At 33.0% G+C, this 60948-nt stretch overlaps 4 protein-coding genes and 1 pseudogene across 4 annotated transcripts; 3 read left to right on the forward strand and 2 right to left on the reverse strand.

Moving 5' to 3' along the window:
* Positions 1 to 2008: 2008 nt before the first annotated feature.
* On the forward strand, positions 2009 to 2728 carry LOC140178664 (uncharacterized). Its single transcript, XM_072215878.1, has one exon. It carries the CDS (start codon positions 2009 to 2011, stop codon positions 2726 to 2728), a length of 720 nt encoding a protein of 239 aa, XP_072071979.1.
* A 21769-nt stretch (positions 2729 to 24497) lies between these two features.
* On the forward strand, positions 24498 to 28015 carry LOC112743681 (pyruvate decarboxylase 2). The gene is made up of 6 exons (XM_025792980.3): positions 24498 to 25419; positions 26152 to 26315; positions 26421 to 27071; positions 27151 to 27268; positions 27365 to 27553; positions 27659 to 28015. Exons 1-6 carry the CDS (start codon positions 24907 to 24909, stop codon positions 27827 to 27829), a joined length of 1806 nt encoding a protein of 601 aa, XP_025648765.1. The 5' UTR covers positions 24498 to 24906; the 3' UTR covers positions 27830 to 28015.
* A 3218-nt stretch (positions 28016 to 31233) lies between these two features.
* On the forward strand, positions 31234 to 34172 carry LOC112742908 (receptor-like protein 39). Its single transcript, XM_025792151.2, has one exon. The coding sequence runs from the start codon at positions 31424 to 31426 to the stop codon at positions 33773 to 33775; it is 2352 nt and encodes a 783-aa protein (XP_025647936.1). The 5' UTR covers positions 31234 to 31423; the 3' UTR covers positions 33776 to 34172.
* Positions 34173 to 41012: 6840 nt separating this feature from the next.
* On the reverse strand, positions 41013 to 44723 carry LOC112743682 (receptor-like protein 54; annotated as a pseudogene).
* A 9184-nt stretch (positions 44724 to 53907) lies between these two features.
* On the reverse strand, positions 53908 to 60534 carry LOC112743683 (ammonium transporter 2). The gene is made up of 5 exons (XM_025792981.3): positions 60016 to 60534; positions 58698 to 59095; positions 57457 to 57742; positions 56447 to 56550; positions 53908 to 54898 (listed from the first exon to the last, which is right to left on the reverse strand). Exons 1-5 carry the CDS (start codon positions 60251 to 60253, stop codon positions 54467 to 54469), a joined length of 1458 nt encoding a protein of 485 aa, XP_025648766.1. The 5' UTR covers positions 60254 to 60534; the 3' UTR covers positions 53908 to 54466.
* Positions 60535 to 60948: the final 414 nt, after the last annotated feature.

Below are 60948 nucleotides of genomic sequence, written 5' to 3' on the forward strand. Positions count from 1 at the left end.
TATATATATATATATATACTAAATAAAGAAAATTATTAACTAAACAATTGATATATACGTATAAATAATATAGAAATTAGTATGATTTATGAATATTATTATGCGTACGATGGTATTAATAGAATAACAAAATCATTGAATGAATGTAGGCTAAAAAAATATTTTTAATCAAAAAATTAAAAATAATTAACATATGTGACTAAATATACATGTATAGTTAAATAAGAAAAAATTTAAAATGATTTAAACAAAATAAATAAATATATCCTACGAATAAAAAAAAATTAATGACTAAACGATCAATATAACTGGTAGTATAAATTAAAAAATCATTAATTAAAAAAAGAAATAATATGTTTTTAATTTTGAAAATAAAACGTAAATAATTATAATATAATAATTTGTTTAATTATTAATATTTATAATTGTTATTTTAATCATAAATTTAGAAAAAAAAGTAGATTAACAAAAACGATTGATAACTGTATTAAGGTTGATACACTTAACACTAGATTAAGAAAAATGAATGCATAACATGTTACTTTTTTATTAATCAAATTATTACAATTCAAATTAATTTCAATAAAATAATTTAAAATTATAATTTCAACCTTATCGCGTGCATAATACAAATTATTGAACAATTTATTATCATGTACATGTGATAAACCCTAATTTTGTGGTTCATCTTGTGTAGAATTTGGGGGGTTTTATCAATATTTTTCGCACTTATTCACATGAATTGCATGGTTTTGTGTTTTCTTCCTAATTTTGCTTCATGGTTGAAAACATGCTTCTTTTACCTTAAAAATGCTATATTTTAATCATCTTCTATTACCATTCGATACCGTGATGTGTTTGTTGAGTGAATTCAGGATTTATATGACAGAAATGGTCTAGAAGATGGAAAGGGAGTATGCACAAGTGGGAGGAATATGGAAAATGGAGCTTTGGAAGAATCAGCTGTGACGTGCACGCGTGGCCGACGCGCACGCGTGGGTGCAAGAAGCTAGGAATGGCGCACGAAAATTGACGCGTTCTCGTGGATTGGCGAAATTTCCAGCGACGCGTACGCGTGAATGCCGCGTACGTGTGGATCGTAAAACTCAGACGACGCGCACACGTGACGCTCATCACGTGACCTCATTAATGAAATCGTGGCAGGCGATTTCTGAGGGGCTCCAGGCCCAAATCCAAAGGGAATATGCATGGAAAAGACTCAATAACACTAGGAAAAAAGAGGGGGATCAATCATTGTAGACTTTACACACATTTTGGCTAGACCTCAAAGAAAAGGACGGGTGAATCTCCGTTAATTCTGAGATCAAATAGATTATTCCAACAATTTCTGGTAGATGCCTACACAATGGTGGAATCAGAGAGGTTAAATTTTTTAGGTGTAAATAACCACAATTGAGAGTTGATAAATATAAATGTTTGCATGAAAGTCTTATAAACGGGGATGTAGATGCTGCAAGGCTTGGCAAAAGAATCATTCTTCCCAGTACTTTTACCGGTGGACCTAGGTATATGATGAATAATTGTAAAGATGTATTTGTAATTTGTAGATACGCAGGATATCCTAACTATTTTATCACCATACCTGTAACCCTGAATGGGATGAGATAAAAAGAGAAGTGACTCCCATTGGATTGAAGGCAGAAGACCGTCCTGATATATTGTGTCGAGTTTTCAAGATCAAGCTTGATGGTTTGATTGATGACCTAAAAGAGGAAAAAATCTTTGGCAAAATTTTGGGATGTAAGTCTGTGTTTATGCAACGCTTTATTAAAATCTTATGTTGTAATGCTTTGCTCATTTGTCTTTTTCAATTTTCAGACGTTTGCACTGTAGAGTTTTAAAAGAGAGGGCTTCCGCATGCACATATCCTTTTATTCATGAGTAACGAGTTCAAGCCACAAACACCAGATGACATAGACAAACATATAACAGCTGAGATTCCTGATGAAAATGAAAGGCCAAATTTATATGGAGCTGTTCAAATTATATGGTACATGGTCCATGTGGTCCGTACAAGAAGAATTCACCTTGCATGAAGAATGGATCCTATTCAAAGTTCTATCCTAAAGAGTTTAGACAACGAACACTTATTGACAAGGCCGGATTTTCCAAATATAGGCGTACTGATAACGGTCAAACAGTGAAGAAAAGAGAATGTATACTAGATAATAAGTTCATTGTTCCGTATAATCCAGAATTGTTGCTCAAGTTTGGGTGCCACATAAATGTGGAATACACATGCCAAACAAGTTCTATTAAGTATCTGTTTAAGTATGTACACAAGGGTAATGACCGCGTAACAGCTACTCTATACAATGCGGGTGATCTGTTAGAAGCCACACAAGTTGTTGACGAAATTAGGAATTACTACGATTGTAGGTACATTTTGGTATGTGAGGCAGTCTGGCGCCTATTTGGATACGAAATCCAAGAGAAAGGACCATTTGTGATTAGACTTCCATTCCATTTGGAGGATGAGCAACCTGTGGTTTATGGTGAAACTTCTAATGTGAATGATATCGTCGAAAGAGCAATATCTCATAAGTCCATATTTTTGGGATGGATGGCAGTGAACATGTCATATCCCTATGCTCGAAGTATGACTTATGCTGAGTTTCCAACCAAGTTTGTTTGGAAGGACGATTCTTCAAAGTGGTTTTCTCGAAAAAAAGGCTTCGCGAAGGTTGACTCATGTACCTGCAGGTAATGACGAGTTTATATTCAATTTTGATCTTACTTATTTAATGATTTAAATTTAAAATCTTAACAGCCTGTACCCTACATCTATTTTATTCGATTTATCTACACTAGAAAATAAATGTTCAAATAACTTTCAACAGTTATAATCTGTAGATTATACAATTTTTTATTTTTCTATATTTTTTAGGAAAATTATTCTTATGCGGATGTGTAGCTACATAATAATTAAAATAGCGTAGCTTAATCCATTTAACAACTTAAAAGTCGGATTTTAACCAAGTTTTTTGCAGCAAATACCGAAGAATATTACCAACGAATTCTCTTGAATACTCAAAGAGAATGTATGAGTTTTCGAGATATAAGAACAGTAGGAGGAACAATTTATGCTATGTATAGAGATGCATGCTTCGCCCTTGGACTCTTGCAAGATGACAAAGAATTCATTGATGCAATTAAGGAAGCAAGCTCATAGGCCCCAGAATCATATGTTAGGAGGTTATTTGTCATTCTATTAACATCCAACAATATCTCAAGATCAGAACATGTCTAGGATAGATGTTGGCATGAACTCTCAGATGATATGTTGTATCGATAGAGAGCCGTGATGAACATGAGGGGTGAGTTTTTATTAATTACAATGATAAAAGTTCTTCCTTATTGATCATTTTTAGTTTGATTGAATTTTTACAGTATCGTATAATATGCAGAGTTAACAATGTCAGATGATGAGATTAAGCAGTTGTGCTTAATGGATATAGACAAGATCTTACATTCCTATAGTAAAACCTTGAAAGACTATCCTCCTATGCCTTTAGCAACTGAAGTTGATAGTTCTTTGTTAACTAAAAGGGTTATTAGGGAAGAGCTAAACTTTAACAGGGATGATTTAAAGAAAAATGCCTCAGACATGTTAGCCATCGTAACACCTGAGCAGAGATATGCATTCGATAAAATTGTTACAGCTGTGTATTGTGATGAAGGGGGTTTTTTCTTTGTGTATGGTCATGGGGGTACTGGAAAAACATTTCTCTAGAACCTTATATCTGCTGAGATTCGCTCAAGAGGTGATATAGTGTTAAATGTTGCTTCAAGTGGTATTGCATCTTTACTTCTTCCCAATGGAAGAACGGCACACTCAAGGTTCAAAATACCGCTGAATATAACTGAGGATTCTGTATGTAACATCAAACCTGGTTCCCCTCAAGCAATGTTGCTGTTGAAAGCCAAACTTATAATTTGGGATGAGGCTCCAATGGTTAGTAGGTACTGCTATGAAGCGCTTGATAAATGCTTGGGTGATATCATGAGGTGTTCTCCAATATATAAAAAAGATTTTTCCTTTGGAGGAAAAATGGTTGTACAAGGTGAAGACTTTAAACAAATTCTTCCTGTCATTCCACGAGGATCGAGACAAGATATCGTTCATTCAACCGTGAATTCGTCTTACCTTTGAAAGTTTTGTCAGGTGCTCAAACTAACAAAAAACATGAGACTCTCTGTAGGGACGACTACTTCAGATCAAGATGAGACAGAGCAATTTGGTGAGTGGTTATTGAAAGTTGGTGATGGTCTAATAGGTGACAATATGGATGGTGAATCTGAGATATGTCTTCCAGGAGATATTGTTATTCCTTCTTCGGACCAGGCATTTGATGAGTTGGTTCATTTTTTTATCCAAATATTTTGGAAAATATGTCCTCAAAGGATTTTTTCAAAGCAAGAACTATATTGGCTCCCACACTAGACATCATTGAAGAGGTCAACAACCATCTGATGGCTATCATTCCTGAAGGGAAAAAATTATATCTTAGTTTGGATTCCATTTGTATAGATGAAGGGAATATGGAGAGTCAACTAGATCTCTATGGTCCTGAATTACTGAATAGCATAAATTGTTCCGGTTTGCCTCCATATAAATTAATACTCAAGGTTGGTGTTCCGGTGATGTTACTGAGAAATATTGACCAATCCAGTGGTCTTTGTAATGGTACAAGGCTATAAGTTAGGAAGCTTGGAAATCATGTCATAGAATGTGAAGTCTTAACGGGTAACAATGTTGGTCATATTGCTTTGATTCCAAGAATGAATATGGTACCAAAAAATGAAACCGTCCCAGTTAGATTCAAACGAAGACAGTTTTCCATAATAGTATCGTTTGCCATGACAATTAATAAGTCTCTGGGACAAACTTTATCTCATATTGGATTGTACTTGCCCAAACCAATTTTTACACATGGCCAACTATATGTGGCACTTTCAAGAGTTAAGAATAAGAGAGGTTTAAAAGTTTTATTTATGAATCATGTAGGAATGTCTGTAAATTCAACCATCAATATTGTTTATAGAAAAGTTTTTGAAAAAATAGTATTCTAATGTAAATATTTTAATTTTATTTTAAATTCTGTATCAATGTATAAATATTTTACTTTAAAAAATATAAAATAATTATTACTCACTTTTTTTAAATTAAACTTTGATTTTGATAATAATTTTATAAATTTCTTAAAATAATAATTATTTTATATTTTTATTTTAAATATCGAAGTATATAATTTTTTTTTACTTTTATAAATTTTTTTATGCTGAGCACGAGTTCATACACTAGTTGTTTCAAAAACTTATTAGTAAAATGTCACATTTTTTAAATAATTTATTTGAGTGCTATCGTTTTATCACAATGATGAGTTAAACCCTAAAATGATCCATGAGATTCACAAAATGCACCGATTTAGTCCTTGACTTTCCAATTGCACTAATTAAGTCCTCCAGATTGAAAAAAATGCATCAACGTGGTCCCCCTCATATTTTCCGGTCATGTTTGTTGCCGGTGGGAGTGACGTGGCGAATGAGTGCCACGCTGGAGGAGTGTAAAACGTCGTCGTGTTGGGTTTTTGCGCTAAACCCACTAATAGACGATACCGTTTCAAGTAAGCATGTACAAAACATTCAAACCCCCTCCCCCAATATTCAAAGATCACTTCGTCTTCTTCATCTTCCCTTGAACTGAAAGCACCAAACCCTGGCATTGGAGAACCCTGGTGTGGATTTTTGGAGTGAAACAATTTGGAATTCAAAGGAACCTGGTCAATATTGGCTGAAGATCGGTGAAGGAAGGAGCAAAGATTCTGTGTGAAATCCCTTGTGACAGAGGTAGGCATGCAGTATATTAGATAGTCTTGTTTTGTTTTACATAGTGGTAAAGTATTCATCGTTATGGATTTTACTTGGGAAATTGGTGTAGATTGATGGGAAACCATGGATACTATGTTAGTAGCTAGGGTTTTTGCATTGGGTGGTGCGGGTAGGGGTTATCGGAATGCTCTGTTTTCAAACCAAAAATATGGGCATTTCTATAATGGCATAGTGACTGAAGTAGTTGTTAGTTAGGGTTTTTTGGAATATGATCTATTGTTGTTTGCTGATGCGATATGTTAGTAAAAACCGTAGATAGGGCTATGGTCACGGTTTTAGGTGGGGTGACCATAGAGTCTATGGCCACGGTGAAAAACGTGACCATAGATAGGGCTATGGTCACGGTTTTAAGGAAGGGTGACCATAGAGACTATGGCCACGGTGAAAACCGTGACCATAGCCTTATCTATGGTCACGGTTTTAAGGAGGAGTGACCATAGAGGCTATGGTCACGGTGAAAACCGTGACCATAGATAAGGCTATGGTCACGGTTTTTTACCGTGACCATAGATTAACCTATGGTCACGGTAAAAAAACGTGGCCTAAAGTGTCAGATTTTGAAAATTGAAATCGTGACCATAAAAACCGTGACCATAGCTCAAAAAACTGTGACCATAGACCTATAGCCACGAGAGAATAGACCACAGTAAAAAATCGTGACCATAGGTCCAAAACCGTGACCATAGATCTATAGTCACTCTTTTTACTAGCTATGGTCACGGTTTTTTACCGTGGCCATAGGCCTTTTTTTTTGTACAACGTTGTATATTTTTTTTTTTCATTGCAGATGGAAAAGTTGCTGGATATAATGTTCCATCATGGTGGAACATTTAAGAAGAATGGTGATGGAAAGTTGGTTTACTCACCTGACAATAGAGCTTGCTTAGGAGATTTAGATGAGGATACACTTGACGTCTTCTTCATCAGGAACTATTTTAAGGAGTTGGGATATGACAAGGTAGTTGAGTGCTGGTGGTTAGTTCCGGAGAGGAGCTTGGAGGTTGGATTGAGAGCTCTGACCACTGATGATGAATTAAGGGAGATGTGCTTCCATGACCAGGAAAGAAGAAGAAGAAGAAGATGATGATGAAGAAGAAGGTAGCTGACGAAGAACTGCTGCGCTACTTGTGAGTTAGGGTTTAAAAAGGGGTCAGGGACTAAATTGGGTCATAAAAACTTTCATTTGCCACATCAGCCAGCACTCATTTGCCATGTCACTCCCGCCGGCAACGAATATGACCGAAAAATATGAGGGGGACTACGTTGATGTATTTTTTTTAATCTGGTGGACTTAATTAGTGTAATTAAAAAGTCAGGGACTAAATCGATGCATTTTGTGGATCTCATAGACTACTTTGGAGTTTAACTCTCACAATGATACTTCATCCTGGGAGGCGCCTAACTGCCTAGCGCCTTACACGTGAAAAACACCATTGCAGACGTGTCTTCAGAAGAAAAAAAATGTCTACGCATATATCCCTCTATTCCCTTCTTCCCTAATGCTTTCAAGTAGAAAAAACGCCAAACAAGAAAGCATCTCTCCCTCCACGTACCAACATGGAATCAAATTGTTCCCCTGACTTAATAAACCGAACACGCTCATTTACTAGAATCAGTTGCTCTCATGGCTTATTATGAACAATCCATAGAGCAACTATTTTTCTTTTTCATATTATGCACAATCTATTTATTTTCTCCCTTTCATGTTTTTTTTGTAGCTTATGCACATTTCATTTTTTTTTCCTTAGAGCACCTGGTTTTTTGTACTCTATTAATAATCACTAACAACAACATCCAACAATAATAACAACGAGAGTTAACCAAGATAATTAATAATAAAGATAAGTATTTTGTTGATTTTTAACAAATTGATAGTGGTTCGATTCTAATGGTCTGGGAGTGAAACCTACTTCTCTTTTACGGGTATTAGTTTTATTTGTATTAAAATCTATACCTTTGACAATGACGAAAAAAAAAAGAACCAAAAGCTTTGCAGAAATTCGAAATGAATAATAAAACTTAAATGACTTGAATAAAAGAGAAATTAAATTACAGAAAGAAAGTGTTTGGAAAAATAAATGGCAAATTAAAAGGTAAAGAATGGAAAGGATAAAAGTTGCTGAATTTTAAAGGAAAGAAAAACACATTACAAGGAAGATGAATTGCATGAAAAAAAAGTTATAGAAAATTTAAATGAAAAGTAAAGACATGGAAGAAATCCTTCAAAAACAAAGACTCTTAACTGATTCAGAAAGTCGCTGGGAATGTAAGTGAGTGTGATTGTTTTCTCTGAAAAGATTCCAACTTTTATTCCCAATTTGTTTCTAATATTTATAGTCTACTCATTGTAACCGATTATTAATCACACGATGTTGTCTTGAATGCGCACTACTTGGTAACCGTTCCCCCTCCTTTGCTAATGAAATGTTATCCATCAATTCCTCACGTGGTGAAAACCTCTAACTTCTCCACTCACGTAACTACTTGATCTGCTATTCGAACCACTATTCGATTTCTTCCTTTGAATACTTACTTCGATTGGATCCGTTCGATTTAGTAAAGTGTTGAAAATCGAATCCGTGTCAAGTGCCTTCAACCAACTCCTGTACGTACACTTCTTCGACAACAGCTGACACCCCGATTGACTTTCTCACTATCTCGAACTAATTTACCTTAATCGAAAATATTTTTCGATCAACAGTAAGATTGGAAGATCATTGCTATTCTGCCTTTTAGTTTGGAAGAAATAATAAGAAAAATAACGATTCGACTAAAAAAAGTTATATATGGTTTTTTATGGAAAAAATGAATTGTGAATATAATATGCTAATTGAAGAACAACCATATTAAGAGTCCGTTTCGAAAGTTTGAAAAGTAATTTTTTTAGTTTTTGACTTATGAAAAGTAGTAATATTAATGTCTGGTGCAATTTTCAAAACCAAATTGCAGGTCTTTAAGAAATTATTAGGAGCTTATGGAGAAGTTAAAAAAAATGACTTCTCTCATAATACTACTACTTTTTATCACATTTCTATAAAATAAGCACTTTTAGAACTAAAATCCAAACACAAAATAACTTATTTATAAGTTACTTTTAATATAGTCATTTATTGTTGAAGTTATTTTTTTAAAAAGAAGTTAATTAAGCTGTTTACCCAAACTGGACCTAAATATATTCTAAAATCAACTTAATTACTAATATACAATATATATGCAATATATAATACATATTAAAAATAAAGTTAAGTACTAATTTGATATCTGAAAAATTCAATTGCCGACGAAATTTTTTTTTAAAAGATATTATCGACAAAACAACATCTAAATGCTTTTTGAAAATGCGACAGAAATAATTAATAAATATTAAATTTTTATAAGTGACAAAAATCTTTCATATTTAGCAAATAACCTATTCATTAAATTCAAATTTTTGTGATAATATTTGAATGTGCTAAAAAAAATTTAGAATAAAATTTAATCTCTAGATTTTTTTATTTTAAAAAAAATTGGTCATTCATAATAAAAAGAAATTAAAAACAAGTCATTTGACATAAAATTACAAATTTTGAGGATAAAAAGATTTTATTTTTTTAATAATACTTACAAGAAATTGCATCAAAATATGATCTTTAAAATCTTTTTTTAGAATATATATTTAATATTTAGTTTTTTTTGTCATATTTTTTAATTTTTAAAAATTTATTTATTGTTAACATCTTTTATAGTTATTTTTGTCAGTAATATAAACTTTTAGATACTATTTTAATAATTTACTCTTAAAAACAAATTAAATTATACATATATTTATATAAATATATATATTAGTGACTTATGTTTGACGTACACTTAATATTGAAGAAACCATACTAATAAAAGAACCAATCATGTAGATAAACCATAAGAGCAATTTGATTCCAACAAAAGAGTGAAATCCGATTAAGGTTGGTGGAATGAGAAGCATTTTCTCTTTCGATATTTTCTTACCTAAAAGCATCTTCATGTTTCAAGCTTTTAATATGAAAAGTGTTACACGTATAAATGTTTTTTCTAACATTTTTAGGAGGAAGACACCAGCATACGGAAAAAAAAAAAAATCTTTTTATTTAGTTTGAAAAGTCATTTTGCAAATTATATTCAGGGTTAAATACGATTTTGATCCTTAAAATAGGGGCTAAAAATTTTTGTCGTTTCCAATTTTTTTTTCTTACAAAACCGTTCATAAGGTTTAACTTAATTTTAAAATCGTTCTTTTTACTAAATTTTTAATTTTTATTCTAAAAATATCCTTAATTAAAAAAGAAAGAAAGAAAATGAGTTAAATGGGAGAAGGGATTACGAGGGGGAAGGAGGGGAGCCACCGTCATACTGGGTTCGTTGCCATCGTTGAGCCGCGTCGTCGTACTGGACTCGTCGCCATCGTCGTTGACCGCGAAGAGAGAGAGAGAGAGATGCGCGAGCTGAAGGGAAGATAGAGAAGGATGCGCGAGCTGAAGGGATTTGCATCCTCCATTGCCGCTACTGCCGCTATTGTCGCCGGTCCTCGCCCCTCACCGTTCGCTGTTGTTCCTCTCTATTTGCCGCTCGTTGCTGCTTCTCGTGTCCTCGCCACTACTCCACGACCCTCACCGCCCGCCGCTATTCCGCTTGTCCTCCCCTCTCGCCGTGCTGAATTGTGGCTTGTTCTATAGTTTCTGTTGACGTTGCTTGTAGCTACTGTGATTGAACTAGTAAACCCTCTTCTTCTGTGTGAACTAGATTTTTTGTTTGTCTTACATAATCTAAATTTGTTGTGGAATTTGTTCTGGAATATCTGAATTTTTCGCTTAGTGATTCTGAATTTGTTGTGGAATATCTGAATTTGTTGTGGAATTTGTTCTGAATTTCTTGTGGAATTTGTTGTGGAATATTTGAACGTCATGCTCTGTTGATTGGGTGAATCTCTACTTCTGATTTGGCTTGAACCTAGAATATTGATGCTACTGAATTTGTTGATTATTGTTCAAGGTTGCACAAATTTTGGTGCAAGTTGCTTGAATTTCTTTAAGTATTTTGGTCTGTTTTTTATAATCTGAATTCAAGTTTTGTAAACGAGTTTAAATTTGATCCCAACTCGAATTCGAGGAATTACCATGGAAAAAAATTTATGGAAATCACTGAGTAGGGATAAAGAAGATGAAGAAGTAGAGCAAAAGAGGAAATGACGAAATTGTGATACGGGTAAGGGTATAATTGTTCGAAGGACGATTTTAAAATCAAGTGAACCTTAGGGACGATTTTGTATGCAAAAAAAGGTTGGGGACGAAAAAAATTTTCAGCCCCTACTTTAGGGACCAAAATCGTACTTAACCCTTATATTTAATATTTTAAACTATGGCTACAGTACCAAAACTGACCATTAAAGATTATGATGCTGACAATTTTGACCACAGAAGAATTAATAAAACTAACTTGTGACTATGAAAAATAAATTCGGATAGACAAATTATTCAAAGCCTAAAAATTTATCAAAAATTTTCAATCTGTCCTTCTAAACTAACTTAATCACTCCCAATTCCTTTTCTGAATTCTCTCTTCCCTCATCCACTCCACTATGGTTATGCTATTTTTCTTTTCACTGTCACTTATTACTTCTCAAACACGAATTAAGCTCGATTCTCCACTATCTAATTTCTCAATTTCCAATTTCAATAGCCTCCTTCAAACCCTTTAATTTTCCAAAATCCAACCCTAGTTCCGCCATGAACACCATCACCACCACCAATGCATGACGCCAATAATTTCAGCATCACCAATTCTCGTAACTCATCGCCGCACTCTTAGAAAGCTGATAACAATGACAACAACAACAATGATAATTTCTTCATCAATAAACTTGTTTTGTTCTCCTTTGCTACTGTAGCCACCACATTCAAGCTAAAATTTTTGTGTAGACCGCCGTGTCAAATTCTATGTCCCACTTCTAAGTTCTACCCCATCTCTAACGCTAATGTCTGCTCAAGGACCATTGCTTGTGCTACTCTTCACTTAGACCCATATACTTCAGGCTCGTCTTGTTTCCTCTCCCAACACCACTACCACCAATGCACCTCTTCTCCCCATCCTTCAATTATAACCAAATTTAGTTCCAGTGTTTCGCTCTCAACTTTGCTCGAATTTTAGAATCTTTTTTTTCTCGTGTCCTATGCAAATGGCTCATCTATCTTTTGCAACATTAAATTTGTAAGTTTACTCTACATTTTTGTTTTTTTGGTGGTGATTACAGCAGTGACCATGACTGAGAGTGGAAGAACCGAGTTTCACCGATTCTTATGTCAGTGAAATATATTATAGCGCGCTGAGATTTATGACGCTGAACTTGCTAAAAATTGTGTGCGGTAAGGGAGAAAATGAAAGGAGAGGAGAGGATTTGGGATATTGGAGGGGGCTTGGGAGTCTAGATGAGTAATTTAGAAATTTTTTTTATAATTTTTTAAAAATTAGATAATTTTGTCTACTAAATTACATCTTTTATAATTACATCTTGATTTTAATTATTTCATAATTAAATTTGTCAGTGTCATAATATTTTATAATTAATTTTGATGCTTTGTCATTAAACTATTATAAAATTACGAGTTTAGCTAACATATTTTTTAAAGTCATATGATAAGTTTACTATTAATAAAAAATTTTAAATATTTTTATTTAATAAATACAAAATAAATACATTAAAAATTTAAATTTTTTATATTTATAATAAAAAAATTTTAATTTATAAACTTAATATATATTCTTAAGACACAAAATAGATAAATCCTAAAATTATTTATCAAATAATTTGGATGTATACCTATAAATAGAATTAAAGTGAACCTTAAACTATATATCTTATCCTGCCAATGACCGATTTATCACTCATTATTATCATTAAATTATGGGTTAAGTATAATTTTGGTCTAAAGGTATAAGTCAAAAAAATTTTTCGTCCCCAATCTTTTTTTGTATACAAAATAGTCCCTAAGATTTAAATTGATTTTAAAATCGTCCTTACTTTAGGGACCAAAATCATACAGAGGTGACGGCGAAAGCGGAAGCAAAGATGAATCGTCGATAACTTTTTCTTTTTCTTCTCTTTTTCCTTCTATCTCTTTCTTCTCTTTCCTCTTCGAAAAAGAAAAAACACTCTCTTTGTCTTATTTTTATATTTTAAATTTTTTTTGTTATGGATAATTTAATCTAAAATTTTAATATTTAAATAAAAAAGCGATTTAAAAACTTAATTTTAAATCTTATAAACGATTTTTGTATAAAAAAAAAATTAAGGACAAAAATAAATTTTAATTTATACTTTAAAGACTAAAATCATAGATAATCCTTAAATTATTTACATACAATGATACATATCATCAATAGCCAATAGAATATTAATAACGTACAGATCATAAAAAACGAATAGAATAATAATGGTGGCTATTGCCATAACGTATTACCAAAGTTCACCGCATTATTTAGGGGTGGTGGTCTGGTGGATGACACTTCAAAAATTCAATACGAGTACAATTTTGCTATAAATTAAAATGGAGAGAAAGATCGAGGTACGTGTACAGCTTTATGAAAAAATAATGCATCATAAATGACTGTATGACTAATAATCCGTGACTGAAAATTTTTATGGCACGTATTCGTTGTTTCACGTGACATTCCATTACATTGACAATTTATTTTAGCAAAAGCGTTTCAGATACAATTACAAATTAATCCAAAACACTTTAAAATTATTTTATTTTATATTTATTAATTACTATTTATCTTATTTTATATTTTTTAATCACTATTAAAATAATTAATTAATATTGTTTGGTCTCTCTTGTATTGAACGAGTCGGATCTAAAGATGATGAAGGTGGAGGTGACTGAGAGATGAATGTCAGAGAACTCCGATGAGTGATTCCTTTGGCCTGACGAGTTAAGAATGAGGTGTGATTCCTTTGGCCTGACGAGTTAAGAATGAGGTGGGACCACTTGCAAAGACTTCCATGCTCAAATCAATGTCTATACAAAAGACGGCTATTAGGAGTAGGTTAGGTGACGTACCTCTGAAGAGGGGTAGAATCTTCCTCTTATATAGTCTGTACTGAAATGAGTCCCACGTGGGTAAACTCTTTTTCTTGGAAGTTTCCTTCCCAACTATCCAAGTTCGCGCACGCGGGGGAGGGGTGACATTCGGGTCACTCCTTGACTCGAATTCGGTAACCTATCGGATCGGTCGGACGTCCGGACCCGGGTCCTTGGTCACTGTTGAACTGGACCGGAACAAATATTAAATATAATAAATATATAATGATAAATATTTATATAATAATTTTTTTTATCAAAAAATGTATAGATGATTTCGTTAGATAGAGTTAAGGTCCATATGGAATTACAACCAAAAAGACAAAAGCAGGAAGTTCCAACTAAAAACAATGTACAAGCATTTAAAGGGGAAAGAAAATGAGCTGATGGATTTTCAATAGCTTTTTGTACTGCTTCTACTACTAAAAGGGATTTTTTTAGAATCGATAAAGACTGAAGATTAAATTATTTTTTGCTTTCCAATTATTTTCATGTCGTGTGAACTGCCAAAAGTTTTAATTAATGATAATTTTTACTTTTTTAAAGAGATTCTGTCATCAGTTGCATCCACCATCGTTTAAGATCTTCAATTAAAAAAAAAGGCAAATTATTATCTCTTTATAACATTTTTTAAATTTTAATCATGAGATTATAGTAGGATATTACATTATTAATTCAAAAAATGGATAATATGATAAGGATATTTCCATCTTAGGATTTTTTTTAATAAATAAAAAAATATTTTTTAAAAGAAAAAAATGACTATTTATTAGAATACAAATTTTTTTGGGCCAATAGGCGGTTCGCCTAATCGAGAGGCAATCTGCTATTTACTTCCCCTAAAGATGAGACGATCTCCCTCTTTCTATCCAATTTGCCTATTGTTTAGGCAATTTGTGTGCCTCTCAACCCCAGTTTACCTAATATTACTCAATCTGCATGACTCCTAAGGAAAAGTATAAGGTACCAATATACTATCTGCCAATTTATTGCCAACAATAATTAATTATTATAAGGAGACACATCTAGGAAATACATTTATAAAGACACTTCCATTAAACACAGCTATAAAAAAGACATTTTTATTAGACACATCCGCAAAGACACTTCCATTAAACATAGTCATAAACAAGAGTTGGCAGAAGTTGGCAAAAATGCTGTTGGTAACGTAACGAGATTGGACTCCTAAACTCAGTTCATTTATTGATTCGGCGATCTAGTGCACCCTCAATGATAAAATTCCAAGCTTCTTGTCTATAAATACTAGTAACTGTGAGGTAAATTTACTCGCACCAAATCTTTGGATTTTTTATTTAAATTAAATAAATATATAAATTATGAAAATATATAAAATATGAAGTAATTATTTAAATGCATAACCTTACACACTTTGGATGCTGAAAAGTAAGATGAAAAAAAATGTGCACATCTCGAGGTTTGAGACACTGTTCTATAACCGAGCGACACCGTGACATATCCTGGGTGCACCTGGGATATGTTTTACATGAAAGATCGAATACTGAGCACTCGAGATACATTTAAATTCAGAAGGGGTCTTAGTACCCGAGATACGTGCAACATGCCTAATTTGAGTTTCAACATCCAAAATATGTTCGGATGCATATATAAGGTCACAGCAACCGAGATTTGCATTGATTTGAATAGTTTTTAAAAATTTTGTGACTTTCTAGCCGCTTAAGTTTGAGTTCCTTAAGTACATATGACCCTCAGAGAATATGTTTGCGATAGAAACATCAACAAACTAAATGCTACTTGGCACGTAGCTGGAGTTTTAGATTTTGAGGTTAGTAGTTCTTTCTTGTTTTATTTTCAGTGAATAATTAGTTTAGATGTTTAGGTTTAAGTAACTTAGTTAATGTGGTAGGTATTTTGAGTAAACTAAGTTAGAAGTTCTATATTAATTTAATCTAGTATAGTATGTTTTGATATTTTATATAATGCAGGAGAGTTGGGGGACTTCATGTTTGACAATTCCTTGATCTCTGTATTTGTCGAGCGGTGGAGGCCTAAGACATACACCTTCCACCTTTCATGGGGTGAGGTTAGCATTACGCTGCAGGATGTTGCCTACCACATTGGTCTGCACATTAATGGAGAGTCGATTGGGAGTTGTACCAGAGACTTCCAGTAATACCATGGACATCCCATGTAGGAATGGATTAAGGATTTACTTGGCGCCAAGCCGCCACCATAGCCAGAGGAAGGGAAACATATTTTCGGGTTGAGAATGATCTGACTGAAGGACAGGATTTTACATATTCTAGCTGGGGAAGCTCCGGATACACTCCGTAAGTACGCAAGGTACTACTTGATGATGCTTATTGGAGGGTTTCTTTTCACGGACAAGTCATCTACACTTGTTCCGTTGAGGTGGCTGCTGTTGCTGGAGGATTTCCATTGTTGCAGTCAATTGTCATGGGTCTGCACTGCTAGCACATACGTACCACCCACTATGCACCGCGGCAGGGCGTGATGTGACCGACATTGCGAGTTCTATGCCGCTTGTTGTCTCCTAGATCTATCATAGGTTCCCAAATTTTTGTCCGGAAGGATATGACGTCTGAAGGTTGTAGAAGGTTTAGAGAAAGGGAGGTTGAATCTATGGCCTTCTTTTACTTTAATGAATTAAGCCTTTAATATCAAAGTTATTGTTAAAATCTGTTTGAACTGTGCAGCAGAAATTTTATGAGACAAATTCATTTTGTCTCATAAATATCATAAAACAGAACTTAGAGAACGAGAAAAAGATGACACAGGCATGTATCCTGGTTCAGTTGCATTATGCAATGCAACCTACATCCAGTCTCTACCACAACAGTAGTAGAATTTTCACTATAGTTAAAGTATTACATACACCAATTTCTTAGGATTCCCTCGATCCTTTCTCTCTCAAGTTCTTATCTAACTTGACTTGGTTATGCTAATACCTAACTATTCACTCTAAGTGCTAACCCAACTTAGAAAGGGGCACCTCACAGGTACAAGACGCAAGACATAAGAAACAACCTAAAGAAATTTGAAATCACTCTAGGCTTTTCTCTAAAGTGTTTCACTCAACCTTTTGTCACTCATTGGCTTTTTCTTGAATTCTTTCTTTTAGCCTTTTACCCCTCAAAAAATTACAGAAAGATATACATTGAAAATGAAATACAGATTGTAAAATATGAAGGAGATTAATGCAATAACAGCCTCTGTTGCTTTAAGTTAAACCGGATTCAACTGACTCTGATTAAGTTCTTCATCTTGGCGGAATTCTTCTTTAACTTAGAAAACACTGTCCAAAAGTGATGAACTCTTCACAGAGAAGCTCTTCAAAACAAACTCAATATTTGGTTCTCTCTCCTTGTCTTCAGAAAGATGAAGATTTTTCTTTTTGTACATTTTTCCAAGTTGCTGTATTGATCTCTTCTCAGTCAACTCTTTGAGCTATGTGCTTACCAGGTTTGTCATTTCACTTTCTTCAATTAACCCCCAAATTAGGAATTTCAAAGCTGGTCTTTTTGCTTGACCGAAGACCTCAAATCAGCAAAGAGAAATATTTCAATGGTAAACCCAAATTTGAACCTTTGAGCAAGTGCTTTGTTCCCAAGAAACAATTTTAGCCTTGATTTACAGTAGTGATTATCAGAGAACACTTTCTCCATTTATCCCAAATTAGAGTTGCAGAAATTTGGAGAAGGAGTAAAGAAAGTAAATTGCATGCAAATGGAAATAAATCACCTTTATCCTCCGACTTAGCATAGCTTGCTTTAATTTGGGTGATTAGACACTACCTTTTGAGTTTTACCTTTCTCTTTCTTTCTTCTTTGGTGAAATAAACAAGAAGAACGAAGCTCTCTCTCTCTCTTTTTCTGAGTTTGACCGAAGTAGGTAAAGTGAACGATGGCTTCAACTTGGATGAGGAACTTGAGTTTGGATTGGCTTCTTTCTATTCAACCCAAATGACTTCTTCGTCACATTTTATTTGGGTTTTGCTTGTAAATTTTGCACACTATAGCAGCTTCTGTTTCTTTTCCCATTTGTTTGGGCTGCTGCTATTTTATTTCTTTGGCCTGCAACACTAATCAAACACAATCAAAATTAATTGGGTGTTTAACCCAATAAAATAATGTTTGTCATCATCAATTTAAAATTAGTTATATACTTAACTTAACAACGTCGTTAGGTTCCCACTTGCAGCTAAGTATGTACTTATTGTAATTAATTTTTAATTTAACAAGTAGTAGGCATTGGATACGTCTTAATTATTATAACTAATTAATTTCTGTTGAAAATATTTTTATTCTGTGTAGGTTGGCAGGACTAGGGCACAAAGTCGAAATCGCCACAATGGTAGGATCCAGACTCTATGTCGTCGCATCGATGCCTTCACATTTGACCAGGTACGATATTTTTTTGTTTCTATATTAAATCATGCATTGATATGCCGTTCCTAATTATTGTTCTTTAACGCAATGTGTACAGTTTCGATGGACACTATACAAGGATCTCCAGCTACCTCAGATTGTGGCCGACTGGCTTATGAGTGACGCAAAGATATATACATGGAGGGCTATTGTTCTCTCGTATTCTTTCACTTTGTAGAGTTTCATCATGTTGACAGAGTGAAGAGAAAGTTCAGGGGAAGTAGCACAGGCCAGCAGATTCAGTGAATATCGACGAGTATCTTTTCAAGATGACGAGTGGAGATGACTCCTAGTGGCCTGATATGCACTGTCAGTGGTACGATTTATTCAGGGGCCGTAACCAACTATAGCACTTGGTTACCATCAATGGCCACCTGATCTTCGTTCGACACAGGAGTATCTCACCTGGTAGCAGTAGTCATGTAGAGTTAGATTTCTGACCATATTGACGACCTTCATCACAATGTTGATGTCATAAATCCTTCCTAAAATAAAGAGCCTGATCCAACATCTCACGGGATAATGTACCCAAAGTATCTAAGTACCAATTGCAATTCTCATTGCTTGGACTATACGCTGCATTTATACGGTATCTCTTATCCTCGGCTGATTTGAACCGTGAATTAAAGTTTGAAACCATGTGATGCAGTACGAATGATATGCCGAGGGAAGATGCCATCCACTGTGAGGTGCATTTAGGCCAGCGCAAATGACCTACGATCTATCTGATATGATAAGAATTCCAGGCTGCAGAGTAACATGCTATCTCGGATTTGAAAGGAAAAACGACCATGACTCGGTTGTCTCATACTCGACTAATGCGAAAGCTATGGGCAGAATTTTGTTATTACCACCTTGAGCCACAGCAATTAACAGCACGCCCCCGTACTTTTTGTACAAGTGTGTCCCGTCCACAAATACAAAAGACTTGCAATGCTTAAATACCTCAATGCATGGAGGGAATGCCCCAAAGACCTTATCGAATTGGCTCTACTCTCCATCAACTATGTCTCCGTTGTAATAAAAAACAGCAACGCAATCTTGAATCATACCTGGGAGGCATTCCTGCAAAGCTTGTAAGAGGGTGGGTATCCTGTTGTACGACTCTTCCCAGTCACCATAAATCTAAGCAATCGCTTTCTTCTTCGCCATCCACACCTTTCGGTACGATGGCTTGAAATGGTAACTCTGATGCACCACACTTTGCAATACCGGGATAGACACTGACGAATCAGTCTTTATTATAAGTAACACGACTTTGAAAATCAAACTACTATCCAACTGAGCATGGTCCTGAGACATGATTGGTGCCAAATAGGTGTATGCTCCACCAAATCTACGCACCTCCCTACAAATTACTCGTGGATGTCAATGTTTAGTATAACACATAATTAACGTAATAGACTTTAATTCATCCAAAATAAATCGTAAAATATACCAATAGTTCAAGTTCTAGCGTAATGCCACGCGAAGACTCTATTGATAACCATTGGTGAATTGCTTGCAACGACAGTGGTATTTAAGCCTATCCAACTCAAAAACTCTATACTTCTCATTCCTTCGAATATTATAATTTTTCACCGCCATCAGAACTGCATCACGGTTCCTGAACTTATGGTCAACTCAGAATTCTACCCCACCATCCGTATTGTAATCATCCCCTTCACCGGCATTGAAAAGATCGTACGGCTACATTGCGTCCAAATTCAAAGTGTTATAACGATTAGGAACTTCTAACAATCGAGAAATGGGTAAATGGGGAGGCAAGAGAAACCGAGCACTACTACCTATGAGAGTCTCCAACACATACTCATCAGAGGAAAAAGTATCACTAGACGACTCGGATCTGGCAACATAAGTTGAATCGCCCTAACTGTCTTCCTCGTCGGCACTATCATGAGGCTGGGCGCAGTGGATTGGTGTTGCATCTAGCGGGACAACTTTAGGACTCGAAGGAGACGGCCTACCACAAACAACCGCGTCACACACCACAGCATACCACTCCATCACTTGTTGTGGCATTAGTCGTGCATGTACGTCAAACATTACTCTCACATGTCGATCTCCATCAATCCAAAATAACCTCTTGGTTAAATCTACTGCTTGGAAGCGCATGCATAAATCTATATGCAACCCGCCCAACCTCTTTGGTACCTATTCCCGCGTATTGTTCAGTATGACCCATCTTTAGCGGATGTAGGGTATCAACTCGGTTAGTGCGCAACATCAGAGTTGAATCAGACTCGAAAATCACTCATTCATCATCGTGTTTTACTATCCCATTGGGATAAACCACAAAAAAAAAGAAAAAAACGGATTATTCTCCATGAGAACAAAACGAAAAGAAGAGAAAGAAAAGATTAATTTGTAAATTGTGAGGAGATGGTTGAGGGATGAGCTCTATAAATAGAGTTATTCTCCAAAATATCTTGGGTGCCTCCTAAACCATAATACACATATTTCGGGTACTGCGAGCCAAATTACACGTTTGACTATATTTCGGATGTTGAGGCCCAAATTAGGCATGTTGCACGTATCTCGAGTACTGAGACCTCCTTCTGAATTTAAACGTATCTCGGGTGCTCAGTATTCGATCTTCCATGTAAAACATATCCTGAATGTACCCAAGATATGTCACGGTGTCGTCCGGTCACAAAACGGTGTCTCAAACGCCGAGATATGCACATTTGTTTATCTTACCTATCAACATCCGAAATATGTAAGGTTACACATTTAAGTAAGTACTTCATGTTTTATGTATTTTCATAATTATATATTTATTTAATTTAAATAAAAAAATATCCAAATCTTTACTTTTTTTTTCACTTCTTTTTCTCATTCTTTTTATTTCTAAAATGTATAGAACGTTATTGTTATTAATTTATTGTGATAGAGAAATAATATTAGATCAAAATAAATTTGTTATATTAAATTTGAGTAAAGGATATTTTCGTCCCTAACCATTGAAAAATACTTTTAAGTCCGTGACGTCCTTAAAAACTAGACGGATCAGTCCTTCCGTCTAAATGCTTCCGTTAGACCCAACAAAAAAGCTGACGTGGCTCCCGTAATGCTTGTCACGCGTACGCGTCGTATGTCAAACTCCCACTCACGCGTACGCGTGACCCAGGCGTACACGTCGACATGAATTCTCCACTTCACCGTAAATTCTTCACTTTGCATACTTTTTTTCCATTTCTTTTTAAGCATTCTTGCCTTCAAAACTTTAAATCACTTAAATAAACATATCAAGACATTAAATGGGAGAAAAGTAAATTAAATTTAGCAATTTAGGGTGTGTTTGACTTAGCGTTTGAAGCATCAAAGGTAGGTTTAGTTGTTTTGAAAGTTTCACTTTTTAGTTTGGGTATTTTTTCTTCTTCTGAACGTGATTCTGTTCTTCAACCCAAGTTTAGTTAAAGCTAAAAATGATAGCTTTTGCGTTTACATTTTCACGTTAGATTGAAATTTATTTTCTATTTTCCAATTTTATCCTTCATTGTTCATATGATTATTTTTGTTGCTTTTTTTTATAATATTTTTTCTCTAGTACTCTCTCATAGATATTATCATTTTTTATGGAATTCTTATTTTTTTTGTTTATATACATTTTTTACTTATTATTTTTTTTATAGAATAATAATAGTAAAATTATAACGTACTAAAAAAGAGTACTAAGAGTACTAAAAATATCTATATAAAAATATCATAAAAAAACTTTTAGATATATTTTCATCATTGTCAAGATAAATATTTAATTTTTATTATTTTTAGTACTCTCTTTTATAATTGTAATTTTCGTGTACTATATTTTAGTATAATTTTTTATTGAGAGTACTGGAATAAAAAAGACAAATTAAATAAAAAATCATAGGTAATAATAAAATCATAAATGTTGGATTCTAAAATAATATTAGTAATAAGATTATTGAGAGTAGTGGAATACGAGTACTATGTAAAAGAATACTAAATTAAAAGTATGCAAAGTGGAGAATTTATGGTGAAGTGGAGAATTCATGGCAACGCGTACGCGTGGGTGGGAAGTCCATGCGTACGCGTGACAAGTATTACGGGAGCCACGCCAGCTTTTTTCGTTGGGTCTAACGGAGGCATTTGGACGGAGGGACAATGATCAGGAACGAAAATATCCGCAAAAAAAAAAATGAAAGACAAAAATGTCCTTTATTCTTAATTTTATTTAAAGTTTAAACGTTTTTTTTTGTCTACATACCACTTGAAGTGAGATAGTTAATAACGTTAAAAAATTTTATTTTGCATGTCATAGATCAACAATACACGATATGAATAAAAAAATTTATTATAAATATTCAGTAAAAATAGATGGCACTATTTATTACAAAAATATTATTTTATTATTTATTTTATACTTTTATCGTATTTTTAAAAAATAAGAATTGATTTCTAATTTTGTTTGTTAGGGAAAATTTGCCGAATTAAAAGCCGAACTACATTTGAGGCAAAAGAAATCTTAGTAAATAATACTCTTTTATTTTTTATTGAAAACAATTATTTTTTATTTATTTAAGAAAAAAAAACACTAACATTAACATCTTACATTCTTACCTTTACAAGGAGTTTCAAAACTTTCTCAAATTAGACCGACACACCAAAGTTTGTGATTCTGAGGACATATGGTTTCTTGCCAATTTGCCATTGAAAAGAAAAGAATGTTTAGTTTCATTTCTCACCAAAATCCAACTTCACTTTCGCCCTCTAAATTCAGCAGGTAGGTATAAGGGGAAACAAATGTAACAATGCCATTGAAAGCAAACCACCAAGTCGCATTCAACAGATATCTCTCGTCTCCTCCCTCTGTGATCTTTGCCGAACACATACCATATTATGTGTCCACACTCCACATACCATATTACGTGTCCACATGTATTAATAATAAATTTAAAATTTGTTATCAATAACAATTAAATTCATTAACCAAATTTAATATTTTATTGAATTATATTATAAGTGAGAATAAGTCAAAATCCAATAATCTAAATAACACGAGACTCACACTTTAGTATTTAATTTAAACCAAATTAGTTGACATAATATTTTAAAATAATATGCAGAAAGTCATATAGTTAACAAAATGTTATATAAACATCCAAATTTAACAATTATTCATGATAACTATATAAAAAAAAATGTTTCAGTGTAATTATAAAAAAATCAATTATTTACTTAACATTTTTCAATGTACAAAAATAACTGAAGATACTTTCTATGATATTAGTTAGGAGATGACAATGTGTAGGAGAATGAAGACATGAGTCATGAGACAATTCCCACTCTTCACTCTCAAACTTCTCCACATCTGCATTCCTGAACTTCTGAAAATTTGTTCTCTCCATCTTCAATTTCCATTTTCCACCAAATATGTAATTCCATCGATTTCTATGAGATTATTCTAAAAAAAGAAAAATATAATATATTAAGATAAAACAAAATTAATATTTTTCAATCATGTTATTATATATATATTAACATATTACAAATTAAATATAAATATTAAATTATCAAATTTGAAACAAAGAATGTATTATACTTTTAAAAATAAAATAAGTATTATAGATGTTGCACAATTTTCATCTGAAATACATTTTAAATTTATAGTATTAGAATATTTATTATAAAAATTGTTGCTATTAAAATACGAAGTAATATTTAAATTGGTCTCTAAAATTATATTTATGTTTTAATTTAAAATTTAAAGTTTTGATTATTTTATCTTCTAACTTAATATTTGTGATTTATATTAATTTTTTTATCTTATTTTTATTGTATAATTATTAATGGAAGGTTGAGATGAACTATTTAAATAACGACTAAATTTTTTTTACCTCAATTTACACTCTATAATGCATTTAATACTATAATCATAATTCTACTTTTTGATTTGTATTTTAATATTAAAAAAATTTTAAATATGCAAATCAGACCCTAAATTTTGTCATCCGTGCAATTCCATTCGATTTGTGAATTATAATTTTAAAAAATAAAATAAAATTATGTCGATATCCATAAAAAAAGTAAAAAACGTACTAACAATCCATACCAATGGATACACCTAATGAGGATCTATTAGCCAAAAAAATTAGCCAAGTTGTACACGAGAGTAGACCACCGCCAAGACCCAAGACCAATGTCCCAAACAGGGGCAGCACAAAACCGAAAACCAAAAACCAGCACCCTGTATCTCCTCTTTCAGTTTTACCGCCACCACTCTCCCACTCTTCACACACCATCACAAACCCACCACCCTTCTTAGTTCTACATATAAAACCCCCTCCTTAAACCACACTCTCCTCACCAAGAATTCAAACCACAAAGAAAAAAAAAAAAAAGAAATACTTCAAAGTTAAAAACAACCAATCATTCTCTCATTTTCATTCTCCTTCGAACTCTCACTCTCACTCCACCTCCCCAAACCGCCACCGTCTTCCACCGCCGCCATGGACACAAAGATTGGATCCGTCGACTCACACAAGCCCCCAAGCAACGACATCATCTCCTGCGCCAACAACAACTCCACCTCCGTCCCCTCCACCGCCATCTGCTCATCGGAGGCCACACTCGGCCGCCACCTAGCCCGCCGCCTCGTCCAGATCGGCGTCACCGACGTCTTCTCCGTCCCCGGTGACTTCAACCTCACTCTCCTCGACCACCTCATAGCGGAGCCAGGCCTCAACCTTATTGGTTGCTGCAACGAGCTCAACGCAGGGTACGCGGCAGATGGCTACGCGCGGTCGCGTGGAGTTGGCGCGTGCGTTGTGACGTTCACTGTTGGAGGGCTTAGTGTGCTGAACGCCATAGCTGGAGCTTACAGTGAGAACTTACCATTGATATGCATAGTTGGTGGTCCCAACTCTAATGACTATGGAACTAACAGGATTCTTCATCATACCATTGGTTTACCCGATTTTTCACAAGAGTTGAGGTGCTTTCAAACTGTCACTTGCTTCCAGGTACCATTTCTATACTCGGTTGGTTTTTTGAAGCTCGAAGTTGATCGGTTCAGTTGGAATGTATTCCATGGTTTAGTTTTTTGGTGTTTTTTCTATGTAACTTTTATTTTTTTAAAGATTCCCTTAGTTATTTTATTATTATTTAAATATTTTTTGTTATGGGGATGATTCATGAAGTTTGAAATCTGGGGTGTTTTGCTTTTGTGATTATTCATCGGAGTTGGACATGGGTTTGTTGCTGGTCCCCTAGACTTTTCCTTTATTTTTTATGGAGGTTTTTTGGGTGATTAGACGATGTGAGGTTGAGACTAAACTTTTGAGTTTTGGCTAAACTTTTAATTCACGTATTCACAAAGACATGTTGATGCTGATGATGTGAGGAGCCATCCTTTTTTTCTTAAATTTAATTTAAATGATTGCTTTCTTTATTTTCTGGTTTTGGTGTTGGATGTGAAGTTGACGGGTTCTGGTGATTGGACAGAATGGTTGGTATGGTGATAGATTTGGTGAATAATTTTGGAATATTCCTATGACGGGTTTTGGCATTATGTGAGTGTTTCACGAAGTTTGGAGTTTATGCATATTTGGTTATTGTGGTGATTTTTCATATTATGTGAGTCTCTATACCACCACATTGATGATCTGTTTTAGCTTTCAGGGGATTTATCTGATTGTGCTGCAAACTTTTGTTGAGTTGCGATCTAAATGGATTTTGGTCATTTTTTTTTATAGGCTGTGGTGAATAACTTGGATGATGCTCATGAACTGATTGATACAGCAATCTCAACCTCATTGAAAGAAAGTAAGCCTGTCTACATAAGCATTGGCTGTAACCTATCCGGTATTCCTCACCCCACCTTCAGTCGAGAGCCTGTTCCATTTTCGTTGTCCCCCAAGTAATTTCTAATTTCCTTTGTTCTCGTTAATCATGGATTGGTTTATGAAGAATCTAATGGTGATTAATCTTATCTGATCCCTGTTTTGTTTGGCGTGTTTTGCAGATTGAGTAATCAGTTAGGATTGGAGGCAGCAGTGGAAGCAACTGCTGAATTCCTTAATAAGGCAGTGAAACCGGTATTGGTGGGTGGTCCCAAGCTGAGAGTGGCGAATGCATGTGAAGCATTTGTTGAGCTCGCCAATGCCTGTGGCTATGCTCTTGCCGTGATGCCATCAGCCAAAGGGCTAGTCCCCGAGCACCATCCACATTTCATTGGAACCTATTGGGGTGCTGTGAGTACCGCATTCTGTGCCGAGATTGTGGAGTCTGCTGATGCATACTTGTTTGCTGGTCCCATTTTCAATGACTACAGCTCCGTGGGGTATTCCCTTCTTCTCAAGAAAGAGAAGGCAATCATTTTGCAACCTGACCGAGTTGTGATTGCGAATGGCCCTGCATTTGGGTGTGTGCTCATGAAGGATTTCCTCAAGGCACTCGCAAAGCGCCTCAAGCACAACAATACCGCATATGAAAACTACCACAGGATCTATGTACCTGAAGGGCAACCGTTGAAGGCTGCACCAAAAGAACCTTTGAGGGTTAATGTATTGTTCCAACACATTCAGAAGTTGATTTCCAGTGAAACGGCCATCATTGCCGAGACAGGTGATTCATGGTTCAACTGCCAGAAGCTGAAACTTCCCAAGGGATGTGGGTAAGTAGCTAAATGAATGTGATTCCAAGTGTTTTTGGTCTCGTTGTCGATTGGGTTGATAACAAATTTTTGTCAACAGGTATGAGTTCCAAATGCAATATGGGTCCATCGGATGGTCAGTTGGTGCAACTCTTGGTTATGCACAGGCTGTCCCCGAGAAGCGAGTGATTGCTTGCATTGGTGATGGAAGCTTTCAGGTCTGTCTTGATGTTTTTCTTTTATAACATTCCTCACAGTCTTCTGATGAAACCAACGCTCGAACTGATTTTGATTCTCTTCAAAATCCTTTGCAGGTAACTGCACAGGATGTATCAACAATGCTGCGATGCGGGCAAAAGACTATAATCTTCCTGATCAACAATGGTGGATACACAATTGAGGTTGAAATTCATGATGGGCCTTACAATGTGATCAAGAACTGGAACTACACTGGGTTGATTGATGCAATCCACAATGGTGAAGGAAACTGCTGGACTGCCAAGGTGAGTTTTGTTGCAAATGTAGCACATTCTCTTTAGAGAAATTTTTAATGATAGTGTATATTATAATACCCTAAATTTATCCACCGATGCATGATTTTATTGTAGGTGTTCTGTGAAGAGGAGCTCATAGAAGCAATTGCTACAGCAACTGGACCAAAGAAAGATTGTTTATGCTTCATTGAAGTGATTGTTCACAAAGATGACACAAGCAAAGAGTTGCTTGAATGGGGTTCCAGGGTCTCTGCAGCCAACAGCCGCCCACCAAATCCTCAGTGAAAACTTCAGATTCAATCCATTATCACATTTGCTGGAATAACCCGCTCTTTTACCAAATTTGTTGGATTTTGTCAACTCTTACCTGTACGGAACTTGCTTTTGTTAGTTGCATAAATTTCTTGCAGTGGTTTTCTGTAAATTCATTCTCTCTAGATAAATAATCAAAATCATCACTTTTTTGTTGTTGCTTGGTGGCTTCAGTAGTCTTGTGTTTCCGTCTAATGTGAATCTATTGCATGTTTCTGGTCTAGAACGGTTTGCTAAATATCTACAGGAGGACAAGTTTTGTGAAACTAATTAGGCAACTTGTTTCACCGAGTCACATCAAATTTCGTATTCACCATTTGTAATTCAGACAGAATATGGAACATAGAAAGAAAAGTATCTTCCTTCACTTCGTAACATTGCATAGTTGGTCTCGATTGAAACAATGCAATTGGTATCTTTGTGCTTTTTTTTTTCTTTTTATTTATTTATGGAAGTGAAGGTCTAGTTCTACAATTATATTGTAATTCTATATTTAATATACTGTAACTTTTAACCTAGGAAGCACCGATACGGATACGCTGACGCGTTTTTTTTTATATCTTTTTATAATTTTTTTTATATCTTTTTATAAAAAATTGGATATGTTGTGAATTAAAATTTAAATAATATATTAAATTAATAAAATATATTAAATTAATAAAATATCATATTATAAATATAAGAATAAATATAGTGGCATAAAAAGGTTTTAAAATTATGTAATTATTAAAAAAATAAAAAATTTTAAGCTAGTGAGTAAATAAGCTACCAAAAATAAACGGTAAGTAGATTTAGATTTTGATTTATTAATTATTTTATTTTTAAATTTAAATTTTAATTTGTTTTAATTTTAGAATATTTTAAAATTAGAAATAAAAAATTAATTAATCGGACATAAAATCACAAAATCAATTGAAGATTTGCAAAAAGATTCGTCTCATGAACATCTGAATAGAGTCGGACTCGTTCGAATTTGTGATAGCTCTACCAAAATTCTGTACCGCAAGAAGACACATCGCCGATACGCTCGTTTGAAATATCCACCACGTGTCGGCATCGGATTCGCATCCCACACAGATACGCCGGCACCATGAGAGAATCCGTGCTTCATAGCTTTTGCCTTTTTAACACAAAAATATATTGATATGAGAGTGGTTAAACATTTTGATTTGATTAAATTGTTTTGACATAATATTTTAATATCTGAACAATCGTCATGTATTAATAAAGCATTTTACATGTATTATAGTATTAGGTGTTCTAGTAATTTTAACAATCATATAAATTTTATGATTGAGATTAATGATTAAAAATATTAAAATATCTTACATCACGGTACTAATCCATAATTTTGGTAAACAACTCAACTTCATAACCAATCTCAAGGACATAATAAATCAACCACGAGCAAGGTAGTAGTTGGTAATTACTAATTAGGGATGGCAATGGTAATCATGATATTATAAGTCGCATGATTGCAGCATGTGGAATTCTTTACTTAATTATTGAGTGATGGAATGCTTAGTCATTAATTATGGGGAATACGGAATTTTATAAACATATTTGTTTATGTTAGATGTTATATATCTTATTAATAAATATTTTATATTATTAATTGTTGATAAAAATTATTAATGGAATAATAGAAGAACACAAATAATTAATTTATAATCTTTAAAAGTGTAATTTAATTAATAAAATTTTTAGAAATAAATTATTTTTTAAATTCATCTTTATGAAGTCAAAATTTTTTCCGTCCACCTACTTGACCGCTGATGCATTATTCCAGCTTCCTATATTTTCGGGTAACTGAAATAAACACATATTCGTTCTATTGTTTATTTATTTGATACTTTTTTCTCAAATAACAAATTAATGATAAAAATATGGATATTATATTATTTATGTTTAGATGCAATCTAGTAGTCCTATATAAGCTAATAAGTTCCACACCAGAGATAGTGAAAAAAGCTAGCAATTTAGTACGTAAACACAATGATCATAGAGATAGCGAAAGAAGTTATTTGTTTAATACCTGAACTCAATAATTATATATGATGGATGTTGCTATTTTTGTTTTATTCTTACTTTACACTTTCTTAAACTATTTGTCTTCCAGTTATGGTTGGTAATAATTGGGAATGCCTAATTTTTTTTTTACTTCTTTACGAAAACACTTTTATTTTATAATAATAAAATAATATTTATCTTTAAAAAAAATCTAGTAGTCCTATATAACATGACCGAGAACTAGGTATGTAGTGTTTTACTTAGATTTTGTTCGATTTAAATAAATAAATTATCAATTAAATTTGTATAAAAATTTTAATTTAGAAAATAGATATAATTTTTTTTGTAAGTTGCTCTTAAGATTTATATATTATACAATAATACTAAAACTGTAAAAAATAATTAGTGTAAGGAAAAATATAGGTAGACAATAAAAATATTAATCAATGCGAATAATATATATATTGGATGTTCAATGAGTAATTTAGAATGTAGTGTGTTTTACTTAAATTGGGCCAATTTTAGAGTCCGTTGTTCCCATTGTTTAATAAAGTCATTAAGTTAATAGTTTGTAAAAAGCAAAATATAGGAAAGAACAAGTAAATAAAATAAAAAAGTGAGACAATAGGAGTGTTTCGATATAAAAATTATCAAGCAGTAACAAAAATTTATTTGAATAATACTACACATTCAAATTTTTTTATGAACCAAGTTCAATCAAGTTAAACAATAAGACTTGAAATAATGTTAATTATAATTGATTTTTGTTATATTAGACAAACTTAGTTGAATTTGGTTAACAAAAAGACTTAGATATATAACATTATTCGAGTGTAGAGATTTAATTTGTAATATTATATGGATTATAACTTATCCGGTTACTCTCTATAATTACCTGTTAAGACAAATTTCTATATATTAGTTTATACTAGAAAGTATTTGGTAGTCACTAGCCAGTAGCCACCAATCAATTTAACAAGACAGTAATTACTCTAATACCATGCAAATGATTTCAACCCCATTGTCCAAAATATTGAAATAATGAATGTTTAGTTCCATCATCTAAAATGATACGAGAATCCACCGTAACAGTAGCAGTGGAAATTCATCTAAAATTCCTTATATTCACGCCCCATTTCACAAGCTAGAACATGGAAAAATCTTCCGACAGAAAGGGACTAACATGGAAAATGTATAACACGGCATGAAATTATGAGTTTATGACATTATTTTCTCTGTACGAGCATGGTTTACTTTGACAAATATCTTCACTTACCGAGTCTAAGTCTGTCTCTTTGATCATGCCGTGCTCAAAACATTTCTATGCTTTTGGTCATTCATTTCTCCGTCTCAAAACTTTCTGAGCCTTGAGTTGTGTTGTGTGGTGTCTCTTCAAATAGTGTGCAATGAACATTCCGTTAGTTTCATGGCTTTTCTTCATATTCTGCTACTGCTGCTGGACTCACCTTGCTGTTACTGTCACATTGGTCCATGGCCAATGTCTTGAGGATCAACAATCATTGCTGCTTCAACTAAAGAGCAGCTTCGTATTCGAGCATGAACATTCAAGCAAACTGGTGTCCTGGAATGAAACCATTGATTGCTGTTGATATAGATGTGTCTAACAATTTCTTCAATGGAAGCCTGCCTTCTTATCTTTTTGAACTCCCATTGCTACAAACCATTGTACTTTCCAACAATAATTTTCAGAGTCACCCACTTGAGTTTTCAAATTTATCTTCTACCATGTTCTTGAGCCATCTAGGCTTAAGCAGTAACAATATACAAGGGCCAATTCCATCCTTCAATATGTTCAAGAATCTCACTCATTTAGACCTGTCTCACAATGATTTAACAGGTTCAATTACATCTGATCACTTCAAAGGCTTCATGGAGTTGAACTACATTGATTTAGGGGCCAATCGCCTCAACGGAAGCCTACCTTCTTCTCTTTTTGAACTTCCATTGCTAGAATATCTTAAACTTTACAACAACAATTTTCAAGCATTCCCACATGAATTTCCAAACTTATCTTCCACCATGTTAAAGACTCTGGATTTGAGCAATAATAGCTTACAAGGCCCCATTCCTGAGTTCATTTTTCAACTCAAGTCACTAGAAGAACTCCTGTTGTCTTCAAACAAATTAAATGTTACAATATACACAAAAATGTTTCGGAGGCTTGAAAATCTAACTACACTAGATTTTTCACACAATAGCTTGTTGATAGAAGCAAATGTTACTGACTTGGGCATAGAAGCAAATGTTACTACCGACTTGGGCATATCTTCCATCCTCAGAAAGTGGGATGTAAATTTGGCTTCCTGCAATTTGACAAGGTTCCCTAGTTTTCTGCGAAATCAGTCTAGATTATCCAATTTAGACCTCTCAGGAAATCTTATTCAAGGACCTATACCAAGGTGGATTTGGCAATTTTCCTCCCTTACTTTCTTAAACATCTCCAACAATTTGTTCACCATGTTTGAAGAGCCGATACAGAATGTTAGTGCCTCTTTGTACTTCATTGACCTTCACTCTAACCAAATCCAAGGGAACTTTCCAACATTTCTCTCAAAACAACTTTATTTTTTGGACTGCTCAATGAACAACTTCAGCTCTATCATTCCATCAGATATTAGCACTTATATGTCTTCCACATATTTCTTGTCTTTCTCCAACAATAGTTTATCTGGGAACCTTCCTCAATCCTTGTGCAAGATGTCATATCTTCAAGCTCTTGATTTTTCCTATAATCAGTTGAAAGGGGAGATTCCAGATTGTTTAATGCGGATGGAGTATCTTAAGATACTAAATCTGGAGCATAACAAGCTTGATGGCCACATTCCTGATGCATTTCCTCAACATTCTGCACTAAAGATTCTACATCTAAATGGAAATCTACTTAGAGGCCGAATTCCCCACTCTCTTGTGAATTGCACAACACTTGAAGTCTTGCATCTTGGAAATAATCAGATTTATGATGTGTACCCATGCTTCTTGAGGAGGTTATCCACAATTCGTGTTGTAGTTTTGCGCCAAAACAGACTGCAGGGTCACATTGAATGTCCCAAGTTAAATGGTTCTTGGCAATCCCTCCAAATTATTGATCTGTCTTTCAATAATTTTAGTGGTTTACTTCCGGGAGAAGACTTCAAAAGTTGGGTCACAATGATGCTTGGTGTTGGTGAAAAGCAAAACCGATATGAAGTCGTAGGCTTCTTTATGAGAAAATACCAGGATTCCATGATAATTACCAACAAAGGCTTACAATTGGAGATGGTTAAAATCTTAAGTGACTTCACTTCTATAGACTTCTCATTCAACAACTTTAAAGGGCCAATACCAGAAGAGCTTATGAATTTCACAAGACTTCATGTTCTTAACTTCTCACATAATTCTTTCAATGGCCAAATTCCATCCTCCATAGGGAATTTAAAGCAACTCGAGTCGTTGGACCTATCCGGTAACAAATTTGGTGGACGAATTCCCACTCAACTTGCAAGTTTAAATTTCCTTTCATATCTAAATCTTTCATGCAATCAGTTATTTGGAAGAATCCCAACAGGTACACAACTTCAGTCATTCTCCGAAGGTTCCTTTCTAGGAAATGCAGGCTTATGTGGACCACCATTAACAAATAATTGCTCTGGCCCAATTCTGCCACCACCACCATCGAAAGTAAACTCAGATTCTGGCAGTTTTGTTGATTGGAGTATCTTGAGTGTGGAGTTGGGTTCTGTCTTTGGACTTGGCATTATTATTATGCCAATGTTGTTCTGCAAGAGATGGAGGTTTTGGTACTGGAATCATGTGGATAACATTCTTTACAGGGTCTTCCCTCAGCTTGATTTTATATATCAGCAGCATGGAGGGAAAAATTATAGAACTCTAAGGTGGAGGTCTCAATAATGTGTCTAAGTTGAATAACCAGGAAGACAAAGTGTAAGTTTCGCTCTCTCTATTTGTTTCTCATATTTTGTATTTCTTGATCTTTCTTTGTTTTTGAATTCTGATAATCAGTTGTGTCAAAATAATGATTCTGTTGAGCAGGTCATCAAGGCAAGCGAGAGAAAGTAGCAAAAACTAACTACGTTCAATTTTTATCTTTTTTTTTTTTTTAATCATGAGACCTAAGTTGTAATAAAGTAGCAAAAGTGATGCATGCATGTGTGCATCCATTGATACATACATAGTTACACATGCAATAATGCATGGTTATGAAATGTTTCAGAAAACTACATATTTGTTATATTGATGTGTTTGAGGTATGCTTTTATTGCTGGCTTTTAATTTGAGATATGGTTGAAGAGTTGAATATGATAAAATGAAGAATAATCCATTTGTAAAACAGAACAAGGATGTGTTTATGACAATTGGATAATGCAGCTCTTACTGTTAGCTCATATTTATGAAGGTAGTATGCCATGTTCTTGCTCTTTAGACAGTTTAACTTTTCTTTGCAACATGCATGTGTTTTTAAGATTTTATTAATTCTTAGATTTTTGCTCAATAAACTTTTCATACATCAAAACAGAAGATTGAAGTTAAATGTAATCTGAATCCTCAAATTTACTATTTCTTTCAAATAAAATTATATTTTCCATCCTAATTTTTACCAGTGAATCCTAGTTTGTCTTTTCTAAAACCACTGCATAACTCTACAAGATGCAACTTAGTAGGAGAAAAGCTTTGAGAAATATGGGTTTAGGACTAGCAATTATGGATGTTGCGACATGTCAGTCTTTCATGGGGTCGGAGGCAGTGATACCCGTTTCTATCCGTTTCTTTATATATATATATCGCTAAATCTGAGCCAAAAATATATTTCGATTTATTAAACAAATTAAAATGTTTATATTAAATTTCTTAAATTTAAAGACATAACTATAAAGATATATAACAAAAATTTAATTTTTATTTTATGTGTGTAATTACATATTACGTAAACTAAGCTCCAAAAAGCAAAGAGTTTATGCTTCTAAAATTCTAGAGCATGCTGCAAATAATTTATTGCTGATTTGAAAAGTATTATATCTTAGAGTAATGCTAGAGATAGAACCTCTAAATTTATCTTATTTAATTTAATATTTATAATTTTATGTATATAATATTTAAAATTATATATTTATTATATTAAAGAGATAATTTATCTATTTTATTATATAAAAATTAAATTTCTGCACTTAATGATAAAATTGATGTGACATATTTTTAATGTTTTGTTTAAAAACTTTTAATTAATATAGATTGAATTGAATTCTAGTGTTTTAAATGAATGAGGAAAAGTATAAAATTAAATTGAATTTTAGTGTTTTGAATGAATGAGAAAAAGTATAAAATTGAATTAAATTCTAGTATTTGAAAATTTTATCAAATGAACTGAAGTTTTCTAGTGGATAATTTTATTTTTTATTAATATAATATTATATTTAAATAATAAACATATTTATTTATTGAATTATATAAAATAATTAAAAAAATTAAATTTTTTACTTAAATTTTTTTAATTAAAATTTGCTCACCTCTTTTAAAAAAATTGGATTAATATAAAAATATTAAATTTAAAAAATATTTTTATTAATTAAAAATTAAATAGTTCTTTATGGTTGATTCTAGTTAATGACAAACTAACAACAAAAAATAAATATGAATTATCAAGAATGAACTTCTTGAATGGTCTAGTGACATAACAAGTAAAAATAAAATTAGTTATTAGCAGCAAATTATAATAACTAATTAATATCATTAAAATGGAACAAAATTATACCAAACACTAGTGTCATAATTGATACAACTTCAATTTAAAATGTTCAGACATAGCAACCTGGTAAATGCTTGGTGTCACTAAGTTAAACACATAAAATCTATAGTGTAGATGTTTTTAAAAATTTATATAGTAGACCTTCTAAAAAAAAATAAGCATATATTATATTAAGTGAGTTGAAAAAAAGAAGAAAATGAAGGTGGTAAGAGAAGAGAGAGTGTGTGTTGAAAGGTGGGAAGCATTGAAAGAAAGTGAGTGAGAAAAAGTTAAGAAGTAATTAGATTATAAGCTTACTCAGCTTGAAAGTAATTTCTGTTTGAAGGACTGGACTTCCGCTCTAAGCTTACTCAACTTCTAGGATGGAAAGAACTTGGCCAAAAATTCAGTGGTCACCTTATCCCATGTGTCCAAGCTCTCCTTAAGTTGAGAATCCAGCCATAACTTTGCTCTGTCCTTTACAGCAAAAGAAAAGAGCATGAGCTTGTAAACTTCGAGGTTCATTCCATTTGTCTTAACGGTATCATATATCTGCAGAAAATCAGATATGAACTTGTTGGGGTCCTCCTGCGGGAGTCCATGAAATTGACAATTCTGTTGCACTAGAGTGACCAATTAAGGTTTAAACTCGAAATTATTGGAACCAATGGTAGGTACAGATATGCTGCGCCTATAGAAGTCAGTAGTGGGTGCAGTGTATGAGCCAAGCACCTTCCTTGCTTCTTCTCCAGCGTTTAGATTGTTAGCTGCCATATTGGTCTCTTCAGCTTTCTTCTCAAAAAGTTCCGTGAGATTCTCTCTGGCTTTGTAAGCTTAGATTTGTTGCAAATGCTGCCTTAAGATCCTTTCAGATTCAGAATCAAAACCAAGTAGGGGTTCCTTGTCCCTGTTCTTACTCATAGATAACAAGAAACAAAGAAAAAGAGGTGGCAGTCTCTATGTCAGAGTATAGAAAAATCCCAATGAGATATACTAAAAGAAATAAAATAAGATAAAGTAAACAATTAACTAAAAAAAAATCCATAAATAAGAATGCAAGATCTAAAGGAGTGTTTTCAAGCTATAGCTCAAGCGAGATAGCTCTCTCGAGAATCACAAGAGTTCATCTAAAATAAGGGTCATACTCTTGTTCCACCCAAATTCATAAGATTAAGAACAAAAACAACACCTTAGAATTGAATCAAACATTAATTAAAATAGAAGAATAATAATCCTAATCTATAGAAATAAACAGAACTCCTAACCTTAACCAGGAGGTTTAGTTGCTCATAACTTTACAAAGAAAACAGGTTTTCTAAAAAGATGTGAAAAAGAAGAAGATCTCTTAATAAACCTATGTGATCTCCTCCTTTAAATACTAAACCTAAAAGATATTATTTTAAATATAAAAATTACAAAGATAAAATAAGATAACTAATAAGTATTAAAATTCACTTGGAGGACCAATAGGTGTGTGCTTCGGTCTGCATGTTGGCGTTCAGCGCTAGTCTGGGCGTTGAACGCTCATAGAGGAGAGCGCACTTCTGACTTCATGCCCCCTTGTTCGCGTTGAACGCTAGTTTGGGCGTTCAGTGCTCGGGAGGGAAAGCTGATAGAATTTTTTATTCTTACTCCAGGCTTCTCCAAACTGTTTTGAATTTCACCTAAAATCATAAAAAACACAAGAAAAACTCAAAGTAGCATCCAAAGATGAATTTTGCAATAAAATATAATAAAACGTAATAAAATCTAAGTAAAAACAATATAAAAACAATTAAAAAAATGGTATAAGATGCTCACGCATCAAAGAAAAAGCTTCAGATTTTTGAAATGTTGATTTGAAAACAGACTCTTAGAATCCAAGTAATGATTTTTCAAAGTTGGATCTTTAATAAGCAAGTAATTTGTCAAGATTTTGCGAACCTTGAACAAATTTTGCTAAGTCTTCATTAAGATTGTTAATTTTCTCATTCAACCTTTCATTTTTAGCAATTAAATCAGTAAAGACTGAAACCCGAATTCTTGAGTTTGAATTGATTTAATTTAGCTCTCAAAGCATTGTTTTCTTCTTTTAAAAAATTTTCATCACAAACTTCGGTTGCTTTAACTTTCTCTAATAAATGTTCATTTTCAGCTCTCAATGCTTCATTATTTTTCTTGTATTTAACATATTTATCAAAGAGTTTCTTAGAATTCACAGTAAAATCTTTGATAATGTAGTGCAATTCATCATCAATAGATAAGTCAGAGAAATCTACCTCATCTATATCAGTGTGGTCAGCCATTAAGTATAGTTGAGCCTCTTGATCTGAATCTTCTTCATCTTCAGAATCAGTGTCGTTTTCCAAGTCTTCCCATGTTGCCATCATCACTTTCTTTTTGTCATTCTTTGATTTTTCGCCTTTCTTCAATTGAGGATAGTCGGACTTGAAGTGACCCGATTCCTTACAGTGGTGACAGGTAAACTTGGGTTGATCCTTCTTGAATTCTTTGGATGAAGAACCTCCTTTGCCTTTATTTTTGAATCTCAGTCATCTTATTTTTCTTGCAAAGAGTACCATTTCTTCATCTGAGAAACTGTCATTAAATTCCTCTTCTTTGGCTATCGTTCTTGATTTCAATGCTACATTTTTCTTTTTGTCATCTCTGTCTTGAAACATGTGAGTAGTTTCATAGGCCAGCAGCTTACCTCTTAGCTCATCATAAGTGATTTTTACCAAATTATTTCTTTCAGCGATGGCAGTAAGGCTCCTCAAGATTTTCCTTACCAAAGTTTCTTTAGAATAGCTCTTCCCTATGGCATCCAGGTTATTGATTATTATTGAGAACCTTTCGAATATTTGATCGATGCTTTCATCCTCCTTCATGTTAAACATCTCATACTCCTTCATCATCATATTAATCCTGGTCTCTCTTACTTACTAGGTTCCTTCATGGGTGAGTTTGAGCTTGTCCCAGATTTCTTTAGCTATTTTGCACCTTGAAATTTTTCTGTATTCTTCAAAACTGATAGCACAATGCATTAGGTTGATTGCCTTGGCATTGAGTTCAACCTTCTTCTTTTCTTCCTTTGTCCACTCGTTGTCTTCCTTTGGCACCACATCTCCATTAGCATTTTTCTTTGTTGCAATGTCTAGTTCATTGATAATAATCTTTTAGATGTTGTAGTCGATTGACTGCACGAAGATTCGTATTCTCTCCTTCCAATATGAATAATTGCTGCCGTTGAAGCGGGGAGGTCTATTGTTAGACTGTCCTTCGGTGAGTGTGTACGCCATGATATTATGGCCCATATTGTTGGCCATGAACTTTTACTCCAAGTTGTGAAGCTTGACTTCTTGAAACCTTACTCTGATACCAATTGATGGATTTGCTAGAACTTGAGAAGGGGTGGTCGAATCAAGTTAACTCAGAATTAAAATTTTGAGCTCTGTTTTTGCAGATATCAATTATGCAGGAGATTTTTTTTTCGTTTTGTCTCATACACCAGATAAAATCAGAGAATGAAAGAAGAGAAAGAGGCCAGCATGTATCCTGGTTCGGTTTCTATGTGCCATGAAACCTATGTCTAGTCTCCACCACAACCATGGTGGAATTTTCACTATAATCAAACTGATTACAATCATCAATACTAATGAATTACAACCTAATTCATCTAGTATCTTTCACTAAGCTTTCTACCCCAAAGCTCAGCTTCCCAAGTACTGTCCCAACTTGAAAGAGAAATCCAACAAGGTTCAAATCATCACCAAGTGCTATCCCAACTTGGTAAGGAGAACTAATCCTAGTTCACTAAAACTAAATTACGTAGAAATGATTCATTTAGCTTTTTTGTGCATCTCTCTTACCTCTTCTCTCATAGCTTTTTCTACTCACACAATTAGCCTTTTTCTCAATTACAGAAAGATAACTTTAGATAACCATAACAAAAAATAGAAATGAAGCACAAATAGAAGAAAAAGAATTCAGTTCAAGTATGTTTAGATAATGTTCTTGAATTTTCTCTCTTTTTCTTGTCTTGCAAATGTTGGAGTGAGGCCTCTTTTATAGAATCATATTGCTCTTTTAATTTGCTTTTCATTGCCTCTTCCAATTCTTTGTACCATCAACCTGTTGTAGCTATCTTCAATGGCATGCAATCCTTTTTCCATTCTGCTCCACTAACACTGCTTGTTGATGAGCCACTCCACCACCTCTGCTGTTCTTGGATCTGCTGTCTTCCTTGGCATGCATTTTTTTCACTCTGCTCCATTATCTTTACTATCCGAGAGGTTTCTCCACTACTTCTGCACTCTTGCAAGTTTATTTTTTGCTCTCTTATATTCTGAACTTTACTTTACTGATGTCCTTGGAGTAGTGGAATTGTCCTTGTGTCTTGTTGTTTTGCTAGAGTCATAGCTGTCCCATAATATTGACGAATGTTACTTTACCTTTTTTACATGTGTTCAAACCATGAACATTTAGATCTTTCTCTCTGCTCATATGTTTTGATTTGTATCTCATTAGCATATAATGGGCTGAAACTTTACGGTTGCTGAAACAACATTAACTTGGGCTAAGGAGTAAGCAAATGGGCTTGCATCACTAGCACGCACTCATTAAACAGACTTGGACTTTCAACTTACATAATGTTTGTCATCATATATATAAAACCCAAAATCAAACTTAACTCAACAGAACTAAACCTGCGCAAAGCCCCGATCCCTCTGTTGGGTTCTAGTTGGAGTGAAAATTTTTGTGCTACTTAGGCTTAGTTTGGTAAAACTTTTACTTTTTTAAAAATAGCTTATAAAAGTTAATTTTTAAAAGATAGATTTTTAAAAGTTGTAGCATTTATATTTGGTAAATCAAATTAAAAATAGCTTTCAATAAACACAACCAACAATAATTGCATTTGGTAAAATAACTTTTAAATTTTAAAAATACTATAATAGACATAAATGCAAGTATTAAATTTGAAAATTAGTTAACATATAAGATTATATTAGACTTTTAAATTTTAAAAAGCACAAGCCAACTTTGAAAAGTTCTATCTTAGGTGCTTGTATTCCGATCTTTTAAAAGCTGCAAATACAAGCACATGGTCTTTTTGATTTACCAAACACAAAATGAGGAACTTGAGCTTTTAAAAAGTACAAGCATATCTTCGAAAAGTTTTACCAAACCAAGCCTTAGTCATTTGAATTGCTAGCTATTGACAGTTATATCTATAGCACCTTGGAATGTAACCAATCCTTTTGCTCTAACTATATCTTATACATGCAATATTTTTCACTCATTTGAATTGCTAGCTATTTTCTCAGCAATGCAGAAAAATCGGTACAACTACAAGTTCATGCAGTTGATAATGCAGAAAGAACGTCCACTTGGTGCATAATGTTAGACATTGTTGCAATTTCAGTGACTGGTCCTAACTGTATTAAGTATTTGATGGAAGTCCTTAACGAAAACACTGGGTTCTGGGATTCCATTTTTCAATGAAATTTGTGATAATCACACAATGCCCCCAGAACCACCTGAAAAATCAGGACCTATTGCTTTTTCTCATTATTGTTTGCAACCCCTGGGATGAGTTCTATGTGCAATTGTAAATATACATACATACGTACTAAGAAGAACATGATTTTGAATAAATAGAAATTGAAACAATTGGTGAGTGGTAGCATGTACACCTCGGATCATGTAGAACCTTCTTGTTGCTGATGTCAAACTTGGAGCATGAAACACAATACCTCTCTTGAAACAGATAACTGAATATATCTTGATCTTCACTATAATCACTCTCCTCGTCCATATCTGAGTCCTCTTCTTCAGCATCTTCTTCTGTCTCATCATCATTATCAATGGGTGTGTATGACTAACCAAACATTGGAAGAACAGTTAGGAGAATGGAATCAATTATGTGGTTGATCCATTTCTTTCCCCTCTTCCAAAACATACATGGGGCAACAACCAATCCTGCTCCAACCCCAAAACCCACTCCACCTAATAAGAATGACAAATCTAATGTGTCTCTTGAATCTGTGTGTGCTTCATCTGTTGAATTGGCATTAGGAATATTAGAGGCTTCATTACGGTTTCGGGTTAAAGGAGGACCGCATAATCTTGCATTGCCAGCGAAGCTAGTTGCTTCAAATGATTGAAGCTGTGTACCTATAGGGATTTTTCCAACCAGCTGATTATAGGAGAGGTTCAGGTATGAAAGGAAACTTAAATCTGCAAGCTGTGTGGGAATGCTACCTTCAAAATGATTCACTAGACAGGTCCAACGACTCGAGTTGTCTTAAATTCCCTATCGATGGTGGTATATGGCCTGTCAAAGCATTATGTGACAAGTTCAGAGCAACAAGTCCTGTAAGGTTCATGAGTTCTTCTGGTATTGGCCCTTGAAGCTTGTTGGATGAGAAGTCAATAATAGTGAACACATTTAGGATTTTAACGAGCTCTACTTGTATACCTTTAATGGCAACTGTCACTGAATCATGATAGTAAATACCACCATAATATTTAAGTACCTGAGATTGAATTTGACTGAAATTTAATATACCCGGATCCTCATCAAGCATCATTGATTTCCAAGTTTTGAAGGCCTTTCCTGGAAGTAAGCCGCTAAAGTTGTTCAAAGCCAGATCAACAATTTGGAGCATCTGCCAGTTACTGCTGATATTAGGACATCCAATGATACCATGCATTTTATTTTCCCGCAAAACCATCACACGAAGTGTGGATAACTTCTTTAAGAAACATGGAAATCCATCATTAAAATGATTATTTCCAATGTTTAAGACCTCTAATTCTTTGCAATTCGAAAGAGTTTTAGGAATTGGACCAACCAGTTGATTTCCATTGAGATTTAAAGTCCTTAATGCACAAGATACCAGAAAGGTAAAATCGATGTTTCCACTGAGTTGGTTATGTTGCAGATTTAACACCACAATGGTCTCAGATTGCATTAAGCACCTTGGAATTGTCCCTTTAAGTTGATTGTAGGAAAAATCTAGAACTAGAAGATTTGAATTATTGCACAATGATTCAGGAAGACTCCCAACTAATCTATTTCTTGAAAGAGACATGAAAATTATGGATGAAAGGTAACTTCCAATCTTTGGTGGAATAGAGGAGCTGAAGTCATTCATTGAGTAGTCCAAATAAGTGGCATGTACTGGAAATACTGGAAGGTTGCCCCTGAGTTGGTTCGAGTGAAGGTCAATCACACTCAAAGTAGAACTAGCATTCTGCACAGGTCCTTCAATCATGGTGAGAAAATTGTTGGAGATGTTGAATTGAATGAGGGACCCAAGTTGCCAAATCCATCTAGGTATAGATCCTTGAATATTGTTGCTTGAGAGGTCCAAAGAAACTAATTTGGATTGGTTTCTTGTAAAACTTGGGAATTTTGTCAAATTGCAGGAAGCCAACTTTACATTCCTCATTTTGGGGAGGAAAGATAGATGTGAGTCCCTAACATTTGCATCTATTAACAAGTTATTTTGTGAAAGATCTAGTGTGGTTAGGTATTCAAGTTTTTGAAACATATCTATCTGTATTGTTCCATTGAACTTGTTGGAGGACAACTGCAGAACACCAAGTGATTTGAATTGAAAAATAGTTACAAGAATGGACCCTCGTAAATTGTTATTGCTTAAATCCAGAGTCTCTAACACGTTGGAAGTAGAACTTGAAAGTAAATGCAGAGGACACTGAAAATTGTTGTCGGAAAGTTGAATAAGTCGAATGCATGGAAGTGTAAAAAGAGAAGGAGGAAGGCATCCATTGAGGAGATTGAAAGACATGTCTAAATGTGTGAGTTTCTTGGACATATAGAAAGATGGAACTGGACCACTAAAGTTATTGAATGATAAGTCCAGATAGGTGAGTTCCTTGAGTTTTGACAATGAAATAGGAAGTGTTCCATTAAATTGGCTGAAAGAAAGATCTAAGTGGGATAACTGACTCAGATTACTTATAGATACAGGTAGTGCTCCTGATAAACTTGTGTCACTTACAACCAACTTTCGAAGATGTCCATTCAGCGAAAATTCTGGCAAAGGGCCATGAAGATCCATGTTGAATGAGATGTCTATATCAGACAATGTTGCTACCTCAAAGATCTTCACTGAAAACTTTCCTCTCAATCTGCAATCACTAAGGCTCAGGGAGGTTAGGTTTTTGAAATTGGCAAAGGATTCTGGAACAGATGAAAATAAATCATTCCCATCGAGTCGAATCACCGAGAGATTCTTAAGTCTAGTAAGCGAAGAATCAAGGGGTCCCGAGAGATTGCAGCATGACATGCTCACTTCTTACAAATTTGGTAGTTGCAACAAAGCATTGCACCATTCATGTCCCTGAGCTGTTATAGTGACACCATCCAGATACAGTTGCCTAATCCTGGTGAGCTTCTGGACAATCTTTTGCATATTTGGATTCTTTAATCTTAGTTGGCGCTGCGCGAAATAAGAATAGGAGGAAGAAATATCCAGAGTAACTAACCTTGTCAACTGTGAAATCTCTACTGGAATATCTCCCACAAAGCCAGCATATGACAAATTCAGATAAGTCAAGTTCTTCAACTTGTTGAATCCTGCTGGTATCACTGAGTTGAAGTTATTGATAGCCAAATTCAAAACTTGGAGATTTTGGAGACTGAAAAGGCTACTTGAATTGTCGAAACCACCCTGGATTGATTCCAGACTCAGGTCAAGACCAGAAACATGTCTATTATCAAAACATGTTACACCATTCCACTGGCAGCAATCAATGCTTTCATTCCAAGACACCAGTTTGCTGGAAAATTGATGCTTGAATTTGAGGCTGCTCTTCAATTTAAGCAGCAATTATTGTTGATCCTCGAGACATTGGCCATGGACCACAGTGATTGCAACACCATGATGAGTCCAATACCAATAGCAGAATATGAAGGAAAGCCATGGAACAAATGAAATTCTCATTGGATTCTGCTATGAGATACAGAACACACAATGCAAGGATGAAGAACTGTATAGATTAATAAATAAAGATGGAGATAATGTGGCTCAGGACCTATGAACAAGGCTCTTTATTTTTCTGTACCATGGTTTGCATTCCAAAGTAACAGCAAACTGTGGCCAGAAGCGTAGAAATGAATGCAAAGGAAGACTAGAGTGACACAGAAGGTGGGGGTCACACACACAGACTTGGATGAAGCTGAGTCAAAGTAAACCGTGCTCCAAGATAGAAAAAAAAAACCGTTATCATTATTCCATCAACACTTTTTCCACGTTAGTCTCTTTCGTTTATCTGAAGATTTTTCTTTTGTGGCTTAGCTTTTGAAATGTTCCCAATTGGCACATAAACTCGTTTTTTTCTTTTTCTTTTGTTTTTGGGAGCTTAGTTTACGCAATATTTAATTACACACATAAATTAAAATTAAATTTTGTTATATTATATCGTTATAGTTAGTTTTAATTTCAGATATTTATTATTAATATAAACATTTAAACTTGTTTAATAAATCAAAATATATTTTTTACTCAATTTTAGCGATATATGATTTTGGTAAAAATAAACTATATCATCCCTGATTGCATTTCTTGTACAGATTAATTTCACATATCACATTTACCATTCAAAGTATAAATATATGCATCTCTTGGGTGATTTTAAAATGGTTACCAATAAAAATCAACCATGCTTAAGTGTAAATTAATCTGCAGAAGATCTGCCTTCCACCAGTCCCCTTCTCTTCTCTTTTTTTCTTTTGTCCCTTTCTGCTCGATTTATTTCTTTCTTCCAATTCCGCGTGCATGGAAAATCATATTACTTTTTCACAATAACGTGATTAACATCTCATCGTGTTCGTCCCATCACCATGTGAAAATTCAACATGTCTTTAACAATGCTAGTCGAAGGAAGCAACGTGGAGGTAGCTCTAACAAGTTCCAAGTCTCCAACATGTAAAAAGAGAAACATTTAGTGACAAGAACACTTAAATATTACTCCTAATTAATTCCTAATAATGGATCACAGTATACATTTTAAACTATATACATATCATGTAAAATTGTATTGCAAATAGCCAAACAATGCAATTAAAGCATCAAAATTAAAGCATGGTAGCATTAGATCACCTTATGGGTGGTGAGGTCTTTACATACGGCTGATTGAGAGCAAGGTAGAGAGAGTATCAATTACTTGTAGAGAGAGAAAAGAGAAAAATGGCAGAGATGATTGAATGAACCAACTGTATCAATTACCGAGTCATGTGTTTAACGTATACTATTATATTATACTAAATTTAGACTCGCATCATGCGCAAAAATTAATGTTATAAATTTTTTTATATTAACTAACCGGTGTTTGCCGATCATTAACTGATCTGATATTTACAAACTTGGATAACATAGTAATTTAAACTACACTGACGAACGACGACCCATCAGTAGGGTTGAACCAATCCATTACATGTATATACACGAAATGACACAAATCAACGGTGATATAAGAACTACAAAAATTCTTTATAATTTACAAAACTGAAGAAAAAATAGAAAAAATATTAACTTACTTTATATCAACAAAAGAATAAACTACTATTCTTATCAACAAAAGTTTAAAACATGATCTATGAATAAACGAAACTTACTTTATACCCATAAAAGGCGATGAAGTTCATAATATTTACAAAGCACATGAATAAAATTTTCATTTAAATTATAGAAACTATTCCGGGAGTTACCAAACTGTGATTTAGGTTTAAATGTGAGGTTTAAGCTCCTTTTAAAGTAGAGTCCAATGTCTTGGTGTGATGGGGGTGGTACCTGTAAGAGATTCCGATACTTAAGTTAGAAAGGGTTTTTAGACAGATTTTTAATAGATTAGAGTTCGAAGAATACCTGTGAGTAAGGGTGCACATGACTCGGACCGGGTGACCCGAATACTTTAGGGCTAATTTGGTTTGATTTTACCGGGTCTACAGCCGGATAAGGGTCTCAAAAAAATAGACACGGTCATTATTTAGGGTTGGATCCGGGTCAAGACAAAGCTGACTTCACCCGTCCATGTGCACTGTAGGGGACTAAAAAAGGCATATATGTTTAAAATTAATTCTAATATTATGTTATATTAATTATAAACTTATTATTTTGTTTTTAATTACATTTGTTGAATTAAGAAATAGATCAAAAAAACATGAAATTAGAATTTATAGACAAATTCAAGTTCAAGTATGGATATCAACTCCTCGGTAACAAGTATGTTTTTTTTCTTCTTTATAAATAAGTGCATCATAATTTTTTGACATAAAGTTTATCAAGACTCGGTTTTAGTGTGGTCCGAAAGTAGTGTGATTTCATCGGGTTTAGGATCGGGTAAGAATCTAAAAAATACCCGGTCATTATTTAGAACTAGGTCCAGGTCAAGGCGAACCCGACTTCATTCGATCCTATGTGCACCCTACCTATGAGTGTCAGGATATTTATAAGTATAGAGGTGGAGTCAATAACTACCTTTTAAGTAGCTCCACCTTTGATGGTGGGTTGGTTACTCCCTTTTGGTAGGGAGGTTATTGAGATCTCTTTTCTAGATAAGGAAGAGAGATTGTAGGAGATAGTTACTTATTTAGATAAGTAAAACTAGGCCCATGTCGCTGTGTTCGACCTCTGTATGGTCGGGTAAGTAGTAGTGTAGAGCCGAACATTATCTGAAGAGTGTTGATTGGGCTTTATTCCTTTTGGGCCTAACTAAGTTGTGGGGCAGGGTATGAACAGTGTCCCTACTTGAGACCGGCCTTCTTTAGGTCGGGTTTAAGCATTTTTAAGTCGGTCTTAGTCTCTTATAGCGTTTATTCAGTCAAGTCAGGTTTACATTCTTCCTTGGAAAATAGGTTGAATACTCGACGTGTTTTTGAATCTGAGCATTACGTCTTTTCGTAATCGTTCATGCGTCTTTTCGGTTACATTGGTAACCGTGTGTGTCATTAAATGGGGGTAAAGTTACCGTTTTGTCCCTAGTGGTTATATAAATGCAATTCTCTTTTTCTTTCTCCTTTTTCTCTTCAACTTCTGAGAATTTACTTCCTTTCTCTCAAGACTTTCTTCTTCTTCACTGTGACTTCATTTCTATTGATATTTTTCCAAGATTTTTCTATTTTGGAATTCTATTTTGAATCTTTGTCGTGTTGCTTGGGACATTTTGGGATCGTCCGTTTGATTGCTGTTGCACACGCTCTTTCTATTCTTCATCAAGGTTGGTTTTTCTTTCTCTTTTATTCATCATTGTCACAGCTGGATGATATTTTTTTATGAGTGATGTTTTTTTATAATATTGTCTTAATGCTTTTTTTAGGAAATAGTCTCTTTGAAAATGTATTTTTTTGTTACTGTTTTTTCTTGCTTGCTGCTATGTGTAACTTTGTAGTAGTAATTTCCTTGTTTATCACTTCTGTGAGTTGTCCATTTGTTGTGGACTTTTGTTGTTGCTGCAGAAACTTGTAAAATTTTTAGATTCTAGGTTTGTGTTAAGTTCTGGGATTTTACCTTGTTCCCAAATGATACTATTTTCTTGATAAATGGTGTCATTTCATGTTCTATTAGAATAGGTTAGATTTTCATCCTTGTTTTGATTGGTAGTGGGAGATTTGGATCCATTCTTCATGAGTTTGATCTGACTTCTTTGAGTATTTGAATGTTGTGCTGTTGTACCTAACTTATAGTTCGTGAGTTTTTATAGTGACATAGCTTCTTTTTATTTTTTTTGTAGGTATAACGCTTTATGTCTCATTTAGTAGTTCACATAATTCCTTCTAACGTTCCTTCCGAGTTATACTAGGTTGATAGTTCCATTTTTTCAGCCATTCCCGTAGTTCATAGGGAATATCTAAAAAAATTTTGACTTCAATATAGGATCTTCAAAAGTTGGGAAGACGGGGAGAAGTACACTTTAGAGTCCCCTGATCTCCAAGAGAAAATTTTCTATGCCCATTTTAATAGGTAAGAAGAACATTTTTTGTTTATGTATGAGTGTCTTTTTACTAGATTAGGAGTCTCTATTCCTTTTTCGACTTTGAAATGGATGTCCTTTTGGCTTCGAAGGTCGCCCCCTGCCAGTTTCACCCGAACTCTTAGGGATTTATGAGGGTTTATCAGCTGATACGTTGGAAAGTTGATATCCATCCCTCTGTCAAAGTCTTTTTTTTTTTATCTTTTCCAACTTACCAAACTTTTTAGCTAAAAAAAACAATAATGGACTTTTTTCTGAGTTTTCTAAGGTCAATTTTTTTTCGATTTTTAAATATTCTTTTCATGACTTTAAGAACTACTTTTTCAAGGTCCGACCTGTTGAGGGTGTCCGACCTTTTTATTAAAATAAGAGGAGAGAATATATGTTTTGTCTTTGCTGAGAGGAAACCTCGAATGTCGTAAAGTATAACATGGAGAATTTGGATGAAGTGGAGCAGTGTACAATTGCCTTTTTTCAAGATTGTTGGAGCGGATCTCCTTACCTGGATACTAAGAAATATTTGTTAGCCAAGCCGAGTTATGTTCGAACCAAGCTAGATAGTTATCTGTTTATTTTGTAGATAAGTGTGTTTTTATTGTTGCATTCTGAAGTTGTTTTTCCTTTCTTTTTGTAGTAAAAATAATCAGTGGTAGTGATTCTCTTGCAAAGCTGAGGATGGCCAAGAAGAACATATTATCTTGACTTGCCTAGCAGCTCGAGGCCGAGAAGTTGGGAACTTCTTCTCTGCAATCAGATTCTTCTCCCTCCAAGTCAGCCAAAAACTGACTTCCTCCTCCTATCAAAGAAGTTGAGGCCCGAGTGGCTCCCCCTTTTCACGAGCCTTCGAAAGAGAATACTAAATCTAGCAACCCTCGTAAACGTAAGTTTCCTCCTTCTAAGTTCGGGAGTGCTTATGACCCTGGGTTTGGCACTTTTAGGTTTAGTGAGGAGTATATCTTGGCTCATAGCTCAACTACTATTGTTTACACCTCAGTGGAAAGGCATCTGGAAGTGCTTGCTATTGTTAGGGTGGAATACAGACAGTAGGGTTTGCACTTCTTTGTTGAAGAGCCTTAGAGAGACTCATCTTGATGCTACGTAGAGGAAAGTGACTAATCTGAGGGCTGAAGTGGCTAGGCTAACGGAGTCCAAGTTAGAGCTAGAAGCCGAGCAGACAACCTTGAGATCAGACATCTCAAGTCTTAAAGAAAAACTGAAGCTCTCTCAAGCAACTTGTGCCATGGCTGAGGGTTTGAAGGAGAAAGCTGAGAAGAGCTATACCCAAGTTTTTGGTGAGAAATTAGAGCTTCAAGAGGAGTTGGAGTAGCTTAAATAAAAGCATGAGGACTTGGAGTTTAATATAGCTGAGGGTATGGATCAAATGGCTGAGAACATGAAGGCGCAGTTCTGACTTCTTACTCCCGAGGTGGACCTCTCTCTCATCGATCCAGACAAGATCGTGGTAGATGGGAAGATAGTTTCTCCCGAGGTTGAGGCCACTCCTTCTAAGGACCCAAAAACATTTTATCTTCTTGCCAACAAAGCCCTTCAGCACTCTCCTGCCCCAACCGAGGAAGTTCCCTAGCCTGACATAGCCATGGAAGAAAAAGATCCTCTTTCATAGTTTACTTGGTAATTATTGGCCCGACTTGTGGGTCTTTGAACACCTTTTTGTAATAGTTTAAGTAGTTTTGATACTTGTTGCCTTGTTTTGGACTTTTGACTATCGTAGTTCTTTTTTACACTTATTTTTGTGATTTTATAAGTATTTATAGCTTTGGCTTGCTGATGAATCCACATTTTATGATATTTATTTGTTCTATTTGGGTGGATTTCATCAACTTTTCTTGCATTTATCCATTGAAATAACATAGTTTCATAATTTCTTCCTAAATTGTGCTCAAAAGTAAAAACATATTTTTTAGGCCCTAAATTGCTAATTTTGATTCACTTTAATTCAACTTGATACCTTGATGTATTTGTTGAGTAATTTCAGCCTTACAAGGAAAGTATGGATTGAAGAAGTGAGGAAGAAAAACATGCAAAAAGGAAGAATTCAAGAAATGAGGAATTTATAAAGCTGCTAATCCTGACCTCTCTATACTAAATTGATCATAACTTGAGTAACAGAGGTCAAAATGAGGCAATTTTAACTGCATTGGAAAGCTAACACCAGGAGCTTCAAATTGATATGTATATGTCTATATTAGACAAGAGTTTAAGTGTGCGTACGCATACAATTTATGCATACGTACGAATCGAGATTTAGCCAATGTACGTACGTACCCACCTGTGCGTACACACAAACCCTGAGTACTATTTAGGTTGAAGGAGAAAATTTAGAAGGGATGCAAGCACTACATATGACACAGTCTTACAATAATTATTTTGATCTCATCGTTTCAAATTATAAAATTTTGTTAAATAGACTCAGGAGTAGTTAGGCTATATATGTAAGGAGAGAAGGGAATTTAATTGTCCGTTTCCTAGCCGAAAAAGTTTTTACCATTACAGATACTCTGTGGATAGAAGAGACTCCAAACAATATTTGTCGTGTGGTCACAGTTGATATTTTGGAATACTAATATTAATATATATAAGTTTCTAGGGGTGAGCACGGGTCGCGGCTATCCGATTACCTGTTCGAATTCGAACCGAACCAATTAAATTGGTTTTGAAATCAACGGGTAATCAGATCCAACCTGAACCAAACCAATGACTTTCTTTAGTAATTGGTTCGGATAACGGTTCTAGGAATGTGGAACCCGAACCAATCCGTAGACTCGATAATATATTAATTAAATAAAAAATAAAAATTTAATATATATATATATATATATATATATATATATATATATATACCTTTTAATATGTTTGGATTTTAATGTCTTTAGTATTTAATATGTTTAGATTTTGATGTGTTTAATTTTTAATGTATTTAGTGTTTAACATGTTTGGATTATTTCTATTAATATTACATATTTATTGTATTTACAGAATTTTTAAGATAATTTTTTTTTTTTAATTTTTTTTCTATGAATTTCTGTTTCATTAGGTACCCAATTATCCGAACCGAACCAATCCATTTTTAATCGATTTGGTTTAGTTCGAGTACACACAAAAAAACGCAAATTCAAACCAAACCAAACCAATTATAATTCAATTAGTTCGATTCTAATTTTACTTTAAACCCGAGCCAATCCGACTCGTGCTCACCCCTATAAGTTCCTTAGAAAAAAAAGTCGCCATAACAAGACTTTTCATAAATCAAGTGAACATTGAACAAAGAAAGAAACTACTAACTTCAACAATTTAAAGGATTATTTGATAATAAAAGGTGACGATAGGGTCTTGTCCCACTAGCCGACAAGTGAGATTGCAATCTCATTTATTTTTCCATACAAAACAAACCGTTTGATAATGTTGCCTTTTTAACTGTTTCAATTTTCTTTTTCTTCTATGATTCTTATTATTATTATTTATTCTTTTCCAACTAGCATGATCAATACTCCACTTGGATTATTTCATGGCATTTTCTTAGAATGTTCACCGCAAGCATAAGTTGTGGAATATAATGGATTCACTTTTATATAAAATTTATGTTGTCGAAGTTGAACAAGAAACACAAAGGGACGGAAAGGTCCATCTCGTGTTATGTCTTTCATGAAGAACAGCTAACCATGGTTTCTTTTTCCATGACCAAGAAAAAAAAAAAGTAATATTACATGTACACTAAAATTAACTATAAATCAGGTATTAGTATAAAATATATATTCGAATATAAATACACATTGAAAATAAATTAAACTATATATATATTTATACATAAATATATTTGTGGTTGATTTTAGTGACTGATTTTAATGTATAAATAATATTTAAAAAAAAAACCAAAATGTTTCTTTTTTTTTTATATATATATACATATAAGTTTTCAGCCAAATTAAATATTTTAGAGTTTTCACCATTAAAAAAATGAGATATATAAGTCATTTTATTAAAACACAATCATTTTTGTAAACTCGTGTATCTTGTTTTCTCAATAATAATTAGAGATTTATAAATATCTACTTTTAATTAAAATTTTATGTTTTTTTTTCTTCAAAAAATTATTAGAAATTTGTTTATTTTTTAGTCATACATAATATTACTTCTTTCAAAAACTTAAAATGATAAAAAAAATTACATGAACGATTATCTCTCTTACATTTTTTTAAATAACAGTCTTTTTTTTAATATTTATTTAAATTTTTTTATATAAATTTTATTTATGTAGCTTATGCTGATTTTTTTAAGAGATAATAAAAAATCGAATTCTAAAATTTTTAGTAATTCTCAATAACAGTCTTTGGCCGTTAGTTGCTTGTGCGGTTTAGTTCTATTATCAACGATGTGAATCGTTCTTTAAGAGCAAGATAAGGAGGAGATTGTTCGTGACTGCCGTGCTGATTGTGGTTAGCCGTGTTGGTTATTTCATTCCTCTACCTGGATTTGACAAAGGTTGATATCGTAGGACTTTCATAGCTTTGCCTCTGGAAGTGTTGGTAAGATGCATTCTTCAATGTTATAATAAGAAACAAACACACCGTTCGTTAGGGCTTGAATTTGAAGAAGAAATGTGAAAGTTTGAGATTTGAAAAAGAAGAGATGGTGGTGGAGTTTGAGGTTGAAGATAAATGATGAGATAATTTAAAAATTTTATTAAAAAGTTAATAAAATTTTAGTGTTTAGACATCGTACAAAACTCATTTGATGGGTATAAAATTAGTTTTTTTATGAGTATTTTTATTAGTATTTATAAAATTTATGGGTATAAATAATTATTTTTTTTATAATTTATTACAAAATTAAAGTATTCTTCTATGACGCAAAATTGAAAGTATTAAATAAAATCTTATGTCATCATAATATAGAGTAAGACTTTTTCTCGTAGTGTTTTTAATCTCTTTAATTGATCTTATGTGTCACCATACAAAAGTCAATTGCTTTGGACAAAGTACAATTGTAGTACCATGCCTTGAGAATGACATTAAAGCTTATATAATAAAATTAGCTTTTCTTTTTCTTTTTTTTTTTTTCTGTATCGTAGATTACATCAATCTTGCTATCAGCTAATAAAGATTTGGTTTATATATATAATCTAATTACTTAATGATAGTGTACAAAGTGAATCAAAGTTAAATCCGGTTTTAAAAGTAGTTGGGAATATATAGTGATTAAAAATAATAATATATAGTTAAGCTTATTTATCAAAGTAATAGACATTATTTTATTTTCAAATGTAAATTATACGACAAGAGGAACAGAAATCATAACCATGTCGTTGACATTGAACTAGAAATTTCCATTCCTGAAAATCAAAATTCTACTTACATCACCCTCAAAATTAATTAGCATCATTTGCCTATGGTATTAATTTCATACAGATCCACTTTATACAATTGAGTGAACAAATTAAATTAAAGCTTCAACGCTCAGCTACAACACTAGTAGAGTAGAGCCTCTCTTCTCTGACTCTTAAATATGGAGAAAACCTAATTATAGTGTCAATACTAATAATAGCTTTATGACGTTTCAGTTTTAGTATACCCAGCTCAAAGGAAAAGGAGAAGGGTAATAAAGTCTTACAACAGATTTACATCTCATACCACTTAAACAAAAAAAAATTCCATGTATTCTAGAAATACTGGTATGGTATTCTAATAATTTTAATCGTAAGATCAACTATTAAAATTATTAGAACATCAATGTGTATTTTTTGAATACCTGAAAATATAGACAAAAGATATTTTAACCATCTATCCTTATGAAATAAATGATTAAAATTTCAAAATGTCTATCATGCAAAAATAATTGTGATTAAAAAAACACTACTATACTACTCACAAATTGATGGTGACACCTCTTGCACCACTAACATAAGGTGAAACAGAAGAATTGCCATTATTATTTTGTGTCCCATGCCTTGTAGGATCATATTTTTCACCATCACCCCAAAGTGCATAAGCTTCTTCACCATGAACAGCGTCATCACCAATCTCAAGTTGCTCATCAGGCATCCTCAAAGGTATGAACAATTGGATGACGAGAAGAATTATGGTGGTTGAGACCAAGTTCCAACCAATTACGAACAATGCTGCAACCAATTGTTTTAGGAACTGAACACCACCATTACCACCATAGAATGCACCTCTTGAATTGGTTACCGGTAGTAGCAGGTTGCAAAGTGTTGGTTCTGCGAAGAGACCTGTGAGAAGCCCACCCAATAGGCCAGCTACTGCATGTGTATGAAATACACCTAGGGTGTCATCTACCTGAACATAATATTGAAAATTAATTGTGTAAGGAGAAAAATAGAATAAATATGCACATCATATATGGTAAACAAATTAACTAGATACTTATAGATAGATTAAAAAATCATATTGTGGTTAATGTTTTTTTAAGTACAAAAGTAACTATGCATCATAATTATTTGTTGGTCTTCACCTTCTTATATTATCATATACTCTCTTTATTTACAGATAATTGTCCACTATATTCAATATTAGAAACATGATTGAAATGTGTATTAAAATTAAATTACGAAAAAAGAATTAATTTACAAAGTTACCATTAATAATGATCATCTTTCTTGATTATTTTATTTATTTATTATTCTCTTTTGTTGTTATTCCAATAATAAATTAAGGAATATATGATCCAAAATATCTTACATACAATTATAATTTTTTTAAAGAGGAGTGTTAGTGTTAGGAATCAGCAAATTTTGTGATTTGTAGTCATCATTGATATTTTTAATGGTGTGAGATTTCATCTAATAATATGAAATTATTCGTCGGGTTAGGGGATACCGTGAGCAACCAAATAAAAAAATATGAAATTATTCATTTTTTTTGCTGGTTAAATACTAGTCAAATTTTAATAAAAGTGCTGACTTTTTAATTTTTTTTAAATAAACAATTAATTTTGTAAAAAAAAAAAAAACTAAAATAGTTCAGCCCGTATAAACTGGTGACATAAAATATTATATTAACCGTATAATTAACTACCAGCCTACCACCATAGTTAAGTAGAACCCATTTTACGAATTAATCAATTAGACTTAAACATGATAATAGCATGTGTGAACTGAACCCCCCAAATTACATATAAATTAATAAAAATAATGCAACTATTCTCCATGGAAAATTTAACAGACCAGACTAAATTCCAAGTCAACTATTCAAACACGAAAACCCAAGAGATAGAAACAAAATGGAATACCCCACCAGCTAATATAAATATATAGTACTAATAACTAAAATAAATGAGAAAAATATAAAATATAAAAAGAATTTTGTAACAAGTAAATTTAAATACATTTAATAATATATAGATGAAAGTAAATTTTTTATAAATAAAGTAAATTATTATTTTATTATTAAAATTTAATATTCATATATTGATAATATAAAAGAATTTTTATATATTATTATATTAACAATAAATAGCTAATTTTGTTATTTATTTTTTTAAAAAAATATTTAAATACATTAATTTAATTGAATGATCATATAAAATTATTTTTTTTATAATATTAACACATACAAATTAAACTCAAGTTTCCAGATTATCCTTTCAAGTTTCAACCTCAGCTTAGAGTGCTTATGAGCTGACGATGAAGTTGAATGACGTATGATATTATTGGCTTGCTTCTTGTATCATTGAATGAAGTGTTAAAAGTTAAAAGATTCACGTGCATAACAAATGAGAAAAATAAACGTGACCCTACACCTAATTAAACTTTTTGCTTAATTAACGGTGAGAAATAATAGAGTGTTATTTGAAGAGAAAAGAGAGAAATTAAAGAGGAGGAAGACCTTCTGAAGGAGGCTTGACTTTTTGTGAAGAATCATCATTGAGACCCACGGAATGCTTCCAGATAGCATTCCCATCACTATAGCCGCCCACGATTGCACAAGCCCTGTGTGTGTAAGCAAGTTTTCAAGGCCCCATTATCATTTTATTTATTTTCTTTTCAACAAATACTGCATCTACATATATATGGTCTAATACTAATGGAATCTTATGTCACTATTATAAATTTTTAAGTAATTGTATGTAAATTGTATCATAAGTTCATAACACACTTGCTATTTGCAAGGAACTATATATAATTATATATATTAGTTGTTCACTTTTTTCATTAATATGTTTTATTATTGTATAAAATTAAAGGTTGAGTTTATATTGTCTATAATTAACTAATTACGATATTTATAGTGGCTAAATAACTTTAGCAATGTTTAAAAAATATTGATAAAATTAAAATGATATAATTTTATTTCTTAACTAAAAATATTATTAAAGTTATATATATATATCCACCATAATTATAGAAAAAAAAAGTCATAAAAGTCTATATTATATAACTAATATTATAGTCAACATTTAATATAAAAAATAATCTGAAAATTTTAAAAATAAAAATATCTAAAATTTAATTAAGAAAATTTAAAATTCAAATCAACAAAAGATCGTCTTTAGTGAATTTCATATTAGATTTATTTAATAATTTACTATAATATTGGTTGAAACTAACTGCTATAGTGTTAATTTTCTAATATTACTTGATAATATATAGCATTATAAAGAAAAAATATTATCATGCTACCACTTCTTCTAAAAATTTAAAGTAATAAAAAAATTTAACATGAATAATTATATATATATATATATATATTGTATTATCTTTGTGCTGTTAATAAAATAAACTTGTTTTTCTTGATAATTAGATTGAATAATATGGGCCTCAGTTAATTAACTTGAATTGCATTATATATGAAATAATTAGAAGAAACGCAATGCATATGCAGATGTAAATGTATACCTGCACCAGGGGTGATGCACACAAGTCCAGTCATCATACCCTGAACAGCGCCAACGACAGAGGGCTTCCCAAAGAAAGAAACATCAAGAGAGGTCCACACAAGGAGGCTAGTGGCCGCACATATGTTAGTGTTCAACACAGCAATCGACGACGCTGTGTTTGCGGCGTACGGTGCACCTCCATTGAACCCTGACCACCCCATCCACAGCAACCCTGCTCCCGCAAGCATAAGTAGCACGTTGTTTGGCGGGAACCTTTCTCTATCACTCTTCAGCCTTGGCCCAACCTGCCCACCCATAATAATATTCAAGAATATTAAAACTTTCTTAATTGTGATTTATGTGCCCATGTCGGTGTGGCCACCACGGTAATTAATCATTATAAACCAAGTTGCTAATACAAATATTATATGATGCATGAACATAGCAAATTAATTACACTCGTAATAAGTTTTCATCTTACTTTATGATTTATGATGATTATTCTTTTTCCAAAGGTAAATAAATACATAATCAGGTATCGGCAAGTGGCAACGCACGTATTAACAAGGAAATAATAATAAATTAGATGATAGGTAGCTAATTATATGCAGAAGAAATTAGTTACCTATCAAATAATAATAATAATAATTTTTATGTAATAAAAAGATTAGGTAAAATATATTTTTGTTGCTAAAATTTTGAATAATTTTAAAAACTTTCTAACGTTAAATATTTCAATTTTATTACTCACACTTTATATATATTTTTTATTTTGTAATTTAAAATTTTTATTAGTCAAAATATTTTTGTTTTTTAATATTATCATATATATATATATATAGGATGGAGGTGAATAGGTGATGAAGATGATACAAGAGGAAGAGAGAGGATGATGAATTGATGATGCAATAGGATATTGAAAAAAAAATCATTTGACTAATAAAAAAATTAATTGAAGGACGGAATTTGAAATATATTAAATGTTATCATGAAAATGAAATTAAATTAAATATTATAGATATTTTAAAAAATTTTCAAAAAATGTAATAACAAAAGTATACTTTAAAAAATTTTAATAATTAAAAGACATTCATAAATGATAACTAACTTAGAGAATTAAAATATTAATGAAAAGACTAAAGGATGAAAAAAATATTTATGTGACTTATTTTTTATATATTAAATAAGGAAGTGATGAGATAGAGGAAGTAACATCAATAATGGGAACTTAATTAAGTTTGAAGTAGTTGATGTACCTACCCAATAAGCAGCAGTGAATCCAGCAATTCCAGATGAAAGATGAATAACATAGCCACCTGAGTAATCAATAACACCCCAGTGATAAAGAAAGCCACCACCCCAGAGGCTGAAAGCACCAACAGTGTAAGAAAATATGAGCCAAAGAGGCACAAAAGCCATCCAAGCCTTGATGTTCATGCGCCCAAGAACAGAACCAGCCAGCAAGATCATTGTTATTGCCGCAAAAGTGAACTGAAAATACACAACGGAAGCCATAGGGAAAAAGGGTGTCTCCATAGCCTTCTCAAGTTTACCATTTTTGTAATAATGAGCGGTTTCAGGAACCTTGGCTTGTCCTATTAGGTACTTTTGACCTAGTGCTGGTGCTCCTTTCCCCCAAAATGGAAGAAGCTGGTCACCTGCAAAAATAAAAATTCATTATCAAAAAATCTACACTTGGATTTTCTATTATAATATAAAAAAATTATAATATAAAAAAGGGACTACTAAAAAAAATTAAACGAATAGTTGTTAGCCTGTTAGGGACTACCAACACAATTAACGTGAAAAAAAAGTTAATTAATATTATTTTAAAAAGATAATATCAAGAAAAATTGTTAGTTATGTAAGATCTTTTATAAAAAAAAAAAAAAACTCATATTTTAAACTCAAAAAGATTCTTATAATCATTCAGAATGTCAAAGGAATAATAAAGTTTAGAGCAAGGATGACTAATTAATATATATAACTTTAATATTATAAATTTAAAATGTAGAATCAACCATTATAAGTGTCTAGAAAATATTTTTTAATTTCATTTTAATGAAAAGAAAATTTCTAAAAATGAATGCCATATACCATAATATTACCAATTCTGATACGAGACAATTTTTTTGTTCGAAAAGGTATAAATTTAAAGGTAGAAATTTAGGTGCAATCAATTTCATGGAACTTCTCATGAAGTTAATAAATGAGAGCTATTAAATAGAAATTTAATCAAATTAATTAAATCATTTAACCGTTCTTAACTATTATCTTCACATAAAGTTGACTGCACCTGAATTTCCATCAAATTCAAATTAAGTAAAAATATTGAATTATTTGAATTAATAAATATTAAATAAAATAAATTTAGATTATTTTTTTATTTTCTTAATATGATTGAATAGAAGATACATATCTAAAATTTTTTTATGTAAAATTGTCCTTACTTGAATTAATAATTAATATTATATTATTATTTAATAATTTTTAATTATTAATTTTATATAAAAATAACTTCATTAAATTTTTAGTATTGCAGATAATTTTGAAGTATATGTTTACAAAAGGTTCTTACCGAAGGCCATGCGATAGCACACAAGGACCCAACATATTAGAACCGCTGCAAAAGCATAGAGAGCCATGAAAGCCGAATTGACAGCCCATTTCTTCTTTACTATGCTTGCGTAGAGTATAACCAGTCCCGGCATGCTTTGGAGGCCGACGAGTGTGGCCGCCGTCATCTGCCATGCGTTGTCGCCTTTGTTTAGCCAGTCCGGTGATGCCGGTAGTTGCTCTTGGTATGCGCTCGCCATAGGAGGAGGAGGAGAAGCAACTGGTGTTGAAGGAAAAAATTGGACACAGTATAACTGTTGATCAAGTTTTTAGATATACGGTGGAATATTTGTGTATATATATATATATATATTTTTTTTTTTCAATATTTGTGGGCTTTAGTGTTGGTTGACCATTGTTGTTGTGTGGTTTGAAAACTCGGACACTCGTTTTGAAACATTGGAAGGTTCACTTGAACTTCGGTTGTGTTTACACAGCTTTCAGCAACTAACAAATAAAATAAATAGATTAGCAATAAAATGAAAATAGTAATGGATGATTAATTTATTTTAGATACTTTTTTATTTTGGGTTCATATTTTAGATACTTTTGTTTGACTTGATTGTATGACAATGATGGCCTTGATTTTAGGATAGAGGAATGTAATTTTAACACTCAACTCCTTTTACATCATATTTAGTTTATCAAAATATTAAAAAAATCATTAAAATTTATTATATTTAATTATAAGTCATTAATATTAAAAATATAAAATTAATAACTAATAAGTAATTATCAAAAACAATAATAAATTCTGATTCTGATGTCAATGTTTCTTATAGTTTATTTTGTGAGCCCATTTTATTGTAATTTATAGAATAATATATAATCTTGCTTCTAACACTTTATTTTTTATATTTTATCCTTGATTTGAACTATTGCTAGTCAATTTTAA

Source organism: Arachis hypogaea, chromosome 14, assembly GCF_003086295.3.
Source record: "Arachis hypogaea cultivar Tifrunner chromosome 14, arahy.Tifrunner.gnm2.J5K5, whole genome shotgun sequence".
In the NCBI taxonomy this organism is placed as follows: domain Eukaryota; kingdom Viridiplantae; phylum Streptophyta; class Magnoliopsida; order Fabales; family Fabaceae; genus Arachis; species Arachis hypogaea.

What these genes read in the sequence shown, in the direction of transcription:
- LOC112743681 (XM_025792980.3), top strand. Translation starts at nt 24,907, where the DNA reads ATGGACACAAAGATTGGATCCGTCGACTCACACAAGCCCCCAAGCAAC. An exon ending in AAACTTCCCAAGGGATGTGG is followed by an intron (nt 27,072 to 27,150) that starts GTAAGTAGCTAA and finishes TTTTGTCAACAG; the next exon opens with GTATGAGTTCCAAATGCAAT. An exon ending in TTGGTGATGGAAGCTTTCAG is followed by an intron (nt 27,269 to 27,364) that starts GTCTGTCTTGAT and finishes AATCCTTTGCAG; the next exon opens with GTAACTGCACAGGATGTATC.
- LOC112742908 (XM_025792151.2), top strand. Translation starts at nt 31,424, where the DNA reads ATGAACATTCAAGCAAACTGGTGTCCTGGAATGAAACCATTGATTGCT.
- LOC112743683 (XM_025792981.3), bottom strand. Translation starts at nt 60,253, where the DNA reads ATGGCGAGCGCATACCAAGAGCAACTACCGGCATCACCGGACTGGCTA. An exon ending in GATTCACTGCTGCTTATTGG is followed by an intron (nt 57,743 to 58,697) that starts GTAGGTACATCA and finishes ATGGGTGGGCAG; the next exon opens with GTTGGGCCAAGGCTGAAGAG. An exon ending in AGTCAAGCCTCCTTCAGAAG is followed by an intron (nt 54,899 to 56,446) that starts GTCTTCCTCCTC and finishes TATTATGTTCAG; the next exon opens with GTAGATGACACCCTAGGTGT.
- LOC140178664 (XM_072215878.1), top strand. Translation starts at nt 2,009, where the DNA reads ATGGTACATGGTCCATGTGGTCCGTACAAGAAGAATTCACCTTGCATG.